General features: G+C 39.5%; 1 protein-coding gene across 3 annotated transcripts; it reads right to left on the bottom strand.

Annotated features, from left to right (window-relative positions):
• Window positions 1-19,208: 19,208 nt before the first annotated feature.
• On the bottom strand, window positions 19,209-65,582 carry PCDH10 (protocadherin 10). Of its 3 annotated transcripts, XM_050946265.1 has the most exons (6): window positions 60,109-65,581; window positions 58,287-58,345; window positions 57,570-57,676; window positions 48,443-48,748; window positions 45,966-45,998; window positions 19,209-24,311 (listed from the first exon to the last, which is right to left on the bottom strand). In XM_050946265.1, the coding sequence occupies exons 1-5, from the start codon at window positions 62,716-62,718 to the stop codon at window positions 45,985-45,987; spliced, it is 3,096 nt and encodes a 1,031-aa protein (XP_050802222.1). In that variant the 5' UTR covers window positions 62,719-65,581; the 3' UTR covers window positions 19,209-24,311; window positions 45,966-45,984. The 3 variants fall into 3 exon arrangements, with proteins under 3 accessions (XP_050802222.1, XP_050802221.1, XP_050802223.1); XM_050946264.1 differs by lacking the exon at window positions 45,966-45,998 and having other exon boundaries at window positions 60,109-65,580; XM_050946266.1 differs by lacking the exons at window positions 45,966-45,998; window positions 48,443-48,748 and having other exon boundaries at window positions 60,109-65,582.
• Between the last annotated feature and the right edge of the window lie 6,507 nt (window positions 65,583-72,089).

Below are 72,089 nucleotides of genomic sequence, written 5' to 3'. Positions count from 1 at the left end.
GCCTAGCTTTCTGATGTAAAAGTTCCCTAGGTTTTAGACTGGGCCATGCACACTGCTGCTTCCTTCTAGTCACCCAGCCTATCTGCTGACTAAACCCCAGAGCAATGCACAAACTAAGGGAAGAAAGGTGTGCAGGACCTAATCTGATAGGCAGCTTCTTAGCTTGCCTAGCAGATTGAGTCCCATTCTCACTAGACAAGGAAGCCATCATAACTCTTATCCCAGTGAGTCAAGCACTCAGGATGTGGCAGACACAGGTTCAATTCTCCCTTTCCTTGGTGAGAAGGAGGTGGAGGGAGAAAGGGGAAAGGATTTGAACCAGGGTCTCCCACCTCTGTAGAAGGGTGTTCAGACCACTAAACTATGGGATATTCTGACACTTGAGAAAGGGTGTTCTTCAGTGTCTCTTGTTGAAACTATTCGAATGTGGATAAATAATAAGAGTGATAGGTCCCAGACTTTGCCACCTCTTAGCTGTCTGCCCTAACCACTGAAGTTCAGAGTCATTCTCTCACTCCCTGGTCCAATGACTTTTCCATTGTGGATAAAATACCTAAATAGTCCTTGGGCCAGAGATTGTGATTGTAGTTCAGTGGTTACAGCTCGCAGCGAAGAGATACTGAGTTCAGCCCCCACTTTCAATCAGTCTTTCATCATTTAGCCACAGTAGAATAACTTCCCCAGAAGAGCCTAAGGGGGCCCCATGTCAGATTATCCCAAAGGTCAGTGTTTGAGCATCTATCTCAGAGGTAGGAGAATCCAGTTCAAATCTTTTCTCCCTGTCTACCAGAGGAGGAAAATTCAAACCTGAGACTCCCACTCCCAGGTGAGTGCTCTGACCACTGGGCTAAAAGTGTTTGTACACCATGTAGCACAATAGTTTTTTGATCTCACTTGAGGCCTCCAAGGATAAATCTACGCTGCAATTAGGCACCCATAAGGGGGGATGTCCCAGAGCTCAGGCTGTAGCCCAAGCCAGAATGCCTATAGAGCAAGTAAACAGCTCCTTATCTCAAGTCCTGCAAGTCCCAGTTAGCTGGCACAGGCCAGTCACAAGTTTTTAATTGCCATGTAGACTTACCCTGAGAGCTATTGAAACACAAACAGAACAAGTAAAAATATTTTTTTGAGGGAGGAGGGAACAAGACCCTTTAATACTTATAGGACCTAATATCTTAATTAAAACAAAAATGTACAAACATTTTAGATGTTTAGAATGCAGATGTTTTCTGTGCAAATTCAAATAGAAAAAAGGCAACATTTCTGTAGACAGTAGGTTTTAAATAAAAATGGAAGATTTATGCACATAATGTAACTATTAAAATACAGATAAGAAGTTTTTATACAAAAGGTCCTTCTACATTTTCATTCATGAAACAATTTGCATGACTCTTTTAAATAAAATATTAGTAGCACAATTGTAATGTATTTTTATGCAATTAAAAGTTCATTAAATGACTAGATATACATGCACCATTCGCCCCTCTTTCCCACTCTCTTTTCAGGACTGTGCCATAGAGACACAATTTATCTAAGAGCAAGGAAGATGATACTGACCCCTAACTGTGCCCTGTATCCCACAATACATCACAGGAGCAGTCCTTTTGAAGTTAATGGAACTTCATGTGCTGTAAATTAAGCACCTATGTAAGCACTTTCCTAGATTAGGCTCTTACACAAATAATTCAACGAATAATGGCAATTGATTGTGGTGGGTGAGTGGCACATCAAGGGAGAGATAATAGTAAATAATGGGAAGGGAAGACGGGAGCATTGTTTTAGGAGAAAAGGAAAGCAGATAGTGAAAGTGTTTGGGACTAGCCCTTTCACAGATGTCTGGAATACAGAAAGCACATGACCTCTGCACATGGGCTGATCACAGCTCCAGTCCCTATCCTTCTACAAGCACAGTGGATTTCTCTGAGATACAAGCTACCCTAAAGAGGGTAGGGAGGAGGCAAGGATGTGACTCTGCTACCACCTCCCTTTTGTCCTCATCCCTGGACGACATCCTAGAGGAAGGTGCACATCCCTGAGGTGATCTGTGAAGGAAAGAAACAGAAGGGGCCAAGAGAGATTTAGAACCTGAGGGAATCTAAGATGGAGGAATTTACACCTTGCTCCTCACACCTCAGCTAGTAAGCCACAGACTCACGGACTCCAATTTGGCCCATAGAGTCCTAGCTTACAATCAATAGATGTGGTTAACATTTACATCAGAACATGTTTTGTATGTAGAGTAACACTTTTGCTCTGTGATATTTCCACATGCTGCTTTTCTAATGGATATCAGAGCAAAAATGTGTCAAATGTGTGCAATTCATCTTTATGTTCTTTAACTTGGTGAGAGTTGGATTTCTGTAGTTAGGATGCTGATAGATATCTTGAGGTATATACATTCACATTACAAAACAATGCATTATGTGAACACTTACACAGACAGGTTTATGAGTGGTGTTTAAACCTCACCTGATTACCTTAAATGCTTTTAACTTGGCTCTTCCATTTATCTTGCAATAGTCTGTAAAAAGAATGATGACACTGAGTTGTGCTAACTCAAATAGCCATAATGCCTGACTTTATGGTTTCAAACAGACAAGAATTTGCTCTGTTTTTCTTTTGTCCCTTTCCATGTGATAAGGAAAAGTCTGGATGCATTAAGTAGAAACTTGACACATCTGTCAGTAGAATTACCATCTCTCGCCCTGTGCTGAGAAGCCAATTGTCTGTCATCTGGATCTCAGTGGACATGGAGGTTAGGCTCTGGAGTCTCTATCTGTTTCCCCAGATGGCAAGCCCACTCTAGATGTGCCATTCCTTGCTTGACAGGTGGACTAGATGATTCCATCATCAGATTGCCTTCCGTTTTACCACTAGGGAAGGGAGTTAAAGCTTTTGTCATGGTATATTTCTCTTGTTTTACTTAACATCCACTCACCTTTTAGTATTAAAAAGAAAAATACAAACGGATAAGGATATCCCTAGGCAGAGTTTTCATGTTACCCAAGACAGTCTCTGTGGCTGCAGAGATCCTTCAATAATCTGTCAAAAACTGACATCTCTATGTAAAGAACTTTTCATTTCTATATCTCATTTTGGATTGATGAATGTGCCACTTCTATATCCTTCAGCTCAGTATAACATTTGCCCTTTCATGTTCTCAGATTAAGCCACTGGGAATTCAGAGCTGTTTCAAAGCATAATTATACCAATCTGCATATAAAAGGCTATATGTCCTACAGAGGCGTCAACAGAAAAAGCAGACTCTTCCAAAGAAGAAAATTAGAAGTAAATCCCATAACTAAGATTCAGTAAAGTTAAAACATTTTTCATCTGATGTGAACAGTCTGTGGGTTTGTAAAGGCACTGGAAAATTGTCTAAACTACTGCTCTGTGTCAGTATTGTGTCAAAATGTAGTTGGTACAAGGGCCTCTCTGCTCTGGAAATGGTTCACCCTTTTGGTATAACACTGCTACTTGGAGAGAGAGAATGGGTGGGTTGTGGTTTTGATTTTAGTTTTTCTACAAGTGTATTATTGGTTGTGGAAGGAGTACTTTATTTCATTATTGCTTACTTAGGAATTGTCAAGGAACAGCTAGAACAAGGGGTAAAGGCTCTTTTCTAATAGATGTGTAATTCTTTATTTTATTTATTTAGACCTCTTCACAGTAACTTGCTTTTACAGATGTTCTGATTCCATGGGAAATATCAAAGTCTTGTTGCTACAGCAGTTGACTTACATAAAGTGTAGTCACAAATATGATCATGAAACTAGGGGATACCCAGGAAAAAATAAATTGGTTTGTAGTATTGCCAACCCCAAGCCTTCAAAAACAGTCAACCCTCCCAAAACCATGAGATTTACAAAAATATGCTTGGGATTGCTTTTAAAATACCTTGTGAAACTTTAGGGCCATGTTCTCAGGCTTCTCTCTGTAATGATGACAGTTTGATAGTTAGAAACTTCCTTTTTTTTGGGTATGTTCTGTGTGTAAATGAGCTGAGATTCTTACATATATGCAGGATGCTAAGAGTTGGGACATTAAGAAATACATCAAATATCACAATAAAATCATGACCATCTTCTCTCTTTGTCCCTCCTTAAGTCCTAATAAGACTTATATCTGGGGTTTTCAAAGTAGCCTAAAGGATTTAGGCACCCAACTCCCAAATTTCCCTTAGGTTCCTTAGAAAATCCCAGCCTGTATCCTTTGTAGCCTGTGGACAACAGGGGGCAACTTGATCATGCATAATTGAGCGGGTCTGAAATATTGCAGCCGTGGAGGGCAGTCTTTCTGAGGTAAGAAACACACGCAAACTGAATATATTATTATATACAAACAGTAAACATCCTGACATTTGTCCCCTGAATAGCAGCTTTAAAGCAAGCAGCTGTAACAGGAGGACTCTACCAGTTCTCTGTCAATCTCGAGAACCAGCAGCCTATTCCCTCCTCTGGGGGTATTATATGAGGCACGAGCCACCTCAATACTGCTCCCAGGGTTGGGTCCACAGCATCAAGGAGACAGACATTTTCTGACCATTGTAAGTAGCAGAGTGGGAGCTTAGAACTGCCTGAGACAGCAAAACCAAGGATTTGGAGAACTTATGACTTGGACAGTATAAGATAAGGAGCTGTCTGATCATTCTGTAGAGGAGTGGAACTATGACTTTGGGAATGAAGAGACAAAAGACTTTGGATTAACAATAAGAAAACAGATTGGCCGGGACTCTAGACTACTGGGGAATGGTTCCTTTAAACAATCATGAAAAATACAAAAATCAGAACATAATCAATCTAAATTTGAACACATGTATTGGGTAAAAAGCATTATAATCAAATGCTCAGTAAGTTAGAAGAGATGTTGTTTTTCATAAGGTGTAAAGAGCTAGCATTCATTCCTGCTTTTATATAAGCATGTCTTGCTTCTTATTTGGAAATGCCTTAGTATGTTTATATTTCAAAAATGCTGTATATTCTAGAAAATGAGAACTGGCTTTTAGCATAGAAGCATCACAGCATATGGCAATCCCAGTCCTAAACACTTAAATGTGCCTATCTGTGCCAGCTCTTAATTACCAGCTCATTAACACTCAGGTGTCAATTGCTGGTGGCAAAGGCAATACTCAACTGGCCTCGTTTCTGTCATGCACAATGTAATTAAATTGACCTCAGCAAAAGGAGCCCAGTAGTTGCCTGATACTACTTGGACACTGGTTTCAGGCACTAATCACAATAGTCTAATTTGGTGAATCACACAGTGTAATGAGGGAAAGGCTTTGGAGAGTAGAAAATTGTACTTGCATATGTAATAACAACTTTAATGACAATTAGAGGAATAATCACTGCTCTGTTTTGTTCCAAGCTAATAATGAACTATGGTAACTATTTGATTTTTGCATCGTTGATCTAAAATTCTAGTTGCTATTAAAATAATGGTTACCAGCAAGAATTGATTGGGTTTTGTTTGTTTTGTTTTGTTTTTAAGTATTTTAACATTAAGAACAAAATCTCACCTTCAGTCTAAGGCTACTTCTACACTAAAAGGAAGGGGTGTGATTTCCAGCTTGCATACATCCTCATGCTACACTTGCGCTAGTTCTCATTGAGCTAAATATTAGTGTAGCTGCAGTATCATGGTCAGCGGTGGCATCACATAGCTTGCTGAGTAAGCCCTTATGGGTTCAGGAGGGCTTTTACTTGGCAGGGATAAGCTGTGCCAGTGCTGCCCATGCTACCCCAGCTACACTTTTATTTATACTCAGGCTAGCATATGTGTGTGTGAGCTGGGCATCACAGCTGTAGCTCAGAGTGCATATGTAACCCATGCTGTCAGGGTTATAGCTTAAAGCCTTAGCTGTGTGAGTAATCACTGAGCAATCCGTAGTGGGTCATGTCAGCTAGTGGATATGATTAAACAACTTTGGAGATTAGTAAGGACAGCAGTGTGCACCCATTTCACTGTGACCTGTATATATGGAGGGTGAGATAGGGATCTGAATGCACCTCAGTCTAATTATTTATTATATGGTCCTCCTAACCATAGTCGCTGCTAATTATGCTAATTAGTGGTTTTTATCCTCACAATGTTTGTGAGACAGAAAAGTATTATCCTCACTATACAGACAGGGATCTGAGACACATGGTAGATTAAGTGACTTACCCAAAGTCACAAGAGATCTGGCCAGGAGCTAAACCCAAATCTCCATCCATTTCCATGTGCATTTGGCCATCCTTCTAGCACAGTATATTTCTTTAGAGTCATGGAGGTTTGGCACCATGTGGGCTGGTGCCTCTCTTCCCCTTATTGTTTCATTCTCTCCTTGTGCTCCCCTCTCTGTCTCCTCCCATTCCTTCCTCTTTTATTTTATAATTAGATTGTATTTGCTCTTTGGGACATGGACTCATTTTTAGAAATGTTTGTATAGTACCTAGCACAATGGAGGCCTGATTCATGACAGGGTCTCTGAGGTGCTACAGAAATACAAATATAGATAAATAATAAGCTAGTGTCTAAAACCAATTGAGAGTGAGATGCATATTCAGTCCAACTACATTACGATGGTGTTACCCACCCCCAAAATTCCTCATACATATACAATATGTGGCACTGTATTTTTATTATTATATTCTGGAACTTTCTGTTCCAGTGACTTTATGTATTTTTATGTATGGGTTGAAAAGCATACACAGAATTTAAAGTAAATAGTAAAACTAAAGAGAGATTAAAAATCCAGAGGACAATTCAACTTTGAACCACACGTGTTTTAAATATAATATAGCCACTGATCCTACAGATTCTATAGCTCAAAACGTCACTGATGTTGATGGACTGTCTGAGAATAGGGTATATGTAAGATCAAGAATATTGTCATGGTGAATGGTTAAAAAATATTAATGACAAAGAGTGCAAGTCATCTGATGAAAAGTTACTGAGCTGGGAAAAGAACAAAGAAAAAAACCTCTAGTGCCTTAAGAATGATGTAAACAGATTTGCTGACAAGTTTGTTAGATATGTAGAAGGAGAGAAGTCATTTCTAGTGACATTACAAAATTTAATGAATAGATGAAAGCATTTTGTTGATGATGTGCTTATTAAAGATTGTGAATTCTAGGGGAAGTGATCTAACAAAGGAAGAACAATGCTATGCACAGCTTATGAACAAGAGGGAAAGAGCTGTCTTGGAGAGTAACAGGCAGTCAAGGAAAGATGTTTTCCAGTGAAGTGCTGATAGATGCAGCAGGTGGGCTTGAGTAAATTGGAAGGTATCCACCATACAAACAAGGGGGTGTCAACACTACCTTCTGAGTAAATTTCCATCTGGAAATAAGCACTCTGTTTAGACTTAAAAAACAAACTGTTAGAAGGGAAAAAAGCTAAAACCTCCAGTAGATATTTGCAAACTGATTCTATGTTTGTTGACCAAGGAAAAACAGGAGAATGGGAGTTGTGTGTTACGATGATGGCAGAAGCCAGGTCAGACTTTTACATGTTAAAAAAAAAATCTGCTTTTCAGACACATGAAGTAGCTATGGCTCCCATTGACTTGGATGGCAGCTCTGGGCATGAACATTTTTAGATATTATGAAGTGCTTTCAAGTAAAACATAGCTCAAAAAGATATTTAGAAGGGCGTTCGAAGCCAGCCAATCCATGTTTCTTGGGTCCAGGTTGCAAATGAGTTTTTCACAGGTAAATATGGGAGAGGAGAGCCCTTCTTCATCCTGTTCTAGGATTAACCTTAATCACCTCAGAAATTGCTCACTCTGTGACCACAATTCACCCCCAAAGGAAGCAGCCCCAGAATGGGCTGAGTGCACAGGGTAGGGGTCCAGAATGCACAATCTCATAGGAAACACTCTGCAGCCTGCTGTCATCTGTGAGTCTGTACCCTGTAAACACTGTACGTCGCCTAGCCTCCTGAACTAGCATGAATCCAGCTAGCCCAGGTAGCAGTGCCATTGAAGAAAGCCCAGTTTGGACTTCAGAACAGGCTAGCAAGCCAAGTGTGTACTCAGGATCCATGCTAGGCTTGTACTAGTCATGCTGAAGCTTGCACTTTGCTTTCTTCACTGATATCATTAGCTGCACTAGCTTCACTAGATTCAACAGAGTGGCTAGTCTATGTGTAGCTTGTTCTGGGTAGATATGCCCTGAGACTCTATCCCCAGCGTGAGCCAGTACAATGAAGGCACAGTTTGATTATAATATTTGTAAAATAGACACCATGACCTTAATCAAACAACATTGATACTAACATATGACACATACAAAGCATCTTTCACCCAGAGAGCTCACTTTTTTCTGTTGAAAAAGGTGGTGCTTGTAGAAACTCTAAAACAGGTGCTTTTATAGCTGGGCATGGAATTGTAGCCTAGGCTCTCCTCCCCTAGTACTCTCTATTAACAGTGGTCTATCTGTCCTCATGGCTCAGTCATCTAGCCAGGTCATGTCTGAGTCCCATTCCTCACGGTTAACAAAGTCCATTGCACCACCATGACCTCACAGCAGGTCTTCACCTCCAACTCTGACCCTTGTAATCCTTTCGAGAGTCCTTATCTCTTTATATCAGTTGCTTCACATCATCTTTCCCAGTGGTCGGCAGAGAAACCCAGGCCTACCTTTTTGTGACATTATTGGGATCGCCTAGAGCTGAAAGGGGTTTGTCAACACCTTCCCTGTAACCATGGCTACCTCTGTGCTATGCAGCTTTGGCTCATAGACCTGATACCAGCAGCCTTCTCATAACACAATGGCATTGCTCTGGCTTCCAGTAGCCCGGTTACTCCTTGCAACATGACACCAAAAGCCCTTCCAGTCTCGAGTCTCCTCCAGACAGTCTCCACCACAGTTTCTAGTCCAGAGGTCGCCAAACTGTGGGGTGCACCCCGTAGCAGGGCACAGATGAATGTTTGGGGAGAGCACCCCAGGTGCCCTGCTCCACTTCCACCTTTGCTGCAGCTTCGCTTGCAACTGCAGCCCTGGCTGACGCCCAGCTGCATCTCAGTTCCCAGTCCTGGCTCGTTCCCAGCCCCAGCCCCGTCCCCAGCTGTGACCCCAGCCTCGACTCCCTTACCCCTATTCTAGTCTCCCTTCCCACTCCAGGAGCCACATCCCCACTCCCAGCCCTGGCTCTAGAGGTGGGTGGGGTAGGGTGGGGTGGGGTGTGGCGGGGCATGGAGAGGAGTAAGTGGGGGATGCAACCCTGAAAAGTTTGGGGACCACTGGTCTAGTCCCTCTCATTAGATCCTCAGAGAAGTTAAATTTGCTGCCTCCAGAGAAGCAGAGCACACACCAGCCTGGTAGTTAAACTGAAGGGTAAAATTCTCAGCGAAATATACAGCACTGAGATGGTTTTGTAACAAAACAAAAATAAGTTCATTAAAGAACAAATATTCAATTGATAATAAATAATAGAGACAGGTCTGATTAAAAAGAAAAAAAAGCATGCTTTCTAGTGATTTAAAACTTAATTTAATCACATCTCAGCCTTGGTCTATGCAATGTAGTAACAGTGTTGATCTTCATCTATGCAGGCTTCTCACCTTATGTTCAGTTACCAGCTATTCTTGACTCCTGGGCCAAGAGGAACTACTTTTCATGAACTCAAAGGGTGTCCCCTAGGTGATAGATTCTTTCAGCAATTCCTTATATCCTCAAAAATTATCTTTTGTTCTCAAAGTCAGGAAGACCTCTTGGGGCTTAGTTTTCTGTGTGTACCAGGGAATTGTAATTTTGCAATGCAAATAATCTTTGTGTGATTCCAAATGCAAGTGAATGATCATTGTTCTTGGTCACATCTGACTTGATCTGTGATTGACCTCAAGAGGTGCTGGCCATTCTCTTTGGGCTGGAGACAAATCTTCCTTGCTTCCTTGGTCTCTTCACAGACTCCAAAACACTCTCAGAGAATATCCATAGTTTCACATAAATTTCATAGTGATATTAATGACCAGCATCTTGTTTAGTTTTCAAATGATATATTACAATATAATTTTTAAATAAACATCATGACAACAGTGGGCCTGGTGCATTGAGCAGGTCAGACAAGATAAGTTTCATTGTTACATAGCAGGGATCCCCTTCCCATCTGGCTTTGGGGCACTTTTAGGGTCACACTTCTACAATGGATTCCAGTCCAGGGACTGCCTAGCTAGCAGAGAAAGTCCACTCCATTAGTCTCTTTGCCGCTGCCTTGCTGGACTTTTGTCTAAACATAGTCTGCTAGTTGGCATCTCCCACAGTTTCTGTAAATTCACCTTTCTTTCAGGACAAGAACTCACAGGGCTCTTCCCTGGAATCCCTAAATCTAGGGCTTGTCTACACATACAGTGCTGCAGTTGCACCGCTGCAGAGCATCTGGTGAAGAGGCTCTATGCCAACAGGAGACAACTCCCCCGTCACCACAATAAAACCACCTCTATGAGCAGTGGTAGCTATGTCAACGAGAGATACTTTTCCACTGACATAGTGCTGTCCATAACACTGATTATGTCAGTGTAACTTACGTCACTCGGGGGGGGGGGGGCAGTTTATTCACACCCTGAGCAACATAAGTTATGCTAACATAAGGTGTAGTGTAGACATAGCCCAAAACTACCATTTTAAGCCATCTCCTGCCATTCTTAGACTTGACCCTTCATCCTCCCCTGCCCTGATTTCTCAGTTTAACACCTGCCAAGGTTCCCTCCCTGGAAATTCAGATCCTGAGCTTTTATCAGGGCCCATCACCAGATCTTGCTCCACTTGCGGTAGCTATTCCATGTGTCTCATAGTCTCCTGTCAGACTTCCCTATTATAGAGAGGCTCCCAGGACCAAACCTCTCCCTGGGCTTCCTTCTGGATTCTCCCAGTTTCACCACAGTCTATCCTTGGAAAGTGATAGCAGCGTTTCTCTCTGCAGAACCTTCTACTCTTGTACTTCCTTTCTTTATAGTCAACATCCAGCCCCTCCCCAGCTGGGTTTCATCTTTAATTAAACCTGCTCCACCCGTCAGGTAGCATAATTGGGCTCTCAGGCCAACATTAACCCTTTCATTGCCTGTATGGGTTATATACCCCATAACATAGCAGTTAATATTGTTTGTACTTTGTATTTGTGACCTTTCTTTTTAGAGTATATTGAAACATTTGCTCATCATTTCTTTCTTCAGGATAGCACACCTCTTGTCATCTCTGTTTTTTTCTCTTCCTTGAGTAATCATGCTGTTATTTTTAGATACATAGTTTGGCACTGATCTCAGATATGACCCAAGAGTGCATAAAGCAGCTTAAGAGTGAGGATGCAAAGTGTCCTTTATGATACTTCGATCCTTGGATAGCTGGGAGGAAATCTGAATCCCTAGTGTAACTGAGAGAAGTCTGATGATTACTCCAAGTTATGACAGCTGCCAACAGCCCCAAGAGACCAATATGTCAGCCAGGTATCAGTAGGGCATAGGGATGCTCCAGTCATGCACCTTTTCCCTTGGTCACAACTGCTATGATGTAAGCAGGGAGAATGAGTGATGTAAGAGACAGTAAACTGGCTCCAGGCCATGAGAAGATCCATTAACCTTGAGATGTTACTCCTGTGGTCAGTTATGCCAGTTGAAGGGCTCAAGACCATCAGAAGATTTGATCTTTTTGGTAAGATCTTCAAATGCTCTCTTGCCTTTGTATGCCAAGTTAAACAGCCTTAAAAACCCTAGATCTACCCAGGAAGGACTTCTCTAAACACAGTATCAGAGGAGACAGCCATAAGGCTATTATTCAAAACCCCCTTGACAAAGGGTTGGTGCAGGGGTTAAGCTGGAGGTATGAGACTTTTAAACAGCCAGTGTTGCAGCCCGTACGGCAACTCAGGGAAACTGCTGTAATGTAGACAGACCCCCAGGGTCTCTAAGTCATGCTAGGAGCCAAGGGATAGATCAAGATAAGGATGGTCCAAAGGTGGATTAAAGTCACTTCTCCCCTGGGCTGTGAGTTCTGTGTGCTGCTTCCAAGGGTAACTTGGGCGGACACTCCGAGCTCAGGAGTTCTAGCTCAGATAGACATACATGTGCTAGCTCTACTATTTAAGCTAGCACCTAACATAGTCATGTGGCCACAGTACCTGCAGATAGCTGTCAGGGGTCAGGCAGGATTGTACTTGGGTGATTAGCTATTTACATATAAAATGAAAATATGTGATTATAAAACCTTCTTTAAAAACTAAACACTCACTTCTTCCATCTTGCCTCTCTAGAGTTAATTTTTACCATTAAAAATAGCTTTAATGGAAGCATTAAGAGATTCATACTTTACCATAACTGTATAATTATGTGATTGTATTGCTTGGATATTAGTTCTTTCTGTAGTATTATCCAGTGGAATCTGTGGACCTTGAGTACAATGGGTACAGAAAATTCACTGATGTCAATTACAATTAGAATTACTGCTGCTTTGCATTGCCAAGTGGTGCAAAAGAGCCAGAGGGCACTGGGGAACCTGTCTCTCAGTTTGGTACTGGCATTCTGCATGTCTCCTCGCACCATTCTCTCCACTTCCCTATGGTTTGTTATTTCCTGAGACAGAGAAGCAAAGGATAGGCTGGATCTCCCAAAATGACAATTGGTAAAGAAATCCCATTGATGTCAAATGCATAGCTGGGGGAGAGGGTGAAATTTATCAGATAGACTTTCTGAATAGCTTGGCATTATGGACTTTCCTGCACCAAACAACATTAATACCTGTAAATCTTTTCCCAGTGATATATTCTATTCTAGATAGGTTTCTATACCAGACTCACCATAATATCTGACACCTTCCAGTGATGCATTAAGCATTTGTGACTAAAAGCTGTTACATGTAGTTTGTTCTCTCAGACTCTTCAGAGGGTCCATCAAGGACAACAGATCAGTATGAAGTATCCTTTCTGGTTGATATTCAGAATATAGATAAGCCAGGCACAAAACTGGTTTATGAGTCCTGAATAGCACTATCCCAACTGGGGAATCCTTACTGTTCAAGTCCATATTATTTCCTGCACATTGCTCAGCCTGATTATCCTGTTTAACAGGACACTGAGTTACCTGGCAGAGTTCTATGACAACTCTTTCTACTGTAGATGCCCCACGCCAAATTGGTTCCTCACAGACCAATAGCAATCTTGAGTGGCAGGTTCCATATTGCAATTGTTATGTGCTTCTAAAGAGATGATCTATATTATTCTTCCGGATAGGGATAAGGTTAGTACACAGATCCAGGAATATAGCCAGCAGAAAGCATGATGGGAGTTTGATCTGTAGTAGGGCAGTCACCAAATCAAGCGGCTCCCCTACAGCAGGCCATGTTATGGCCAGTGCATCTGTCCCACTTTTCCCTTCATTTGCCCATAATAAAAAAAGAACACAGTCTCTCACAGTGTCCATTCAAAATACCACCTTTGGGCATAATTTATTTATATATATGTGAAATTGTCACAAGGATTCTTCAGGTTAAACTCTGCTTCCCCAAATTCTAAAGTACAATAGGATCACTGCATTTACCCATGCCCACACCAGTGGCATCATTTCCAGTTCATCCCCCTGAGAGTCTACCTCCACTCTGTTCTCAGTCTCTTTGCCTGTGTTCCAGGGCCCCACCCTCTAGGCCATCCACCTGAGAGTTCCTAGAATTGCTTTTATCCCTTAAACTCTTCTTCAGTAGCCTCAAGTCAGGTCAGTCACAAATGTTCTACTCACTCTCCCTGCATGCGGGTCCTATCCCTGCTCCTGGGATCCACCCTGCAGTATCAAGCCTCTTATTTCAGACTCAGTTTCTCCTAACCAGGTTGATTCTTACCCTTGTTCCTATACAACCCTTCATGTAATTCAGCTGGGATTTCCCAGCTGTGGCCAGTCCTCAGCAACAACTTTCTTCACATTTTGTTCTTACCAGTAGCTCTTGTGTCCAGATATTCTCAGCCATTCCTGTCTCTCTCGGGCAACTCTCACATGCCCCTCTCTTATCTCTCATTTCATATGGTCCAGATACCTTCTCTTAGACATAGCTGGAGGCAGATAAGTCACACGTGCACTGGACCCTACCTCTTAAAGGAGATAGTCACCTTGTGACAGATCCCTGCTCCCAAAATTCCTTTAAATCCTAGTGGACCATGAACATTTCCCATAAGGCATTGAACCTGCTAACGGTGGAGGGGCCCATGGGATATCTAACCACAGTGAACTATGCTTATACAGATGGAGCATGCTGCTGTATGAACATAAGCATGGCAACATGAACTGGTGCACAACAGCGTGAAAGAGCTCTACTGAAATAGTTGTATTGATCTAAGTAAACCAAAATAACTTATACTGGGGCAACTTCTATGTATAGACAAGTTCTCACTTGTGACACATCTAAAAATAGATTGTAATCTTTTGGGGGCAAGGACCATAACTCTATTTGTTCGGTAAAGTGCTAGCACAAGTTTGAATTCTATATATTGTATTCCATATGAAAACTTATTTTTAAAAATAATGTTAATGAATCATTAGCTAGTTTCCTTGAATATTAACCTGACCTTGAATAAATAATATATGATGTAATATGTTAATATTTTATTGTATCTTTACCTTAATAAAAAGTAAAGTTAGGAAACACCAGAATTAAGTTTCTCTGTGACTAAATTATTTCCTCTTGTGTATATGCATTAGGGTACAATCTTTGATTACATGGTCACATACACTTTTTTCCACAAGAACCATGCCTCATTCAATTCACAAGATGGATTGTACTCTGGGAGTGAGATAGAAGCTCAATTTTTATTTTTATCCTCATCATTTGTTGTGTGCCTTCATTAATGTACCCCTTCGAAAAGGTTCAATGGATATGGAATATATTATTTCTTTATAGCCTCTTTGATGATGCTCATGGACTCTCCTGGCTGTCTTAAAAGCATTCATGAGGCAAGAAAGTATCATTATCCCTGTTTTACAGAGAAGGAATCAAGGCACAGAAAGACTAGGGCCAACATTTTCAAAACTGTCTGTTAATTTTGACTACCCCAATAATCTGGTATTCAATTTGACACAGCTAGCGCATCATTTTTCCAAGTTTCTGAGCTTCTGAGAATCTCATTGGCTTCAAGTGGAATTATGAGTGATTAGCACATCTGAAAATCAGCCATTACATGTCTCAAAATGGACAAACAGAAAATGAGGAAGATGCAATTAGTGACGGTGGCCATCTATGAACATTTTGGTTTTAGTTACTTGCCCATCATCACACAGGAAGTTTGTAGCTCAGACATCAGTTTTCTGGGTCCCAGTCCCACATTTTATCCACAAGACATGTCTTCTTCCTACATAATTTTCAAATTCTGCAGCAAATGAGGCAAGGATCATATTGACTCAGTCACTACACAAACCTAATCTAATCCCTGAGCACTAGCCATGCTGTACATTGAATGAAATAGGAGTCCTGAGTACTCAGTTTTGCAGCCTTAACATTATATAACATAGAATGTTTTATTTGTATGAGTTGGGAATGACAAGAGGAGAGGCTGTTATACAATTTCTTTGGGGTTTTTGGAGATGAAAAATGGAAAAGAAAATAAAGGGTTTCCATCATATGCATCTGTAATAATGTCCACATAAACCATCATTTGGGTTTGAATCTAAGGTCTTCAGATTTATAACAGAGACCTTTGTGACTTAAGATAAAAGTCTAACTCTGTTAACTGTAGTAAGCTGTTATCCTCTGTTGACAATCTCTAGAGGGAGATGCATATCACAGTGAACCAGTAAATTATGATATGTAACCAGTAAAATATGAGCTTTATGGACTGCATAGCCAATCATGTAGAGTTGGAAGCTTAAATGCGGGCAGTACTGTGGCTATACGGATGAGACCACATTAGAGACTGTGGCTCTATTCCCAGCTCATTTAGAAATTGCATTGTGCAACCTGTTTGCAGACCTGAAGAAGTGCACTGCATAAGCTCAAAAGGTCTTCTTTCACCAACAGAAGTTGGTCCAATAAAATATATTATCCCACCCATTTTGTCTCTCTAATTATGCAACCTCAGTAATTCCTTCAGTAAAATGAGGAGACTAGTACTTGTATCCCTCTTAAACCAAGGATCTGAGGCCTTCCTTAATAATAAATTATGTGAAGTACATAGAATACCTGTTAGTAGAGAAGGTGAGTCTAAAATACATGGTTTCCTGGCTTCTACACACATGCACCTTCTCCTAGGCTAAAGGTTACTCTGATGGATTAAAACAGGAGGACTGTTTGATCTGTGTCCAGTCTGAAGGTTCAGGTCTGTATGGTTACTTCAGAACAATACAGGAGGTTCAATGTGGCATGGGAGCATTCTCTGTGCTGTTGGGACTTTCATTCACAACATTAAGGATTAAATATCTAACAAATTCTACTGTGCACATGCAAATGGTCATTTTGCTTGGCTTATTACTGTCAAATTAGGACTGATTTTTCACAGTCAGATTTTTCACTTCTCTGACCTCAAGAGTCCCTGGGTCAATTTCAAGTCCCTGCTCCTAGTCACTTGTTACCACTGCTAGAGGTAGTCCAAAATGATCAAATCTTTTTTTAAAAAGATTGGCAAATATCTAGAAGCCCTGAAAACCCCAGATATTCTCTTTATATCAGCAGAAATCCACATCCATGGATGCGGATAGCTGTGGATCATTTTTGTGGATCACGGATTGAATGCAATACAAATTTTGTATTCATATAAGACTCTACAAATATCCTATTTTTCACTAGCATTATTCTTTGAAATAGTGGAACTTTTTGGCTAAAACTTTGAAAAAACTTAAACCTGAGGCTGAAACAAAGATGGAAAAATTTTGCCCAAGTGTTTGCTAAACTTTAAAGTTATAAGTGACTGAAAAGCATTAGGCATCCTTTATGTAAGCCTTGCACTTGGTCCACCTATAATTATATTATTAGTATTAACTGAGTACAAATTTAAACTGACTGGTCAATTTTTAACAATCCACATTGAGAGAAATGCAAACGGTAACCAAAAGTAATCTAGGTTGTTAACATTTTTCCAAATCTAATAATCTAAGTCATAGTAATAAGGGCATTTGTTTGTAAATAATGATTTACTGCCCCTTTAAAGTCAGCATTATTTGTTTTATTAACAGTATATACCTCAAATGGAATGAGACTGGTTTGGGGTTTTTTTCAGATGAAACTTTCTGCTCTAGGGTCTGATGGAGGTTTTGGGTATCACTATAAGGTATGCTGTATTTTCTCCTTAGAGTGTATTAAGTAACTTCCCTCTCAGTCTTTCTCTCTCCCCCTCTTGACAACATAAATATAAATCAAATTGAAAATTCTCAAAAAGCTGAATGATTGTGAGTTCCAAGCATAACATTGACCATCATCTTCAGGGTGTATGATGTTCACTTACATTCTTCATCTTTTCCCAGCTACACTAAGGCACAAAAAACACACTGCTGTCACAGTTCGCTCTTTCTCATGATATTTATGATGATGAATAACAGACTATTATTATGTCCCAATTCATGGCATATGTGAGACAAGTAAAACTAGAGTTATTACCAAGAGAAAAAAAAGATCAAACACTTCTATAAAATTCTTTGTCCTGTGTAGATTCTACTCTTAATTACACTCATGTACATCTGGAGTTAACTTCACTGATGTCAATGGAATTACTATGGATATAATTGGAAGCAGAATTTAGCCTACAAACTGCATCAGAGCCAGGATGTGGTTTTTTTTTTTTTTAACACTGAGATATAAATGCAAAATTAGAACATCTCCAAACATGTAGGGATGGAGTGTGTGTAGCGGTGAGGGGGGACACATATTACAGCTGTGTTTTTAACAGAAAGGTTTTGAGATCACCCTCCCCCCAGATATAAAAGGTAGTAACATTTCACCCTGAAACCTTGGGTTGGAATAAATTACACCACCTAGTTTGAGAACCTATAAGCGCAAAGATTTGGTAGTGTCCAGTACAGTTAAGGCTGAAGAGCAGTTTCTATAATAATTGTCTGCAAACTTTCCAAATTCACCTTTTGGACTGATATTTCCTATTCTTGCTTTCTGCCTACAGATTTATATTTATTTTTCCACAGATAGCATGAGCATAACTCTTTGGCCAGCTTTGAGTTCTTTTGTGAGTGGAATCAATACACCTTTTTCATTTAAAAAACAAACAAAAAAACCCATAAAATAATGAGTTTTTTAGACACAGTTACACTCTGAAATTTGAAGCTTTGAGCACAGATATAGTCGTCTCTGCCTTTGCTTTGATTTGAGATAAAATCTTTGGAATTAAAATATGGCCGTGTGAAGACTTCACACTGATCAGGTGCAATAGAAGATTTCATTAAGTTTATACGTGTTCACACAGCTATAGACACTGCATACATATGTTAAATACACGGTAAATTGGATTTTCCTTTATTGTCTTCAGATAATTTAAAGGCTCCTCTGGAGAAGCTCGTGAGCTGCACATGCTAAAAATCTGTGTGGAGAAAAACAAATTCATCTTTCTCCTATGTAGTCAGTGGGATTTGAGACAGGCTTCATTGGAAACAGGCTTGGTCTCTGAATGCACAAAGCAAATGTTAATAAAATGTTAAGGTTGCAAGATCAAGCGCTTGAGTCAGGAAATTCAAAAAGTTAAGTTTGGTCTGGCTACCTTCACTCTGCCATGTTGTCAATGTAACCCTTTGTTAGTAATGTGTATTACTTTTTGTTATTAATGTAATTCAAAGAGCAGTTACTAAAAATAGACGGATGTACAACAAAATTGAGTTAAATCTCACCACAGCAACCTTTGTTTTCGGCTTTTCCTGACTTTTGTACACTTGAGTTCAGAGATGTATTGTTTATTTAGCACATGGTTTTATTACATTTGTGCATATTGCAGATTTGCACTGTGTGTGTGCGTGTGTTTTTCTTCCTCTCATTGATTTGCAGCAAGAACAGTAAATGTGTTACCTAAACCCAGTGTGGATGCTTTCTGGGTAACTAACTTAACTAGCTTACATCCAGTGGATACTTTCATCAGTTCAGACACACAGAACAAGAACACTGCCTCTGTAGCTTCATCACAGTCTGTTTCATCTTCACTCCGTAAAATTTCCAGCATTTAGGTTTCTAACATTTCAAGCAGGATGCTTCCTAGATGAGGCATTTGCTTCCTGGAGAATTACACCCACGTAGCTTTCATTCTTTCTAACGTTTCAACCAACATACAATATCATGAACTTTATTAACAAATTCAAAAAACAATTTCACTTCAAGAAAGCTGTCCAAGTTTGTTTTTGCCCATTTCTTACATACGAGGATATCTACAAAGACACAGATTTTCAACAATGGATTTTAAATGTGTGTGTGTATTTGTATGTGTATCTATTTTATACCAAAACAGATTAGCAGATTAGTGAGAAAATAAAATGGAAGAGCTTTTAAAGAAGCTTTTGGGCTCTGATTGTGGGGGTCAGTGGAACAGATTAAACTCAGTTTCAGAATTTTTCGTAGTGTAATAGCATAATGAAGTCTTATTGGCCTGCTGCACTGTACTTCAAATAGATTAAACAACTTTTCCATATTTATAGACATCTGGTGCCAATGTGTTGCAGAAAAGCTGAAATGACTAAATTTACATCAAAGTTGCTCATTTTGAATTAGGATTTAAAGATTTTTATACAAAACTTTTCCTGGAAATAAACTGGAGACCCAAACATAGAACAATGGGAGGGTATGCCTAGCCCTTTTTTTAAAAAAAATGAAGGCCATATAAATACATAACAGCTTTGCAATACTACCATGGAAATACACCATTTCAGGAAGAATATATACTCATCTGCCCTTAACCATGATGAATTATAGTAAAGGAAAAACATGTTTTTTCTTATCTATGGGCAAGTAAAATTTTGTATGTCTGGGGTGTGCCTGGGTGTATGTGAGAGAGAGAGAGAGAGAGAGAAAGAGAGAGTAAAATAAAAACAACGAGGCTGAATTCCCACTTTACATGGAAAACTTAATCCAGTCTTCGTTATGGAGCCATTACCTCTATGGTAAGTAACCTCATTTTTTTTTACATGTGTACATGTGTTTTATGTCAACATTTGTTGATAGGATGGCACACCTCTGAAAGAAACTCATTTGCAGCTTTTCAGGTTTTAATTAAAATTATCTCCATATATTATGGATATTATTTATAAATTAGAATCCTCACAAATAGATCAAACTGTATTCATCTGTATGTAGGTCATTCAACATCCTTTTGTAATACTGGGTATATTAGCTTTATTAACTTTCTAAATACTGGTCAAATCAGCTGGTAATACGTTATGTGAAATACTTCATTTTTCCTTAGAAAATATAATTTAATAAAAGCCTATGTTAAACTAGCTGTTTTTTTTTAAAATAGCTAAAGAGTTTATTACAATTTGAGATTCTGGCACAAAATCAGTCTGGAAAGGCTTTGAAGAAACTGAATGGACAAGCCACTTAGAAATTCTCTCATATGTATGTAAAATGAATTTAAAATAAATAAATATTATCCTCTCATTATCCTTCATAGGATCTGATCTTGAAAGCCTTTTCTGCATGTAACTCCCATTGATTTCAGAGGCAGTTCTACACTATGAGAGCTTGCAGTATTGGGCCCATAAATTGTAATATATATTACGGTATTAGACACCTAATTCAGAGCTAGATTGTTCCTAACCTCAATGTAGCCATGCAGGAAAGACAAGATATCTCAGTCCCTACACATCTATTTAGAGCTATATGTAGATCCACGCCTGGGTGGTGTTCAGATGAATGCAAGTACATATGCAAGCTTCCCCAGGGAGCAAGAGAGTGGGAACTGGGGGAAATGGGCAGAGACCTAGTGCTAAATTTTTAAATGTCTTTAGATTCCTAAAGATGCAGATAGGCAGCTAGTGATTAATTAGGCACCTAGGCACTTTTGAAAATTCCACAAGATGCCTATTTGCACCTATAGGTGCCTAAATATATTTTGAAATCAAGCCTATAGAACAGTACACCCCATGAAATAGCCAGCACAACTGCCTGAATGCAAAGTGAGGAGTATGCTTCCCTTCCAGTGCAATGAAGGGCCATGGGAATGATTGTGTCTGTCTCTCAGGGGCAAAATGCATCTCAGGTACAGCTTGGTGAAATTTGTCATGCAAAACTTTATTTTGCCAAAAAACACAGATTTGGATTAGATGAAACCATTTGCAAATTCAAGTCAATTTTGGCAATTTTTTTCAGTCAAAAGATTTAAAAAGTCACAAATATGTATTTTTTTCTTGCAGAAGGACAGTTTGTTTCAGAATTTCCTTCAATTTCGTATTTATTTTTTAAAAAATTATTCATTTTGGGTCTATGGAAACAATTTGGTCAGCACAAACGTACACAGATCCAGGAATATAGCCAGTAGAAAGCATGATGGGAGTTTGATTTTGGCTCAGAGAAAATGTTGAAATATTCTCATTTCAGGTTGACCCAAAATATATTTAATTTTTTTTTCCAGACCTGCACCTGAACTGATAATTCAGTTATTTGGACAGCCCTAAATGCAGAGCTCCTCATGTGGCAATGCAGCTACATTCTGCTTTCTACTATCAGCTACGTGCTACAAACACAGTCGAGACCTAAATAGTGCTCAGTCTGACCATTGTTCTACATATGGCTCTCCCACTGCACTCAATAGGATTATTTTGTGTGGACTGATAGCAGGATTAGTTACGGTAAAAAATGAAACGGATGTATGCAAGTACATATACAGTACAGAGGTCATGGAACAAGGCCAATCATGGAGATATATGAAATCATTTTGATATGGTTATTTTAAAAAATTGCATGCACAGTGTTAATGAGGTTTAAATAAATAAAAAGCACTTCAATAGTCTATTAAATAAGAAAAATGTGAGTTTTTTTCCATCCCAAGACTGAAAACAACCTTATTTTACAGTATATATCTCAGTTTAAAGAGAGGTTTAGAAATAAAGCAAAACCAGTTCCAGAAAGGGCAATCACTTTCTTGCCTGAAAAGCAGCAACAACAAATTGACAGACTTCTTCAAATGAAATATACTTCACACATTTCATTACTAAAATAGTCCATTCTTCATAAAACTAACAAGGCATGTAGGTGACTAAAGTCCCATTACCTAAAGCTAAAGAAACATCCCACTGCTGTGTTTGTTCAGCTCAATAGCTATTTTCTGTGCTTTTTCATGATTTTTATATGTACATTTTAAAAAGGATCCCGAGAAGTTTTTGTAAGTTGTACAAATAAGCTAGAAATATGTGTTCAAAGTGTTTAACAAGCCTATTTTGTTAGACTTATGAAATAAACTGATGACATTAGGGCTCAATCCAGGTAGCAGTCTGTGCATGGAACTCTCACTGAAAGCAATGAGAGTCTTGTGTGCATCAATAGTACGGCAGACTCCGTACAAATGATTTGCATGTCTCTATCTAATAGCAATTGCCATTGGAAAAAAAGGAAAAACAAAAACAACTTCCACCACTTGGAGGTCAGATTCTGTCATTCTTACTCATGCTGTGATTTATACTCAGCACTGACAAGGCTTCCAGAATCTGGATCCAAAGTCACAGAAGTTAATGGGAATTCCATGTTCTATTGACGTCAATGGGCTGATAATCCAACATTCTATAATTTTGTTTCAGTATTTGACAGGCAATAATTAGGAAATATAGAAGGAACAGTACAGTAAAGAATGTAAAAAAGGAAACATCTTATTAGATTTTACACTTGTAAATGATACTTCAAGTCTGTGGACTTGAAAGTAAAGTTAAACTTTACTTTTCACGGCTTTTCTTTTCAAACAAGTTTTTTATATATGTATGAACAAAAATCTGTGAGATAACATTTCAGTCTGTTGCATTATTAAAAAAGGTAAAAACAATATGGACAGGCTTGATCCTGCTCCCAATGAAATCATTGGTCAATCTCCTATTAATTCCAGTGAGAGTAGGGTCAGTCTGAGAATGTACCATGTTCCTACTCCAAATCTCTTTAATGTAAAAAAAGAAGAAAAAAATTACGGCTCAGCCAACTCTATGACTTTGTGATTTGCCTTTTATCAAAAACCATTTCTAGCCAAGATGAGAAGATAAATATATTTGCTTAGGTTTGCACAAAATTATGTCAAAGAAAGATGTGTGTGTCAGGAGTTTGGGAGGATTTCCTTAGAACAGTTATCTTAAGTTACATTACATCTTACATTTCAAAATGTACAGACACCCAGTGTTCTTTTTAACAACATTTACAGGTGAGTTTATAGATCCTTTATAAAAGGTGTTGTGATACCAAATTAAAAAACAGAAATAGAATCAAAATAATGGAGATTGAGATATACTTTTGATAGTACATAGTCAGTGCTCATTCTGGTAAAACTGACAGGTGCATCTTTGGCATTGAAAATTCAGTACAACTTCTAAACAAAATGTTGTTTCTTACAGCTTTAAAAATAACAAAAACAAACAACAACAACAACAAAGGAAAAACAGGACTGACCAAAATACCAAAATTGGGGAAATATTATTAAAGATTTATTTTTTTTTTTTAGCAAGGATAACTTAGGGACCCTGAATTACCTTCTCACTTTAGTGTATGGTTTGGACTATATGAATCCATTTAAAAATCAACTAAATTGTACCACATTTTTCGGAAAATTATATATAATATAATATATATATATTTTATATTTATTTAGAAGCTTTGAAATAGTACAGTAAACACTTTGCAACACGTGTATAAACTACAGAATGTCTTTGATATTTTGTGGGTCTGCAGATTAACAACATTTTTATGACCCACAGGTGAAAAGATTATGATCACAATCTCTCTTGTAAAGTTGGAATAGTTTGGGGAACACTTGATCACACAAAAATAATATAAAACAGTCAAGTTTAAAACAGTGATATTGCATTTATAATGCAGATTTCTTTTATCTGTACGATTGGCTTCTTGTGGTGAATATAAACATCTAAAGGGCTCAGTAACATTTTGGAGAGAGAAAGATATATAGTGCTGTAAACAGGCACACACTGATCAGAAAGGCAAGATCAGTTGCCTCTGAAGTTTCTACAGTTCCACACATTTCAACTCATTTCTCAGGCCTGCTGAGAGCAATTAGGTCCTATTGTTGGCCATGATGTCTCCAACAGCACACAAATCCTTCAGTTACATAGAACTGGATGGCCAAGATAATGAAGTTGAAAAGTTGATGCTTTTTGTTGATCGACTTTTGTGCAAATCATGCTGCTTCAGGTAAGTTCTGTAGAATTGACTAGCATATCCTTTTCCGCGCTGCAGGAAAGAAAGAAAGACACTTCTGAGAAAAAAAAAATCAGTCTCCAACACTTCTTTGTTTTAGTATTTTTTAACGTGTAGAGAAACAATCAAAACTTGTGACAAACTGTCACTTGGAATTCCCATTGTAGCAAACAGTTTAATGGTGAATCGCTTTTCAGAGAACAGTCTTACTGTGGTTCAATATTCTGAAAACCAAACGTTGCATGCTGTTTTATTATCTGTCTAACATGTCATGGCAAGTATTCCAATGTGCCTTTATACAATCGGTTTATGGATAAGGCAAAAAGTCACACTTGCAGGTTCACTATTATTGATATTTCCAAGTCTATTTTTTTCTAGTTCATCTTTTTATTTGAAACAAGACCTAGAATTTCCAAAAGAATCAGAAGCCGACTTTCCTTCCCTTTCAAAGAGAATCATTGTCCTCATCACCAACTGACCCTTTAGTCTGGCTTGACAGAGAGATGAAAAACATATGCATTAGTTCTACAATTTAAATCCAAACATTTATTGTCATGGTGGAAACTGAACTAGTGTTACATGGGTGAAACAGGTCAATGCATTAGCAAACCAGTATCCTAATCCACCAGCTGTGGTAGCTATATTAGCTCCGGACATTGGCTATTTTAACTGTAATTAGGAGCAAAGTTAACAATTGACTTGAACTAGCATTCGGAAAAGATACTGAGGCCTGGTCTACACTACGCGTTTATACCGATTTTAGCAGCATTAAACCGATTTAACCCTGCACCCGTCCACACAACGAGGCCCTTTATATCAATATAAAGGGCTCTTTAAACTGGTTTCTGTACTCCTCCTCGATGAGAGGAGTAGTGCTGAAATTGGTATTACCATATCGGATTAGGGTTAGTGTGGCCGCAAATCGATGGTATTGGCCTCCGGGCGGTATCCCACAGTGCACCACTGTGACCTCTCTGGACAGCAATCTGAACTCAGAGGCACTGGCCAGGTAGACAGGAAAAGCCCCACAAACTTTTGAATTGCATTTCCTGTTTGCCCGGCGTGGAGCTCTGATCAGCACGGGTGGCGATGCACTCCCAAATCCAAAAAGAGCTCCAGCATGGACCGTACAGGAGATACTGGATCTGATCGCTGAATGGGGAGACAAATCTGTTCTATCAGAGCTCCGTCACAGAAGACAAAATGCCAAAGCATTTGAAAAAAATCTCCAGGCTATGATACAGAGTCCACAGCACAGTGCTGTGTGACAAGCATAATGGAAAGCCAAAGAATCAAATGGACACTCATGGAGGAAGGAGGGGGGACTGAGGACTCCAGCTATCCCACAGTCCCCGCAGTCTCTGAAAAGCATTTGCATTCTTGACTGAGCTCCCAGGGCCTGCAGGGTCAAACACATTGTCCAGGGTGGTTCAGGGTATAGCTCGTCAATTTACTCCCCCTCCCTCCACCCATGAAAGAAAATGGAAAAAAACCATTTCTTAACTTTTTTCAATGTCACCGTATGTCTACTGCATGCTACTGGTAGACACGGTGCTGGGGCACTGAACAGCAGCATCTTCTCCCCTCCCTTCCCTGGTGGCAGATGGTACAGTGCAGTAGGACTGGTAGCCGTCCTCGTCATCAGCCTGTGAGTGCTCCTGGCTGGCCTCAGGTGAGGTTGGCCGGGGGCGCCTGGGTAAAAATAGGAATGACTCCCGGTTTTTCCTGGCAGATGGTACAGAACGGCTGGTAACCATCCTCATCACAACAACGGGGGGCTGAACTCCATCAGCCCTCCCCCACCCTTTCATATCTAAAAAAAAGATTCTGTACTGCCTGGACTATCATAGCAGCGGGATGCTGGGCTCCTCTCCCCCTCACCATTTAATGTCCTGCCTGGACTATCATAGCAGCTGGAGGCTGCCTCCCCCTCATTTTATCTCACTAACAAGTCACTGTTTCTTATTCCTGCATTCTTTATTACTTCATCACACAAATGGGGAGACCTTGCAATGGTAGCCCAGAAGGGTTGGGGGAGGAGGGAAGCAACAGGTGGGGTTGTTGCAGGGGCACCCCCTAGAATGGCATGCAGCTCATCATTTCTGTGGGATCTGACACGGAGCGGCTGTGCTCTCTGGTTCTCTAGTGCATTTGCCCCATATTCTAGGCAGGACTGACTCTATTTTTAGATACAACATAAAGGAGGGAATTGACCTGGGGGGTCATTCCCATTTTTGTCTTTGTGCCCCCGGCCAACCTCAGTGAAGGTCAGCAAGGAGCACCCATGACAGCAGCAGACGGTACAGAACAACTGATAACCGTCATCTCATCACCAATTTACAATGGCACAGCAGATAGTACAGAATGACTGGTAACCGTCTCTGCTACCTTGCAAAGGCAAATGAATGCTGCTGTATAGCGCTGCAGTACCGCCTCTGTCAGCGGCATCCAGTACACATACGGTGACAGTGACAAAAGGCAAAACGGGTTCCATGGTTGCCATGCTATGGCGTCTGCCAGTGCAATCCAGGGAAAAAGGGCATGAAATGATTGTCTACCGTTGCTTTCACGGAGGAAGGAATGAGTGACGACATTTACGCAGAATCACCCGCAACACTGTTTTTGCACCATCATGCATTGGGATCTCAACCCAGAATTCCAATGGGCGGAGGTGACTGAGGGAACTACGGGATAGCTACGGGATAGCTACTCAGAGTGCAAAGCTCCAGAAATCGACGCTAGCCTCGGTACATGGACGCACACTGCCGAATTATTGTGCTTTGTGTGGCCGTGTGCATTCGACTTTATACAATCTGTTTTACAAAACCGGTTTATGTAAAATCCTGTAATGTAGACGTACCCTTACACTGAGTCAGATTCTGATCTCAGTCACACTGATGCTGATAAGAAATGGAACTGGCTCACTAGATTGACATCTTGATTTTTTTCTAAATGATTTCATGTTAAATTCAAGTTTTAACCTAAACTTCAAATTGGTGAAGTCTGATGTAGCGGAAACAAAGATTAGTCCATTCATGGAAGTGAAGTGTTACAATTAAAGTAAAAGAAATCTTCCTAACTTTATAATGACTTCATATATATATATCACATAGACCTATCCCAAGTCTCATTTTTTTTTTAAAAAGACACTGCTTAGGTTCACTTAAAAAATACTGTAAATCAGTACAATATAATTCACAGTGAAGTTAGATTATTTATGGGGAAATCTACTAGCATATATATTATGTATTCATCTAATCTAGTCTGCCGACATAGACTATCATCTGGGACTCATGATTTACAAATATAAGAGATGAAGTCTATTCAGTATATCATCCTATGAGTTCAACACAGCAAACGACTAGATCTGTTATTAACATTAAAACTAAACCAAAATAAGAAATATGTTTGGTTTTTTTAGTGACTATGAATTGTGAAGATTTTTTCCACTGGCAAGACGCATCAAAATAGATAAACTAATGAGATATTTTTCTAATAAATATTCACCAGCATTACTAGAGTATATTTGTTATAAAACTATCTATTTTTTGTCTGTTCTGTTGCACTTGAACAGAGTGTGTGTGTGTAGGGGGGGAACTTTACAATTCATATTAACCACAACAAACAACAATAAAAAATGAAATTTTTATTGGCTTTAGTTTTGTAGGCCTGTGCTTTAGAATGTAAAGGTCCTGACTGTGTCTTCTGCTGTAATAGAATATTGTAATAATTTGTGTGTATATTGTATGATCTTGTACTCGATAGATAATTACTCTCACAGCAAAATGACTGACCAAGTATTCTACAATTGATTAATAACACAGTAAAAGCATCCCAAATGGTTAATAACTTAGATTGGTGAATAATTAAATTGCATAGTATTTTAATATATGCTGCAAAGATCCGCAGGAGACACATTAAAGAGCCACTTACAGCTCCTGATCCTCAGTCAAGAGTATCATTGCGGTATCCAGTAAACTCAAAAGAAGCTCACACCATGCACAAAACTGTCAGATTCTAAGTACTGGATTTCACATCCTTAAATAAATAAATAAATACCACATATATTTTCTTTAATCTTCAAAGCTCTTTATAAACACTCATATATTAATCTTCGCAATAGATTGGTAAAATAGTTAAGCACAGTAGCCCCAATTGCCTGCCATTATTGAGAAAGCCATGGAAGGGGACAGATATGCAGGAAATCACAACTGGGATTCTTGTCATGCATTCCCTTAAGACAGTTTAATTTGAAGCCCTGTGGAATTTGCAGGGGATGAAGCTTCTCACCCTTACAAATCCACATCAGGGACAACTGCTGCTCTATTTAGGTCTATTGGCTTTTATTGCCTATCTGGCAGTGTGAGTGCATTGGAATCAGGGCCATTGGAATCTAGGTCTCTCAAAGCACACAGTATGACCTCTTTGTTTGCCTAGGCTTTCCTTAGAAGTGAATGAGTACATTTTTGTAGTAGCTGGCTGGTGATGTCTTTGCCTTACCCTGTGTCAGTGTGTAAATTTTCTTATTTAATTACTATTTTTAATGTATGTGCTTACACTACAATTAGCCCATTTTATAACACTAAGTACATATCTGCAATGTCTGTGCCTTGCAAGTTCCTTATTCAAGTCTTTCCTGGTCCCAAAACCTAAGAGAACTCTTCCATGTGGAACACCGCCAGAAACAGATTTACTGGATTCCAAGGGTGGTGATCAAACCTACCTCCTCTTCTTTGTTCTGGAAGGGTGCCTGGCTAGAAATTCATGTGCAGAGAAATTTGTCTGACACTGAATTATCCTTGTTTACAGATGGGGAAACTGAGTCAGAGAGCTAAAATGGGAAGAAGGATGGTCTTGTGGTTAAAACAGAAGGCAGGAAGCCAAGAGATCTGGAAACTATTCCTGGCTCTGCTAAAGATTTTCTGTGTGGATTTGGGAAAAATCACCAAATCTCTTTGTGCCACTATTTCTCCTTATGTAAAATAGGAAAACAATCTTATACCCAACTGATAGAGATACAACAAGGCTTAAATCACTATTCTTTATAATCCACTTTGAGATCCATAGATAGAAAGCACTGTAGAATTGGAAATTATCAAAAGCAAGGTAAGAGCTGGTATAAAAATTCAAGAATTCCTGGCTCCCAGTCTTTATCTCAGATAACACTTCTTTCTTTGTCCCCATTTAACTGTTCTTGTACTCTGTTCTCATTAATGAAGTCTGAAATATAGTGGAGTAGAAAACTTTATATATACAGCCACTGGGAATGACAGTTTTTGGTTACAAATGTTGTAAATTAGTAAAGTTTAATAATGTTACTACCATACTTACATAAGTTCAACCCTTTAATAAGTGTCTTAAGGCAGAAGGAGAAGGAGGACTAAATAATCAGCACAAATAGAAAGCCATTTTAAAATATGTATTTTTCTTATTAGCATACTTGTGTGATGGGGTGCATAAAGATGGAGGTGGAGCTTAAAAGGAAGCCAGATAGTCAAAAGAGGGCTGACAAGACAGGAAGAAGGACCTGTCCTAGAAGCTACTGAGAAGGGATGCTATGACAGTGTCTCTGAGAAAAGAAGATCCTACCTGCTGAGCCCAGACAAACTAAAGGTGCAGTAAACACCTCTTCTTCAGTAACTTTTGCTACAGACTGCAAAGCTTGGACTATAGAATGAGGGGTTGGAAGTGGCCCAGGGAAGGTATCTGTAAGGGTTCCTGGGTGCCTGCCCTTTGGTAACCCTTACAGGACCCTGGGCTGGAGCCTGTGCAGTGGGAGGATCTGGGGGCCCCCTACCAGCCCTACTCTGTCTTAAAGAGGAGCTGACTTCCTAGCCACGATGCGATGCTTCCATCATGCACCAACCATCACAACTTGCATGAAGGGTAGTTCAAATATTGTTACAGATCCATAATCTATGTTATTTTGGAGATAGTTGTCCTTCTCCAAAGGGCAAGGGTTTTGAATGTTAATGTGAGAGAATATAATATAGAAAATTTATAATAGATTTAAATAAAAATTGGAAGCAGAGTACAGCAGCCTTACATTAACATTTATTCTTCAATTGATATGCATCCATACCTATCCCAGTAATAGTTACACATAGAGCTTGAGGAAAGAAGACACACAAAAGACTTGGTGGAAGAAGAAGAAATGAATAGGGAAGAAAAAAAAGATAAAAGGAAAAATAAAAGAAAAAATACAATAACTATAATTAACAATTCTGGCTTATAAACAACAACAGAAATATATTGAACAAAACAGAAGATCTATCAAGATACATTCAGAAGAAACCTTTCCATCACAAAACCTCCCCTTTGTACTCTTTTCCTATTTGCCCTTTTGTCTGTTTTCTCTCATCTTGCCAAGGAATCACTTAGGTCCGGATTATAGCTAGATTTTAGGTTGGTTATGAAGAGGGGGAAAGGTATAAGGAGCATTCCTTACGCTAATGACTCCCAAACAGGGACTTGCCAGTTGCCACATTGCCAGGGACTTGCCAGTTGCAAACCTTTCACTTCTCTGAACAGAAGAGTAGTCCTGTTAAGCATTGCTAGCCACCCTAGAAGGACAGGAAGAGGAGGCAGAGCCGTGATCCTGCAGCTTCCCTTCACAATGGCCAACAGAGAGGGTCAGCTGCAAAAGGGAGTGCATGTTGCACCTCTTTTATGGCATTGCTGCAGTCATGCCCACCCTATGCACTGACAGTGCCAGGAAAAAATCATGGCATAATACCTGTAGCAGTGCGACCCCATACTTCCCTCACGATGGGGCAGTAGCTTTAAGATTGAATTGAGCCTTACACTGAAAACTCTTCAGGGAAGGGACCATGTAAAATGTCATGCATACTTATGCTGCTGTATAAATATTAGTGCTACTGCTACCAAGAGGAGGAAGAAAAAAAAAATCTCTTCAATCAGAGACACCCACGTAACCGAAAAACAGAAGGGAAACAAGGCAGCACTATATGCTATATTTACTACCCGAGAGCCAAATTAACATTTAGTGTGGAGTTTAAGTACAAAGAGTTTTATACTCCTTAACCCCACATAGCAGCTGTACTGGAGATTGCCATCTGGGCTGCCATGCAAGGGCACAATCCCATGCACTGTAGTATTTGTCACCACGCCTGTCTTTATGTGGTAAGCACAGAGGGTCACTTTGCAGGGTAAGGTGGGTGTTGCTGCCATAGGAAAGAAAAAAGCAGTCATAGGGCTGTGTGGCAGACCTCCCCAACCTACATCATATTTACATTATGTTTATCTTGATTTTCAATTTGCATTATTAGTTGTCTTGAACTGTCCTTATATTTCTATAGTTTGTTTGCATTATTATATGTTTTAAACACAGAGTGACATCTGGCACTATCATACTCCCATTGATTTGGACAGGGCCAGGATTTCACCAGGGATGCTGGAGGGAATGGATTACTCAGATGACTAGCAATATATGTCTGCTCTGTATCTCTGGTGCAAAGTTAGCCCAGTTTGTTAGTGATTGCATTTTATCTGATGGTAGCTTGTTGCCCTATATGAAAAGAATTGGCAGTCTCAGTCTAGTAATTAATGGGCAGGTGTCCAAATCACAAAACCACTTCAAATGTCCCTTTTTAAAGAGTGGTCAAGGAGTGAATGGGAATGCAGAGTGAATTACAGTACCACAACGCAACACCCTTTGTGGTGGTTTATCCATGTAAAGGATGAGATACATTGCCAGGGTGGGGATGTGGGAAGGGAAAGATTACACTCCTGCTCCCACGTTAAAGCTGTTCTCTGGACAGAGAATGTTCCAGTCACCAAAGCTGTCAATCCAATACATTTCACAATTCATATAGTCATTTTAAATATATAATATTTAAAGAGAATTTTTAAATTATTACTGATGATATCTTATGAAAATGCCATTAAAAGACATTCCAGATATTTCTTAATGGGATACTGTCAGTCTTGTGCAGTCCCCAAATCACTAGTTCGCAAATGTGAAGATGACATTTTCCCAAATATTCTTTCCTTACTGATTAATGCAGAGAGGAATTTTTTTTAAAAGAGCTTAAATGGGATGTTTTGTGCTCCATGTCTACATCTGTACATTTGCATGTTTGTTTTTAGAGTTCAAAAGTCACAATTTAGAGGATTTTATGTTGCTACAAACTTTCTCTGCATGACAACAATGTGTTGCAAAAAAGGACTTTGGAAAAATACTCATTTTCATATCTAGAAGGAAAAATCAACCAAGTTCACCCATGCTGCAGCTCTAGTGAAGTGAGTAGAATAACATCAAGGCTCGATAACGTCTTAGGGCTCCATGGTGCCATTTAGATACAGTTCACGTAGTAAGAAGTGGTAGAAAGATACAATGGCCCAGAAGTATTTAGGTTTCTATCTGCCTCTTTAGGCACTGAATTCCATTGATTACGTGCCAATGACATTTTCAAAATTGCTGCTCAACTGCTGCCTGATCCTGTACACACCTAAGTTCCCTAGATGCCTACGTTTCTGATGGTCAGCATTTTCAAAGCTGCCTATAACCTGATTGTCATAAACAGATGGTTAAGGGTTAATGTCTCTTTTTCCTGTAAAGGGTTAACTAGCAGTAAACCTGGAACACCTGACCAGAAGACCAATCAGGAGACAAGATACTTTCAAATCTCGGTGGAGGGAAGCCTTTGTTTGTGCTTTCTGGGTTATGCTCTGTTCTCTCTGGCTTCTGAGAGGGGCCAGACATGTAAGCAGATTTCTCCAATCTTTCTGAAAAAGCCTCTTCTGTTCAATTTAGTAAGTGCCAGTTAGAAAGGCGGTTTAGTCTTTTTGTTTGTTTTCTTTATTTGCAAATATGTATTTGCTGGAAGGATTGTATCTCTATTGCAACTTGTATTCGTGCTGGGGGGAGGATTCTCTATAGTGTCTATAAGCTGAAAGACCCTGTAACATTTTCCATCTTGATTTTACAGAGACAATTTTTACTTTTTTCTTTCTTTTATTAAAAGTTTTCCTTTTTAAGAACCTGATTGATTTTTTGGTTATCTTGTGCAAGACCCAAGGGGAAGAGGTCTGTACTCACCAGGGAATTGGTGGGAGAAAGGAGAGAATGGGGGAGGAAAAGCCTGATTTCTCTCTGTGTTAGGATTACTGTCTCTCTCTCTGGGAGAGTCTGGGAGGGGGAGAGAAGGGGGGCAAGGTGAATTTCCTCTCTGTTTTAAGATTCAAGGAGTTGAATCACAGGGATCTCCCAGTGTTATCCAGGGAGGGGAGAATCTGGGAGGAAGAAAGGAGGGGAATGGTTTATTTCCCTTTGTTTTGAGATCCAAGGGGTTTGGGTCTTGGGGTCCCCAGGGAAGGGTTTGGGGGCCAGAAAGTGCCCCAAAACACTATATTTTGGGGTGGTGGCAGCTCTACCATTCCTAAGCTAGTAATTAAGCTTAGGGGGGTTCATGCAGGTACCCCATCTTTTGGACGCTAAGGTTCAGAGTGGGGGTTCATACCTTGACACTGATGCTACTCCACAACTAATGAGCAGCTCAGAGCCCTGGCTCAAGCCAAAGTCCTGGATGCCCTGAACTTCAATTCTCAAATGAGGCCAGGGACTGCCTATGTCACAAGTGGGGACTGACCCTATAGGCATGCTCTGAGCACGCCTAACATCTGTTACCTGCCAGCTCCACAGCAGGATGGCCAGATGCAGGCCACTGATGAGTGGGGAAGCAACACAGAACCTGCACCAAAGTCAGTCAGGGAACAGGGAAACTTAGGATGTGTATGAGAGGTATCAGTCATGAGCAGCAGACAGAGGGAGATAAATGGTTTTGATTGCTAAGAGATAAGCTACCTAAGCAGCTGACCTGGAGTAGGGGCCTAACTCCAGGAGAGGATTTGTATCTGAGGATCCTGAGCAGAAGCAAGCACACTAGGTCAGCTACTTAGGAGTAGTCTCCTCTCCTCTTTCATCCACTCTTCTCCTCAGCATTTCACTCCTAACTTAAGTGGTTTCATGATCACTTTGCTGGCTTCAGAGGATCCTTTTCTTAAGCATTTAACTCTCTGCTTGGGCGCCTAACTCAGGACTGAGGATTCAACTATGTGGCAGGCCGCCCATAGATTTGCCATTGCACTGCTGAACAGAGCAACACCTAAGTACCTTTGAGGATCTGGGCCAACACCTCAGACTGAATATGAAGAGCCATTCTCCAATGGTGGTGCTGATAGCCATTGAACCAAACTGTAAACACTGTATATCATGAAACGTCTTTAAGCCAGTGGGTGCTACTGCACCCCCCAGCACCCATAGTTCCAGAACCCTGACTACACTCTTTAGGGAGATCAGCCACTTCTCTTGGCCAGTGTGTGTATATGTCTGAGTGTGTCTTTTTGCAGTGGGATCCTCACTATCTGTCCACCAGAGGAGTAGGAAACACATAGTCCATGCCTTTTCTTATGCACAGGGCTGTGTCTGTAGAGCTATTCAAAGTTGGGAGGAGTATGAAGAACCTCCATCCTCCCCAGCCAACACATATTGTAGCCAGACAGAATTTGTCCCTTGAAATCTGATAGCATTTGGACTGATATGTACAATTACTCAGATTGTGTAAAATCAAATGACATGTGAGCATTAGGTCTGCAGGCTATGAATAAAATAATGAGGCTGAAATACAAAGGATTAGTAATTGCTGTGCTGAACACTTTCTGACAAACATCCTTGCTTTTATCCAGATAAATAAATCCTAAAGATCATTAAATTCTGTTCACTACACTGAGGATTTTCTATGCACTTAGGATTTTCTACACAAGCATATCCAAGAGTTATCTTGCCCATAATAAATAAAGTAACCACATACCGTGCCCTTTCTTTTTGTCTTGCATAAGTGTGTATATGATTTAATTGTCCAAATTCACGTAAACCAATGCCAGGACAATGATTCCAAAGCAACTGGAGATTTGACACTGATGGACGTTGCACTGATCACACAGTGTTTAAAGCCTATTGAGAATTACTTTGATACTGATGATATTACCCCCTTCCCCCCACACACATTCCCCATTAAAAAGGGGCATATCACTTGTCTATATACAAGAGGGTCACTTTGCAGTGATTTTTCCTACTAGAAATTAATTCTGAAATCTGCACCAACACCTAAATGGATGATCAACTTGTTTTTAAAGTCTGTTGTCCAAATTCTATATTGACACACACTCAGTCAACTTGACTAGTTTCAGTGCGGGATTTAACAGAACCTGTTTTAAGAAATTTAAGTTCCTCATTTTTAATATGCTTTTGACTTCTAGGTCCTACAAATAAACTGACTACACTGGGAACTGTACGTGCATGTCTGTGTGGACTAATGGACCATTCACATTTCCATTTTCATTCCCAATCTAAAAAAACAAACAAACAAAAAAAACATAAGATGATCATAGTTCTGAGAATAAAATCCTCAATACTTTGCTACATTGAGGGCCATTCCAACAATTTGCCACATAGTGCAGACTTGAAGTACCATATTTATTGTGGAAATGATGTCTTCCAGATACTACTGGTGAATGCAGAGAACAGTCAGCTATTCTCTACAATGGACCAAAGAAAAGTGAAAGCCGATGTTCTCACTAGAAGTACTAACCAGTAGCAATTTTTTCTTCTCTGTTGTACTATAACCATAATATCTTCTGATAACATGGTAATAATACACACAGCATCACTGTCTTAGAGACAGAGAGAATCATAGAGAATTTCAGACTTGAAGACACCTGAATAGGTCATATAACCTATACTCATGCATTCTGGTGGGACTGATTTCATTATTCCTGAACCATTCCTGATACATGGGTGTTATATCCAGCATTGAACATCTCCAATGAGGGTAATTCTAAACTGTCTATTGGCAACCTATTCCATTGCATACGTGTCCTAATCGCTAACTTACATTTTTCCTGCTTCATCTTAAACCACTCATTCCTGTGCTATACTCATTGACTAATGATCATAATTGATCCCTATCCCTATCCTCTTTGTAACAGCTGTTTATATAGCTTTCATGTCCCTCTCAATCTCCGTATATCTAGATTCATTAATCCCCACTCGCTTAGCCTTTCGTCTGTCTTATTTTCAGAATAATTCAACATTTTCACTGCACATTTCTGACATCTATGAATATTTGTTTTTTTTAATTGAGAAGCCTGAAACTGAACACAGCACTTTGATACAATATTACACCAGCACTGCATTCCTGTCTTGTGCCACGTTTAACATTTACAATAAGCTTTGGTGCTTTTGTGAGGTAGTATAATCTGGATGGTATTCGTTTATCTAAGCGTTTTATTTGTCCTTCTTAAATGAAGCTTCAGTTTTTACTGAATACCATACTTTCAAATTTCCGCTAGTCCCTCCAATTTACTAAGATTACAGTGTGTTTTATTATATTCTAGAAAGCATTTGTAATACTCTCCAAGATTCTACTGTCAAAAATATGATTATCACCTATCTCTACAGTATCTTCCAAGTCAATAATGAATCTGGAATAGGCCACTTCAAGATACAACAAATATCCTCTCCCTAGCTTGATATTAGCCCATTATAACAACAATTATTGTTTTTTTGTTATTTGTGAGCTAGTTTTTTAAAACTCACCCTTCCTTTTTGCACTCAAAGTTATGTGTGGCACATTTAGATGTTATGTGAGTGTGAATTTGCTGTCATTTAGATGTCATATGAAAGCATAGCCAGGTAGTTGAACTGACTGTACTTAAGAGTTCAAAGGCTCAGGTGAAATATTGCAGAACCAGGAAGGAAGGTTGAGTTGAAGTACTGTTCATTATCAGTCCCTCTTAATTGACTCCACATCCATCATTATACATTACATTATTTCAGCTTACCTATGAAAATGTCATGTAAAACAATAGGAAACTCTGTATTAGGAAGATACGCTTGACCACATTTCTGAATTTTTGAAAGCAGGATTCTGGATTGCACATCACAGATCGGACAGTACATATTGCATGCTTAAATACTAAAACAGAATATGTAAAACTGGGAATTATGTGTACATGCAAATAGAGGTTTTATTATTGCAGCTCATACATGCACACATTTTGCAGGTAGAATTTAGGAACATGTTTTGAAGACTTGCTTCACTATGTATACTATATTTTCTGTAACCAATAAAGATTGTTTTCCTATCAAAGAAATAAATTAAATTAGTTTAGTCTAATTTGGTTTTCATGAATCACATTGCTCACCACTCACCAGGTTATTTTACTCTTGGTGCTTACAGACTGAGTCTGACTGCTTTATTTTTTTTTTCAGCAATTTACCAGAAACTGAAGTCAAACTTAATGGTCTAATTGCCTGGGTCTCCCTTTCCCCTTTCTTAAAACAAGTTACTAAATGTGTCATTTTCCAATTCACTGAGACCTCACTGGACTGCAGTGACTTCTGAAAACAAATTAACTATATTCAAAGTAGCTTCATGCCAGCAGCAATCCCCATTGCTAGCATGAATCTCTTGGCATGGTCAGTGGCTGACATCTGAGAACAAAGTTGAAGCACAGTCTATGGCGAAATGTGCTTGTCAGGTAACAATGTGGTCCTGGACATTAGAGTGTTCACGTGTAAATGTCAAGAAGATATCAGTGCAGTTACTCCTGAGGACTGCTTTTCCTTGCCTCCCCTCCCCCTCCACCAATTATGTATCATGTTCTTTAAACTGTTGTCCTCTTTCCTTCCCTCAGGGGAAAAACAGTTGGGAAAGGAGATATGCCTTTACAAATGAAAGTAGAGGAAGAAGCAGCAGAAAAGCAAAGGCTTTTGGAGGGGTGTTTTAAAGGTTTTGCTGTATATAGAACAGTGAGGAGACAAGCAAAGGAACAGAAGCTAACTAGTGTGGGTATATGAAGAAGATCATTTCGCCATGGAGTGAGCTGTGAGCAGGGCCGGCTCCAGGCACCAGCCCAGCAAGCAGGTGCTTGAGGCGGCCACAGGGAAGGGGCAGTACGTCTGGCTCTTCAGCAGCAATTTGGCGGCGGGACCCTCACTCCCTCTCGGAGCGAAGGACCTGCCGCCAAATTGCCACCAAAGACTGAAGCAGCAGCGGTAGAGCTCCCGCAGATCACAATCGTGGTTTTTTATTTATTTTATTTTATTTTATTTTATTTTATTTTTCTGCTTGGGGCAGCAAAAACCCTGGAGCCGGCCCTGGCTGTGAGCAAGAACCACTTGGTGTCCCTCCTCCATTGTGGAGTGCATATGTTGAAGCTGTGGTGAGGAGAATCTACTTTGCATAGAGCCAGGGGTAGGAGCAAGTTCTGTTCCGCACTCCAGTGTCAATCACCAGAGAAAAGGACAGAGGCAGTGAGCCTTCATAATAAATGTGATGCTAGCGCTGACTTCTATGTAACATTGCATGCCTAATGTGAGTAAAATTTTCAAAGCCGCCTAAGTGATTTGGGAGCCTAAGTCCTGTTGCCGAAGACACTTTTAAAAATGAGACTGACTGCTAAGTCACTGAGATGCTTTGAAAATGTTACCCTATGGTGACAGATACAGCATTCTCAAAAATAACCAACAATATATTTAGCAGATTTTTTGTTAGTTTGTTTAATATTTTAGTGTTGGTGATTCAAAAGATGACATTCTATTTTCTGATGGTATGGCTACACTGCAATTAAAAACCCAAAGGTAAGGAGTTGTTTTACTGTGGTGTAAACATTTGGGCTCGAGCTCTGAGACAATCTCATCTTGCAGGGTATAGTGCCTAGGCTCCAGCCTGAGCCCCAATATCTACCCCATGGTTAAACAACCCCTTAGTCTGAGTCAGCTAGCATAGGCCAGCCACACGCTTTTAATTGCAGTGTAGACATACCCTGACACTACGCAACCACTGTTCTAAAATGGTGTGTGTGTTTGGTGGGGTGGGGCGAGGAGGAAGCTATCTGCTGTCTTTCAGTGAGATGTAAAAACAAGATTCCAACAACTTGATATAAAAGAGCTTGCGGCACCTTTTATAAAAGTATAGGGGTAAATTCAAGAAACCTGGTCAAATTCAAGTTGCCTGCCTCACAACAAATCCCTCTTCAAACCAAACAGAAAATGTATTCTTTACTTTTTGCCCTAAACTGTTGCAAGTTGCTGATATTTGTGGTATTTCATCTCAGAAGTGGCTGCATTTCAGTGGTGGAGAAAGTGTTCCCTATACTTCAAGGGTTCTCAAACTGGGGGCTGGGACCCCTCAAGGGGTCGTGAGGTTATTACATGGGGGGGGGGGTCACGAGCGGTTGGCATCCACCCCAAGCCCCGCTTTGCATCCAGCATTTATAATGGTGTTAAATAGATTTAAAAGTGTTTTTAATTTATATGGGGGGTCACACTCAGAGGCTTGCTGCGTGAAAGGGGTCACCAATACAAATGTTTGAGAACCACTGCTATACTTACTATTGCATTCCTTGCTATTTTATAATATAGAGCAGGGATAGGCAACCTATGGCACAGTTGCCAAAGGCGGCACACAAGCTGATTTTCAGTGGCACTCACACTGCCTGGGTCCTGGCCACTGGTCCAGGGGGCTTTGCATTTTAATTTAATTTTAAATGAAGTTTCTTAAACATTTTAAAAATCTTATTTACTTTGCATACAACAAAAGTTTAGTTATATATTATATACTTATAGAAAGAGATCTTCTAAAAATGTTAAAATGTATTACTGGCACGCGAAACCTTAAATTAGAGTGAACAAATGAAGACTTGGCACACCACATCTGAAAGGTTGCTGACCCCTGATATAGAAGGATACTATGAAGTTCTGTCTAGTGTCTTAGCTATATAAAAAGACTCCGGTAATATTGCCTAATAGGCAGCTAATATTCCTGGTTTAGAATGGAAAAGTTGAATGTGTCTCTCATTTTTCTTCATGTTAAAAAAAATGGAACAATTCAATTAAAATAACATCACTCAAGGGTAAATTTTATTAAGTCATATTAAAATGAACATATTCAGTTATTTCTGCATTTTCTAAACTTTTCCTTCTTGATTTTGTCATGTGACTTATCCATTTCCTCTCTAACTATTATAGCATTAGATACCTTGTTACCATTACTCCCTTTGAGACACGACTGCAAGAAGAATACAGTCACATGAAGAATATAAAATAGTGGAGAATAGGAATTTTAAAAACATTATGTAAGTTACTCAATAACGGCTGAGCAGTGAATCATCATGAGTAATTTATGTAGGGTCATAGAGTACTTACTGTAACCAGTGAATATATATTACCTTTCACGCTTACCTTATTCATTCCTATAACAAGATTTTTAAGTATTTTATTTTATTTAGAAATATAGCTTAAATTACTTTTAATGTCCCACAACAAATTTACACTGATAAGTTTTACTTATACAACAACTTCTGTCTCTCAGCATTTTAAAAATGACAGTGGTAAAGCCAAGAGTTCCTAGTAGTGTTTAGAAGAACAGGCCAAATGCACAGTTGGTTTCTGGGCATTAAAAGCTATTTATGCAACTCAGCCTCCAATTTTTGTGTGTGCAATTTTGCACGTGCAAATCATTTGCACACATAAGCCTGGATCCTGAAAACTGAGTCATATGAGTGCCCAGGAAGAATTCCATTCACTCTACTGGAACTCCATACCAACGTGAGGGTATCACCTTTACAGGTCAGATTACAGGATAAGGAGCAACTTTTTAGCCATCTTTGTGCACAAAATTATAGAATTTGCACATGCATAACTCACTCATGCAGGCATATAAAGTTTTACGCATACACATTCTGTGGATTGCACAGCCAAATAATAGTACTTGAACTTGTGCATTTCAGTGCAGACTTGTTTGAAGCCACCTTTGAAAAATGCAACCCTTACAGTCAATTTTTAGAAGTAAGAACCCAATTGCACATGCATTTTTGGTGCATGTTTATATATATTTGATTGCCAATATGTACCACAATTTTACAAGAAAATTCTGCATTTGCATGAGAAAAATCATGAGTTAGTGGCCCAGCTAAGCCTTGTGATACCAATATCTGCTTTGTTTGTACAACTGTGTGAGAAATTATAAGTGCATAAATGCACATGCTAAAATGGGTACAAGGCCACTATCCTTTCTTTTTAAAAATCAAGCACCTATTTTTTTTTCAAGTGTTACTTTTGGGGGGGGGGCGATAATGCCAGAATATTGGTGAATATATGGTTTGTTTGGTACCTATTTATTTTTATTATACTTTAAAGCTATGCAAACAATTTTTCAGAAGGACGGCATAACTACACAAAAAGAAAAGAAAATTCTGCTTTCACAGTACTGACCACATAAGAGCCTCACTAGTTACATGACTGATTTTTAATTTTTCCAAAAAATACAATGGAATTCTTAATGAAATTTGTTTTTCCTAGATTTGCTTTTACCTTTTGTTGAAAAGTGTTTTGTGGTATATATATTATCATGAAGTAACATTTCTCTTTGATACTAGGGACACCCAAACTCCAATAAATAAATAAATTAATTAATTAAATAAAAATCCTTATCAACACAGTTTTATTCCTTGCGAAAAATCACCACAGGGCAGCGATTGACTCCGTGTAATATTAAAAAGATATGGAACACTTTTTTTTTACTTCTGGGTCACTTATTCTAAACCAATTCAAGTTGATGGATAATGACTACATTTGGAAGGATCAGATTTTTAACAGTAAATGTTGGTAAACATTAATATGTCCATACACACACAAACCAATGAAAATATATATATCCATCAATGATAATAGGAATTTCAGAAAACTAAAGTAATAAAAATGCTGCTTGAGAACTTATTAGAGTTTGATTTAAGGATATTTACTTTGTATATTTTAACGTGATATTGACAATTTATGTTTTACCAGTTATACAGCTTTAACTTTTGAATTTCAATATCTAATCTATTGTCGATAAATAATTATTGTCCGAGCCCCCACTATCTGATCTCCCCTAGTTTTCCACACCTGTGAAAATTTAAATTGATAAAAATAAAAAATGCTTAAAAATAAACATTGACATTAACCATCAAAATTATACAAAAAAACCCAGAACAAAACAAAACAAACCCAAACTGAATTCTGCTAATCCTAATAATGGCTGTAGGAGGGGAAAAAAACATACCTTATGATTGTTCTTTGGTAGCTTGTTTGAGATTAGTTGATAGTCTAGTTCCTAGGCAATCAGTTCTTCAAAGATATATGCATATACTTAACTTCATGCATAAGAACAATTCTGTTGACTTCAAGGAGAAGTTAAGCTACATGCATGCAAAGTTAAGCATGTACCTAAGTCTTTGCAGGACTGAAGCCCTGGAGTTCATATCAAACAAAACCATAACAATCGTGGTCAAAGATTATAAATATAGGGAGACTCCAGGTCCAGGATGAGGCACATTGGTGAATAGTGTAGCTAAACTTGGTTAGTTCCTGCCTTACACTGCTGTTGTCCATGTTGTGCCTGTTCTGCTGCTGATAAGAAAAAAAAATTCTCTATTGACATCAATTCACAACTCTCAGAAGTGCTCAAAAGTATTTCTATCTATCTATCTATCCAGGATGACCCACAAGATAGACAAAGTTGTTTAAATAGGATGAAAGTCAATGCATTTTTTAAAATTAAGGGTCAGATTCTCAGCTGCTGGAAGTCAGTATGGCTCCACTGAACTCAATTAAACTATGCCAGTTTATATCATTTCAGGATCTTATCCTAGGTGATTAGGAACAGGTTGATGATCTAATCTCTTTGGTCCAGAAGCCCCATTGAGGATTGGGACCCCATTGTGCTGTGTGTTGTATGGATATGTAGTGAGATACAGTCCTGGCCCAAAGAGATTAGACCACAAAAACAACACACATCTATTAGCAGAAGAAGAACAAAGGTTTAGAATTAGAGCTGGGGAAAAAAATGCAATTCTCCCCACCCCAATATGCATTCAGATTTTTAAATGAATTGTTCTGGCCCATGTTCAGGATTTGATTTCTGTGACTCTTCAAATCATCAAGTTTTAATAGGAAAGATGTTTGAAGAAAGTCAGTTTCAAGTCCATGCCTGACTACTTGAGGAAAATGAATTTTTAAATTGCATGCACAAGTACTCAATTTAGTAAAGCTTATGCATTCATCCAATCAGAAATGAGTAAAGGGCCCTGTGATTTATTGCCTGAGTCACAACTAAGCAGCACAGAGTGAATTTCAAATATTTATGATAAATCCACATAATGCAAATTTTGAAAAGATATTAATCAAATAACCTAGTATAACATAGGAATTTGAGGATATCCTGATCTGCTCGTGGATGTTCCATTAGCATAAAAATAAGCTAAATTCACAGGAACATAGGAATTGCTATATTGAATAAATTCAGTGGTTCAGCTATTCTGATGTCCTGCCTCTGACACAGGCCCATTCCAGATGCTTTTGGGGAAGGTGAAGAAAAACCTACAATGGAATAATCTACTCATAGGAGATATTTCTTCTGAACCCTTTTGAAACATGAGGATTTATATCCCTTTCTATATCATCATACTTTCTAATGTAATTGCTGATGTTTTCATTTATCCATACAAATGTCTGATAATACTTTTAAATTCTACAGAATTCATGGTTTCAATTACATTTCATAACAATGAATTCCACAGGTTAACTGTGAATTGTATCAAAAGTAGTTCCCTTTTATTCATTTTAAATTGATTGTTTTGCAGTTCCTTTGTTGCCCCCTCATTCTCTTGTTATAAGAAAGGGTAAATGGGACTGTTTAATTTACTTTCTCTGTATCATTTATTATTCTGTATTCTTCATGGTCCCTTTCACATCTTCCCTAAACTAATCAGTACTAACCTTTCCGGTACTTCTTCACACAGAAGTATATTCATGCCTCTAATCATTATGCTACGAGTTTTTGTGTGTTTGGCTTTGTTTGTTTGTTTTCAGTTGGAGTGACCAGAACTGAACACAGCAATAAGGTGAGAGGATATGATGGATGTACATAATGGCATTACAATATTTTCAGTGTATTTTCTATTCCATTATTGGTACGACGTAGCATTTTCTTTACTGTTTTAACTACCAGTGCACGTGAACCAGATGCTTTTCATTACATTGTCCTCAGTGATATTAAAGTCTTTTTTTCCCCAGTGGTAACAGTTAATTTATAATCTATAAAGGTACAAGAATAGTTCAAATAACTCTTTCCAGTTTATATTATGTTCCCATTCCCCTAGCTTTGCTAAGTCCTGCTGAAGTTCCTCACAGTCTACTTTAGCAGTGATTCTCAACCTTGGCAGACTACTTTACCCCTTTCAGGAGTCTGATATGTCTTGCATACCCCAAGTTTCACCTCACTTAAAAATTACTTGCTTACAAAATCAGACATAAACTTACAAAAAAGTTTCACAGAACACTATTACTGACAAATTACTTACTTTCTCATTTTACCATATAATTACAAAATAAATCAAATGGAATACAAATATTGTACTTACATTTCAGCGTATAGTATATGGAGCAGTATAAACAAATCATTGTCTGTATGAAATTTTAGTTTGTACCGACTTCGCTAGTCCTTGTTGTAAAACTAGGCAAATATCTAGATGAATTGATGTATCCCCTGGAAGGCCTCAACATATCCCCAGGGATACATGTACCCCTGGTTGAGAAACACTGTACTATAGTATTGACTTACCAAAATAATTTACTGTCATCTGCGAATTTTCCCCCCTCACTTTTCATCCCTTTTTCCACATCATTAAATACATTAAGCAGTATGGGTCCCTGTACAGGCCCTTGTGGAACCCCATTGTTAACCTTCTGTTGGTGCTGAAAACAATCCATTTATTCCTAATAATTTTCTGTCTCTTAGATAGTTTCAAATGTGTGATATACTTTACCTCTAACCCTGTGACTATGTTTAGTCACTTTAATAGCCTCTTGTAATTTGTCTGAACGTCCAAAAAGCTTTTGACAAAGTTCATCATATCAACCAATTCTTTTTTATCCACCATTGCTTAAACATCCTCAAAGAATTCTAATAGAGTGAAGAGCAGGGTTTTCTTTTACAGAAGACATGCTGGTTTGTTTCTAATATATCATATTCATAATTGTATATTGTTTAAAACTCCATCTTTCATTACCACTTCAGCCATATACCTGGTACTAAATTGAGAAAGGTACCATTCCATAATTTTCAGGAGCATGCTTCGTGTCTTTAAAAAAAACCCCACTTTTTATTAAGGCATACTAACAATAAAACATTAACATATTACTTTGCATATTACGTATTCAGGATCAGGTTAGTATTCAAAGAACTTGGCTAAAGATTCTGGCTTGCTGGCTGGGGACCCCTCCTCCAATGAAAGGTACTACATTTTCCACCTATTAGACACCCCCCCCCCCCCCCAAGTAGCTTATTTTTGTTACAAATTCTGCCATTTCATTCTAAACTTCCTTCAGAACTCTTGATGAATACCATCTGGTGCTAGTGACTTGTTTCTCTTTAATGTATCCATTTATTCAGGCCCCTCATCTTTTCACACCTCAGTTTCATTTTCCTCATCTTTACTAAAAAAAATTGGTCTAGGGTAGGTAGCTTCCCTAACACTCTTTTTGTAAAGACCAACTAAAATATACTGTTTAACGTCTCTGTGATAGCTTTACCCTCAAGAATTGCAGAGCAACAGACCTACCTGTTCTCTCACAGGCTTCCTACCTCTGACATACTAAAAAAAAAAAAAAAAAAAAAATGTGTATTAGTTTTCATATCTTTGGCTATTCGTTCTAAAAATACCCTCTTATCTCTCCTAATCTCAATCTTATAATTTATGTGTTTAAATTTATGATTCTTTCTACTGGGTTTACTTAAGCTAAGTATTTTTTAAATTGTTACCTATTTATCTAAAGTAACCCTCTTCTCTCTTGCAATTTAACCATGTTTTCTTTTTTCTTACCTTCCTGCTTTCTTTTCACGTAGGGTTTTACATATGTGCTATGATTCTGGTATGGTGTGCTTAAATAGATTTTATTTTCCTCACTTGAGGGCCCTTTTAGACTAGCTTTTTTTTTTTTTTTAAATCACCCTTTCTAAAATTTATTATCACCATGACACTTTTTGGTGCAATTCCTCCCATGAGGATATTAATCTTAATTATATTGTGGTCACTATTAATTAGTGACTCAACTATAGTTATTTCCTGAACTGGAGAATGCATCTCCTGTGCATTCCTTAACACTAAATTGAGACTAGCCTCTTCTCTTTTCTTGTTCAAGGAATAAATTATTCATTGTGAATTATCTGCTCAGCTCTACAGTGTAATAGCTTCACTTTCTTTTCTTTGTTCTTTTTTTATTTGCTATACATTTTAAAATCTAAAATTGTACTAATGAAAACATTAAATATGGGAAAACAGAAGACAGAAATATTTATATTTTTTGTGAAGGTTTGTATTGGAAGTCCAGTGCAATTCGGAGTCCAGATTTAATTTTGCTGAATTTGGTTCACAACATACCGCTCACTCCTTCCAATGTTGCCTCAACTATTTTATTTTTTTCATGCCATAGTTTGTGAGGAAAATAAAGTATAAACTATGGGACAATATGCTTACAGATTGACAAACGGAATAGTTTATATTAACTGCACACAAGTTTAAAAACTAAACTAACAGGAAAAGGCACATTTACTTTAAAATAATCAACCTCCAGGCCATAGAACAATTAAACAGAAGCATTAGTTTGGCATCGTTATGGATAATCCTCACTATAACAAATGTATCTAAACTGAACAAAAACAGAGACATCGTCATAATGAGGCTAGAAGTGCTATAAAATCCAAACATTTTAGTTGAAATTATGAAGATGAAATTAATAATTCATGGCAAGAATGTGCCCTGATACTAAAAGACACTTTTGGAAGACTGGATGGTTATAGAGGATTGGTAATGAAAAACAGAAGAGTTCACTACAAGGTCAACAGTTCACATCTGACCTTTGTCAGAAGAGTATAGGAGACATTGCTAGCTGATAGCTGTGTTTTTGGCCTATGTGAAATAAGATGCTTGCCCAGGCCAGTTCCTTATAAGTGAGTGTGCACATCACAAAACTAATAATTTTCCAATCTTTTTCATAGTTTCAACAGAAAATCCAAGGACTGGATGGGTAAGAAGACTGAACTACCCTCACACTTTGAAAGGTACCCCCACGCTATCAGGACAGACATGAGGGAGATCAGAAAAACAAGCACCACTGCTGTCCATGCTGAACCTTTCTGGAGACAGACTTCAGTTTCCAGGGCTCTCGGTGCAGCACCTTTCACAACTACTGAATTCATCTGAAATTTAAAAATTAAATAAAAAGCCAACTCCAGAGAAATATTCCTCACCTCACCTACTGTCCTAAGGGACAGCTGTTGCTTTAAGAAGGATCACTGGTATAACACTGCTTCCTTGGCTCTAGTCACACAGACTAAATGAGCATCATAAACTCTTCAAGTCAAGGGAGATCTTGTAGTGTCTTAATAAAATACAATGGTCTAGTAAATACAGATATAAAACGTCTTAGACCAAGTATAATTTTAGTGTACACCTTTTAGCTCAGAATCCAAAACGTATAATTAACTATCTTTCCTACATCTACACACACTCTTTTGTGTCACCCAACCACAATGGTGACTATTAAAGAGGTAAGAATTCAGAACAAGATAGAAAGCGTTGATCAGAATACACAAGTTTATAGCTTGTAGGATGACCAAGAAAGTAAAAGATAGTGAGAACAGTATGTAAAAAAAATGACTCATCTGCTGCCTTCCAAACCCTGCCTCATGTTAGCAATGTAGATACGATACCAGCACTGCTTGATGAATAATGTTCAGTATCAATAAGAAAATGAGGCACCTGGAGCAGTTAAAATTGTAAACAAAAATGTAGCTTGCCATCACCTTATACTGTTTTTGCTGCTAGCAACAGTGACCTACTATCATGACACAAAGTCTTTTCTTTTTTAAGTAGATTCAACAACGTCCTTTTCAGTGGTATCTGAATCCAAGAGCAGTAATTTTTTTTCTCATTGCCTCCTATACTCTGACTGTACTATTCATAGTAAGGGTAGCAGACAGCCAAGTTTTATTCCCGCAAAGGGAACATTTTCACGCAGCCTTTTGAATAGTACTTACTCAAATATGGTGGTTTGTAAGGCGCTCGTGTATTAGTCAGCAGTCCATCCAACTCCTTCCTCTCCAGAGTATTGTGAAGGGCCTTCTCCTTGCCGAAGGTGGAAAAGGACCTCTCTGTCCCAGGCTGGGCTTCCGGTGTTTCAAACACTTCAGTGTCTGGAACAGAGTCCATACCGGGCACATGCAGATTGCTGCGATAATCTGCAGCCTGGCGTCCATCGGATGCGACAAAGGAGGGCATCCAGCACCGATCCGAGTGGCCCAGTGCTTTACATTCCTCTGTGCAATTGGAGAAGAGATCCATGCCTGCAAGCAGGAAAGAGAAAGAAACTGTAGATATAAGCTTCAGCATCATGACAAGCTGCTGACAGATGAGAAAGAACATGGTGGGTGAAAAGAGTGATAGGAAAAGAAATCTTACTAGAACTCTTTCCACTGCCTTCATTCCACCAACAAAAGATCTGATCGTTTTGGTCTTCTCCAGTGAATGCCACCATTTACAAAGAGAGGTACAGCCAGAATGTCACAGTGTGCAAAACAATCATGAGAAGAAGTGTGATGATGATTCACTTCTCAGAATCTCTTGTGAACCTTACTTCCTAGAACCTTTCAGGTACAAGACTAACTCAACTTATAGGTGATGGCAGCAGATCATCGCTTGTTAATACTTAATAAGGTGCAAATGACAAAAAAAATTGGTGAACATGGATTTTACAAAAAGAACAAAATTTCAGTAATAAGAAATCTGAGAATTCGCTTTTGAAAACTCAGTACTAATGACGCCTATAAAGCAATTGTTTGTGTGTATATGAATGTATATAGACAGAGACTATGAATTACTAAAAGCAGTTCTGACAAAACAGGTGAATGTTCATATCAATTGAGTGTGCGAGGAAAATGACTTATTAAAACCATCCTTTTATTCTTCAGAGTTAGTTATTATTGCCACCATAGTAGTTCTTACCATCATCAAGCCACTCTAGTGACTGGAGAGAGTCCCATAGTAAATTACTGTAATTAGGGTATGAAGGTAGCTGTAGTCCAGTGTGACATGGCTGCAGATACTATTGACAAATGTGTTAATGCTCACTATATCAGCAAACACTTGTCTCCACCAACTGAAAACTGTTTGCTTACAAATCCTTTAAAGCTATTAAGATTTCAATGACAAGAAATACTTCCATTGACTATCTTCAGACTGGTATTTCAACTGAATATTTCCTGACTCTGATTCCTTAAATCTTTGGCTTAAATTTTTTGAGGGAGGAGTAGTGTCTGAAGTCTTTGGAGTAAAATGGAATAAATACTATTGTCTCAGATTCACATTCAACAGCATAAAGAAAGAGCACAATTGTTGAGAGGTATTTTTTTTCCTTTATTTGTAGAGTAAACTGAATGTTTTGGAACATATATGTGTCAAAAATGAACAAGATCAGTTATAAATATTGTATTTACAACCAGTGTATTAGAATTACAAAAAAGTGTCATAACTTACTGAAAGAGAACTGGGAAAAAATCTGAACACCTACAACAAGATTCATGTAATGTAGTTTATTCACTAGTCTACACCATAAAGAACTTGATAAGCTTGATCTTCTGGGTGAGGATTAGTATTTAAAATTCTGCCACAGTTCTGCTTTGCAATTTGATTTATATTAGTAATAGTTATGTGTTATCTCTCACTGTGGAAAACAATTTTTCAGCAAATAAGAATCTCCTTTGAGTTATCAACAAGTGCTTGAGAACTGAGGGCAATCATTTAGATAAATGATAAAAAAAGAAGCTTTCATCACAGATTAATCTCACTTTATAATGACTTTTTTATTTTAAATTAAGCTATGTATGTTACTAACTCTAGCTTCGATTATAACCTTCCATTGATAATTGGGAAGCAGAAGTCTGGAAATAAATTACTGATCAGTGAGCTGTTGAGGAACGCAAACGTGAACTGCAGCTGGAATTAAGGAAACAGACAGGAACAGCATGCAAAACATACAAATTGTTCATGAGGTAGCTGGCGAGTTTAGTTCTTGATATCATAATAATAGCATCTACTACAAAAAGGGATGATAAGTAAAACAGAGAAAGAAAGGTTTACCCATGTACATTCTACAAAGAGGTGGCCATACACCATCACTACTAGCACTAGTATTAGAACAATTCCAATATTTTTTTTTCTATGCAGAGTAAGGCATTCTTTCTGTTTTAAGGATTTCTGCAAATCAGAAGGTAGAGGCAACGCTTAATACAAAGTGATATACTCTATTTTCAGATTTCCTAATGTACGTCAAATGTAAATAATATCCATATATTTTGTAGGAAAATTATTACAAATTACATTTCACTAATATTACCTCAATGACCAAATTAATTCAATGTCTTCTGAAATTGAACGGTGATGGGAAAGGGAAAGAAAAGCTTGAGGATAAACACTGAACTGTTTTTGTTTGTTTGTTTTGCCAGTGGGAAGAGATAGCTTTAGATATTTATTAAAGGGTAGACCCTTTTTTTTAACTTCTCCCTAGGTTTATTTTTCTCCTGGAAAATTACCTGCTATATTACCATTTTGGTTTTATATCAGCTTCTAAACCGGAAAATTCTGTCTATGCACCTATTACTTCTTAGTTTCCTTTGATTTCTGCTTGCCAACAGCAGTGCATTAAACAGTTTTATATAACAGCTTATTATAGGACCTGAAAATTATGTTATAGCCACTACAAATCAACATTTTAATAAATGAAAAAATGAAAACAAGGGCTTTGAAATGTATATTGTATATTCCAAATCTGATTTATCTTGAAGGAAAGGGAAGGTACCAGAAGATGATTTAAGAATAAAGATCTAGCTACTAATATCCATGGCTGTAATAGACAGCCAGAATTCAAGTGCGTATATAGGTGGGTGGGTGGCTGGGGGAGGAAGTGTCCAGGGATGACTGCTCCCACTTCTCAGTGGCTACATTCCCACAGACTTTAACAGGTGCAGAGTCAGGCCCTTAGATATTAATATATTTACAGCACAGTAAATTCAAATTAGCATTTTAGTTTTGAAATCTCATGGGTACCTATATTCAATTTTATTAACTATGATATAATAGCTAGATATTTGTCCTTTTTAATTATGGTATAATGGTATGACATTTTCACAAAACATTCTAACAGAAAGTATTCAATGTGCAAAGCAATAGAGAAAGGAAAATGATGGTCTATTTTTCTGTTTTACAGGAAGGAGGCTATATCACAGAAAGGGAAATAAAGCATCCGGCACAGGACTCCTTCATAAACCAAACACGATATTTGTGATTTATAACACACAAAAAAGTTCAGGTTGTATAACACTTCCATTGTATCTCCTTCATATATCCTGCCAGATGTACAGTCTTTCTGGACTAAACTATCCATCATAATTGTAAATCCACAGTGAAGAAATATTTCATAGTATAATTGAATTGAAAAATATAAAGTCGTATGTACCAGATAAACTGAGATTTTAAAGGTGAAAATAAATTCAATATGTGCATCAAAAGAATATAAATATCTGGCACAGAGTTCTCAAACAACAATATGTGATAAACATTGCAATTTAATATATACATGAAAAAAAGACCAAGAGATCATTCCTTACCCTGTAATCCAGTTATTGGATAGGTCACTGGACAGTGAACAATTTCACATGCCACATGGCCTGACATATTTAGGATGGCCAACAGAGATAGGGATTGAGGGCAGAATTTCAATGGTAACTCTCATTCCTGAATTTGGTTGGTTTGGACAGATTGTTAATGTAGTTGATTCTCTAAACTATCCCTTTTATCCCAATTTTAAAAAGACAAAACCAAAAATGTCTATGAATATGTATGTTAGTTAGCATGAAAGACTCTCTTTAGATCAAAGAGATATTTAGGAAATTTTTGAGATTCATTTTTTAAATAACTTATTTTTTAAAATGTAATTAAAGAAAAATGATCCACATGCCAAACCTTAAGAATAATGAATGAATATATTCAAACATATTATTGATGTTAATTATGTAATACAAATAGCAAATACTAATAAAGTGTTAGCAAAGCAACTGTTCTTTTTTCGGGGTATGTCATGTTTTACGGCATCATTTTTTATTAATAATGAAAGCATGTTAGTAATTTCTTCTGTTATGAAGATAGCCTTCAGAAGGCAACTGATATACTGTCCCGCATAAAACTGTCTCCATCCTCACAACAGCATGAATAAAGATTTAAACATCCCCAAGATTCAGTTCTTCCAAATAATAACTTCAAAGCCTAATCTGGATCACTGAGATGCAAACATCATTAAGAATTCAAGAATCATGCACACCCCACCCCCCCAAAAAAAATCGGCTAGAGTCAAAAGCACTTTTCTACACCACTTTATGTTCACTGCCATGGTTTTTTTGCCCAAATGATCTTCAGAACAGTATTTAATTGTTCTATTGGAAAGAAATAGTGATTTTTTTCTGTCCTTTCACTGTTGGAATTTCTTCTCTTTATTTCTCAATCTGTTTTCCCCGTACCAGTTACAATATGGTGCTGTTCCTGCATCCCACAGGATAGACACATTGGCTCGTGCTAAATCTGTTGCATGAATCACTTGATATGAGGGTGTGGAATGGCACAATCGGCACCTTAACTCCTAGAAACTCACCAGATGTCTTTGTAATGTTCAGTCTCCTACAGATATAGGTCTGGTCTACACCACAGAGTTAGGTCAATGGAAGGCAGCTTACGTTGACCTAACTCTGTAAGTGAGTACACTAAAATGTAACTCCCACCAATGTAACTTGCCCAATACACGGGCTTAATCATTCCATCTCCAGGAGAAGCACTATGCTTAAGTCAATGTAGTTAGGTTAACACAGTGTCAGTATAGATACTGTGTTGCTTATATTGACTATTGCTGCTTTTCAGAAACCATCCCACAATGCCCCACACTGGCAGTTAAATCAGTGCACACATTCCTGGGGAGGATGCACACCACTGATATAAGAAGCGTAATGTGGATGTGTAAAATTATTGTGGTGGCTGTATGTCAATGTAACTTAGGTTGATTTAATTTTGTATTGTACATTTGCCTATAGTGAGAGGAAGAATAATTTTAGATCTTAGCCTTGCAATCTCTGATATTGCATGTTTGAATAGTTTGCAGAATAGGTAGATGTACCTAATGGAACAACGTGAGTGTATCGTTGTAATACAATCTTTCATATATATGCAAATATATCTGCCTAATTATGCTACAAAACTAATTCTGTAAAATGTGTAATGTAAAACTAATGATATACAGAATTCAGCAGATCCCAAGCAAAAATCTAGTGTTTAAAAGCCATTATCATCAGATGGTTACTTGGTGACCAGCTATATGAAATGAACTGGCAGCATTGCGCCAAGTCCTTGTGGCCAGGTGTCTACATTATAAAACTTAAACGCACATATATATATATAGTAAATGGTATTTATGTTGGCAATCTCAAAAGAGAGGCCAAGAAAATAATTAGGTGTGGAGAACAAATTAATTTCATTCTTGAAAGAGATTTCTCTAGAATATGATTGATGCACATTTAGAGTTGATGTGGGGAAGCTAGAACTGTCACTGATCTAGCTGTATCTGTTCTACAGATAAATAAGGACTTTTCTCTCCAAGACTCTAAGTCAGAGAGAAAGGATGTCCAATAGTTAGGGTACTAGCCTGGGTCTCAGGAGAACCTGTTCCTTGTTCTGCCACAAACGACTTGTATGATATTGGGAAAGTCACTTATAGCAGGATTTTCAAAAGCATCTAGGAACCTAACTCCCACTGATTTTAATGGGAGTGCCTGAATTCCCCAACTGTGAAGTGGCACTAATAGTACTTCTGTATCTCACAGGGGCCTTGGGAAAATAAATACATTGAAGATTGTGAGGTATTCAGATGCTACAGTACATGGGGCCATGTAGGTATCTAAGATAGACAGACAGAATCAAGCACCTTTCACATGCAGTAAATTCAATCAATATTAATAAAAAATTTTTTAAATGAGTCAAATTCTTGATTCAGTCACTGGAACTGCAGTTTACACCAATAGAGGATCTGGCCAATAATATTTCAAAGGATTGTAACAACTTACTTCTATATACACCTCCTAAGCAGTTGTGCATGGTGGAACTATCACACAGTGAAAGGCTCCTATTATGCATATGTATCTGTGCCACGGTTCACAATTATTAAACCACTACCTCTTCCACAGTCACTTTGACCAGGCACTGGACTACTATAGGATAACTGGTAACAGTAGGAACAGTAAAGTGAAATGCAAAATGCCTTTCCAAGCAAAGCCAGCTTCAGTGTGAAAATGACTAGGAGTGTATTTAATTTTGCTGTAGGAACCATTTATCAAGTATTTTTGATCATAAATATGATGCTATTCTCTGGTGGATACTATCTTAAGAAGAGAGATAGATGATAAAATGATGATATAAAGAAAGGCAAAAGAGAAGAAAGCAAAAGGAAACAAATATAGAGCTAGAGGAAGAAAAAAGACAAATGCAAAGGAAAGATGGTAGATAATAACATATAAGCAGAAAGGCTGAAAAGAAGCAGCATAAGGGGATAAGAGAGCACAGTTAGGCCGCACGTATATAATTTTTCACTGAGATGATGTTGCTCATCATTATGTTTTTGTTTTTACTAGCCTTGCTGTGGACCAATGTCTTTTCTCTGCTAATTTGGAAAGAATTGAAAATTGAAGAGCTACATTTAAAATTAACTGAGAAGCAATGTCCTCAGACATCATATTCCCTCAAATCATTGAAATTCAAACAAGATTTACTCCCATCCTTTCATATAATTCATTAAGAAGTACTGAAAGTGTATGAGTAAAAGTTTAATATTAAATTCATTCTCTGTATTAACACTGGTGCCTATGTCTGTGTAACGACAGCAAGTTTCAGCCCAGGATTTATATTAGACTTTACTATATGCATCCAATAGATCCCAAACCCCCTCTAGAAATTTCCAGTAAACCTTATAAATACATATTTATAACCTGCTTTGTAAAAATCTTTATGCAAAATAATTACCCTAAATGCACTGTAGTAGATCATCAAAATTGGATGTTGAATTTTGTATGTTTGTGTTTTCAGTTCGTGATATTAATTCTGATTAGACAGAAAGTTTATTGTCAAATTTCATTTGTTCATGTCAAATCTGTTTTAATTGTATGAGCCCATAAATCATATTAAACCATTATTTTAGCATAAATTAAATGTCTTTAAAAGAGCAAAATCGATTTTTTTCTCTTCATTGTAAAACAAAAACAACAAAAAGAATTGGCTCAGTCTGAAAACTGGTGCCAAGTTTGAGAATGGCTTCAATATTCATGTTTGAATTATACTACTTTAAAAAAGAGGAGAGGGTGGAGGAAACAGAAACATAACTATAGTAACAGAACTGGAAGATTCCAAAATAAAATAGCTTTTGGCTGATGTGCAACTATCTGATTATATTCCCACCATCAGTCTTTCAAATCCAGCCCCTTATGCAGCTGTTTATTCTTTTCTCTCCTGTTTGGTTATTATTTTCATTATGCAGAGGGACTAAACTGATTGAAATGTTCATCGAAATGAGTGCTGCAGTAAAACGTAAAAAAAAAAAAGGAAAATGGAGGGAGAGGAGCGGGAGGAATGGGAACTTTTTATAACTCTCTAGCACTGATTGCTGCTGCATCAGAAACTGTGTGAAAGAATGGGTGGGGGAAGGCTAAATGCACTGCTTTTTAAGACAACAATAAATCATACGCCATATATAGGCCAAAAATGAAAGGAGGCTCTGTGTTCAGATGTAAACTTCTGGCAAGACCTGGTTTGTTGTCAGGTTCCCAGACACAAAATAGACACTCTGTTCACATAGCGGGAAGCCCAGCAAGGAGCAGGGAGCTCCGGAGACTCTTGGCTCTTCTTGAGTCTCATTAAGTCTGCATATTAATGACTTGCAGCAATATAAAGGGGCCCTTGAGTGTCCTTTTTTCCCCTGATGCCTGGGTTTCCCATGGCAAAGGAGACAGTGGCAAGAGCATGAGAAGACACAGCATGTTAGCAGAGCAGGGGACTGTAGCAGCCACAATTCCTGGGCAAGATGGGAAACGACCAGCATTTCTCTTTGATGCTTCTGGGAATGCTGGTCTGAGATCAGTGAGACGGGGATAAGAGGAGGGAAATGAGGGAGTGTGGAATCACCTTTCAAAGAACACTTTCAGCAAATGCCTGGGCAGAAGAAGGAGAAATAAGTTATAACTAATCTGAGGTTCTCACACCACTGGTCATTGTGTTCACCTGAATTATTAGCTGAGTGTAGTGTGTGTGTGTGTGTGTTACAGACAAATACACAGAGCCTATCTTTCAAAAATAATTTACCCTAATATGAGAGCAAAGGGAGAACAACATACATGCAGAAATAATTCCACTGTTTAAACACATCTATCTCCCTAAAATCATGATATGATAGTATTTTTAAACATTTTTTCTTTTATTAAGACTGAAGGGATGACCACTGTATACCTTGTACTCATTAACAAGGACATCACTATATTATATAGTTACTTTATTTGAACTACAAATCAGGCCTCAGAAAGTCTGAAAGTATAACTCATTACATATTCAAAGCCCTCTAAATGTCTCCACCAATCCCAGCAAAAATCCTCACAATCTGGCTGTCATTCAGTCAGAAAGTTCAGTCTTTCCCTTGGGAACTCCCACTATGCTTCACACTACCACGCCAGCTAAAGTCACTACTAACCAAAGTTGCCTAATGCTCTGAAATCCCTCAAATTGGCTGTTGAAAAATCTGTGGTCTGCTATAAAAATATACCAACAGCTTTGCTTTAACGTGCAGGAAGAACCATGGATACAGAACAACATGCAGAAAACAGCTGTACTTCTCAAAATCTAGTCAGGGTTGAGAAACAATCTCTTGACTATCTCAGTATACCATTAAGTTGACCGTAAATTCATCCATCCATACATTATATACATATGCTGTACCTATAAACACTCATGTTATATTATTTATAACCACATAATTGCCCTTTCTGGCTCTTATCAAAAGATCAAATATTTAAATTCCCTTATCAGACTTACCAGAGGATTGACCTCGATTAGTGGCATCATGATCACTGTCTCCTTGCTCGCTGTCTCCATGACCACTGTCCTTAGAGCTTACTATGTCTGCTTCCTGGAATGCAGAACTAGAAACATCAAAAATTTTATTAGAATAAACATGAAGAGAGACTCATAAAACATTCTTCTGCCATCACATGGCCACACATGGTGCTGCATTCATCCAGGACACCTCTCTGCAACACTATTTCTGCAGAACCAATCTGTCCATCATACACAAAACTTGTGTTTTCAGGCATTATTAATCCAGCTAGAATAGACAGTAGCCATTATTACAGTGCCTGGGTTGCATGTAGTTGTTATAAATAATTGGTAGCATTTGCTTAAGCTAGAAGGCTAAATTTACACTCAGATAAATCAATATTATCTGTCAGAATCTACAGATGGACTCATAAGTATTTAAAGCACATTTTAGATGAGTATAGAATTAGAATTTGCTCTCTTTTCTGATGACTTAAAACAGATTCACAAAAGCCGATAATTCAGAGATGTTTACGTGGCACTGCTTATTTTATTTAATGGTAGGTGTAAATAAATTCATAATTTTAAATACATTTTGGTTGCTTAGATATTATTTTACATCTGAAGTAAATGCATTTCTGCGTCCCCACTCACACTTGCTAAAATACATCTTGGATATATTCCTACATTAAGAAAACAAGAATAAGAATTTCATACCTGTTTACTCGTCGGGGTCTATCAACTAGATAACTGAGCTCTGCACGCTGATGTTTTGTCTAGAAAAAATAATTGGAACTTATTTTAACTCAATATTTTTACAACCAACAACATCAGAAGGCACACACATACAGCCAGGAACACTCATCACAAAGGTACAGCTGTAGGTAGGCCATAAATAATTCTTTCCTTACATTTAAGAGGCCAAACTCTGGCAGCCTTACTCATGCAAGTGGCATTATAGATCAATAAACAAGAGGTTTCGTCAGTTATTTAAGGCCAACTTCTGATCCGCTTAATCATGATGAATAGTATCTTATGCCACAATTGTAAGTTAATTAAACTGAAATCAATGGGGCTACCTGTGGTGTAAAGTACCACACATTGTGGGTCAAGGGGTCTCAATCTGCCCCCGAGTGTATTTTTTAAATCTCCTGTATGTGAAAAAGTAATCATCAGACAGATAGACTCCTGAAAAGAAATATGGGATATTCTGTTGCCCTCAAAAGGCACCAGAAGCCACGTCTTTACAAACATCTGATGTAGGGTCTATATTAAAGGCTAATATTTAAAACCTTGCTGAAAGATTTTAAAAAAATTTTAAACAAAATATAACTCAATATCTTAACTGGCCTTGAAGTACTCAGCAAATCGGTATGAAGGAACACTGCAGTTTCTTTCAGTGGTACATCATCATAATGTACTGATCCAGACATTAGTTAAAATACAACAGACAAAATGATTAATTGGAGAATGTTAAGTCTTTATACACGCTTTCATAGAAATTCTTTACGGAATAGATAGTACAAAATAGACAACATGTTTAATGGGTGAGAAAGAACGTTAAGCCTTGATGTATGCTTTCATGGGAATTCTTTGTGATGTTTTATTTCAAAGTTCTCCTTCAGTATACAAAAGAACTGTTAAGGCAGAGTCAAAAAAGTCAATTAATGAACACTAATTTTCACATTAATTAAAGCTCCTGCCAACTATAAAGATGTTCACAAACTCCGGAGCGGTTACCCATAGCATTAATTGTACGTGCAAAGATTTCTAAAAACAAATATATATGCTTTACTTTTTTGCATTAGGAAAACTCTGAATTCATTCTGCAGGTAATTTCATTAATGCCAATTGCAGTGATTTTGCCAGGAGCAATGTTCAGAAAACAGCACACAGTTAAAATAAGATTAGAAACTGGTATATCATCATGTTATTTTAATGCAGAAACGCTAGCAAGCTTCATTCATATTCACATGGCGTGAGAGTTTGGATGCAACAGTTTCTGAAATGCTGTCCAGTGCACAACTGATGCTTCAAATGGAAAGAAGCAACAGACTCACTTTAACGAACATCACGGCTAAAACTATTATGCAGTGTCAGTCAGGCTCTCTTGTTGACAGGTGATTAAAACCATGCAAATATTTATGATCAAAGAAGCATGAGGATAAGAGGCTATTATGAAGGAGGGGCAAAGAAAAGCTACATTCTTCACCGGGAAAGGAAGGGCAGCAGCTTCAAGAGACTTATTGAAAGCAAAGACGGGATTGGGAAAAGACTGTAGTGCAGCTTGACAGTAACACTGACAAGACAAGAGAGAATCAGAAGTGGCTGAGACCTGCAAGCCCTAGGGAGAGAGAGAATCAGGGGCATCAGAGTACCTAAGAAACCAAAAGCAAGTTCATTTTTCATTGTCAAAACCGTAAAATAATAACAAACAAGCAAAGCAGCACAGGGAGGCATGCACATATAATGAACGTACACAGCTAAGGGAATAGATACGGAGGGGTTGGAGAATGTTACAATTTCTTTTCAACCTTACCTCGTTGGACAATATGCTGCCATTGGAGATGATGTCTGGCTGCTGGTCTGTGTAACCTGTCACTATGGCCCCGCAGGGGTTGTGCTCAGTGTCAGTGCTCCGGGATGGGCTGCAGGGCTTGAGGAACATCAGGTCGGTCTTGGCTGACTCCGGAGTGAGGCAGACCTGGTAGCAGTAGTTCTGGTTGTGATGGTGGGATCCGAAGTTGCCCGATTCCTCCACGGGGACCTGGGCCGGGTTACTGGGTACGTTGGAGCTCTGCACCAGCATGATGTCCGACTTGCTCAGCTTCTTCTTGCGGGCCCGGGCCTGGCGGCTGCAGCAGGGGCAGCAGCAGCAGCAGCAGCCCAGGCAGCAGTCGCTGGCCAGGCAGGTGTAGATGTTGAGCTTCTTCTCCTTCTGGCAGCGCACGGCCAGCACGATCATGGCCAGCAGGAAAATGAACGACACGGAGCCCAGGGCGATGATCAGGATGAGGGTCAGGTCCAGCGAGGTCTCGCCCCCGGAGCGGCTGGGGCGATGGTCCCCTCCCGCCCCTCCCCCGCCGCCGCCGCCGCCGCCGCCGCCCCCCGCACCCAGGCCGCCGCCTCCCTGGCGCTCCACTGCGCTGTCCACCAGCACCACCTGGATGGCGGCGGTGGAGGAGAGCGGCGGCTGCCCGTGGTCCCGCACCTCGATCACCAGCTCGAAGGGTCGCTGGGGGTCGCGCTTGGCCGGCACTTTGCGCGCGGTGCGCAGCTCCCCAGTGCGCCAGTCCATGCGGAAGAGGCTGGCCTCGTTGCCCCGCGCGATGCTGTAGGTGAGGCGCGCGTTCTCCCCGTCGTCCGCGTCCACCGCCGCCACCCGGCTCACCAGGTAGCCGGGCTCGGCGCTGCGCGGCAGCACCTCCCGGGCCGGGGTGCCGTTGCGGCCGGGCAAGGGGCTGACGATGGCGGGCGCGTTGTCGTTCTGGTCCACCACGATGATGCTGACGGTGGCGTTGCCGGCCAGGGGCTGGGGCTCCTCGCCCGCGTCGCGGGCCTCCACCTGGAAGCTGAACTCCTTGAGCTGCTCGTAGTCGAAGGAGCGCAGGGCGTAGAGGAAGCCGTTCTCGGCGTTGATGGAGACGTAGGTGAAGACGGACATGCCCTGGATCTGGCTCTCCAGGATGGAGTAGGCGAGCTGGGCGTTGGCGCCCTGGTCCCGGTCGGTGGCGCTCACGGCGTAGATGTAGGCGCCCGGCACGTTGTTCTCGCTCACATAGACCTGGTAGAGGGGCTGGCTGAAGCGCGGCGCGTTGTCGTTCACGTCGCTCACCCGCACCTGGATGGACTTGCTGGTGCTCAGCGCCGGCTCGCCCATGTCCCGCGCCACCACCGTGAGGGTGTAGGCGTCGCCACCCGGCTGCTCGCGGTCCAGCGGCCCCTCGGTGACGATGGTGTAGTAGTTCTTGAAGGAGCTCTTGAGGCGGAAGGGCGCGTCGCTCTGCAGCAGCTCGCACTGCACCTGCCCGTTCTCCTCCGAGTCCCGGTCCGAGACGCTGAACAGCGCCACCACCGTGCCCGGCGAGGCCGCCTCGCTCACCGCCTCCTTGACGGTGGAGAAGCTGATCTCGGGCGGGTTGTCGTTGGCGTCCAGCACCCGCACCAGCACCTTGCAGTGGGCGGGCACGGCGTTGGGGCCCAGGTCCTTGGCTTGCACGTACACCTGGTACACGCTGCTCTCCTCGTAGTCCAGCTCGCCGCTCACCTCCAGCCGACCGGTGCGCGGTGAGATGCCGAAGAGCTCCCGGGCCCGCGCCGAGATGTGGCTGCTGAAGGAGTAGATGACCTCGCCGTTCTGGCCCTCGTCCGGGTCGCTGGCGTTGAGCTGCAGCACCAGGGTGCCCGGCGGCGAGTTCTCCGGCAGGGACACGGTGTAGACGGGCTGCTCGAAGGCGGGCACGTTGTCATTGGAGTCCAGCACCCTGATGGTGAGCAGGGCGGTGCCGGTGCGCTGCTGGGGTTGGCCCCCGTCCACCGCGGTCAGCACGTAGCGGTGCACCGCCTGCTGCTCGCGGTCCAGGGGCTTGTCCAGCACCAGCTCAGCGAAGCGGTTGCCGTCGCCCTGGGTCTGCACGTCCAGCGAGAAGTAGCTGTTGGGGGTGATCTCGTAGGTGCGCAGCGAGTTGGTGCCCACGTCCGGGTCGAAGGCGCTCTCCAGTGGGAAGCGGGTGCCCGGCGTGGCGCTCTCGGAGATCTCCACTGTCAGGTCGGGCTCCGGGAAGGAGGGCGGATTGTCATTGATGTCCAGCACCTCGATCTCCACCCGGAACAGCTCGAGGGGGTTCTCCAAAAAGACCTCCAGGTGCAGCTGGCAGGAGGGGGGGTTCTGCTTGCAGATCTGCTCCCGGTCGATCTTCTCGTTCACGTACAGCACCCCAGTCTCCAGGTTGAGCTCTAGGTAAGGGCTCCGAGAGTTGGGTACCGTCTGGAAGCGGCGAGCCGAAAGTTTTGTAATGTCCAAGCCCAGGTCCTCGGCGATATTCCCCACGAACGTGCCATGCTCCTGCTCCTCTTGCACCGTGTAGTGAAGCTGAGAAAGGGCTCCCTCCACCATCCAGAGCAAGGCGAGGAGGAATAGCACAATCATCTCCAAATGGGGAAAGAGATCCCCTCCAACACCACTTCCTCCTTTAGAAACCACCACCTCCTCCTCTCAAAATACTGAGGGCAGTGTGCGTGCGTGGAGGGAGGGGGATCTGAGTGGGATTTAGATCTAGGGTTTGTTTAATTATTATTCTTTCTGCTTCATATTAGGATTTTTTTTCTCCCTCATTTCGCTCCTTTTATGATTATTTCACACGCTGATCAAACGAAGAAGATAGGCGTCCCCACCTCATCTGTGATCTTCGAAATAAATGACCAACTAATAAAACCTAGAGCTGTATGGAGATAGGTATACACACAGTATACACAGTAGCCCGCTCTTATTTATTCCGAGAGTCTTGGCACTGCACCGCTGCAGCGGCAGTGGAGGCAGCAGCAGCAAATCCAAAGGAAGAAATTTTTATATTTCAAGATTGTCCTCGGTTTCCCTGCCTGATGGGAGCAGGAGGGATAGATGCTGCTGGCGGAACCGCTGCACATGCCCTGTTTAGATGCAAAAAAGCAGGAAAAAAATGAAATATATATATATATAACCAGCAAAAGGATCTGATATCAAAAAGGCAGAGAGCAGATTTGCCGCCCAAAACTTTCATTCCCTGAATTTCTCTGGGATTTTCTCCTTTATTATAATAATAATTATTGTTATTTTATATTTTCTTTTCTTTATGTATAGTCTCTTCTTTTATTGCCATTGTTATGATGATGACCATCATTTTGCTCGTTATTGATGTGCTGATCAGTCTTTCTTCTCTTGATGCTTTTTCTTCTCACCCTCTCACTCTGCCGTTGTCTCTCTCGCTGCAGGTCTCCTCCTGTCTTGGCTCCAGCTCCTGTGATCTCTACTGGCAGTTTCTGAGCTCCGAGCACTCGGCTTTTCTGTTTTTGCGCAGCGCCCTGCTCCTGCCAACCAATGAATGTGTAGCAACACCCACAAGGGCGACAGCTCATTGGGTCCAGGGCACGTCAAGCAGGCTGCATCACAGGGGAGAAACAGGGGGAGAATCCAGAGCTCTAGTTGGTCTGTGTGCATGCCACAGAGAGACAGATAGAGAGAGAGAGAGAGAAAATAACCCTGCAGCTCCCGAAGCGCTTACGAGGGAATCTCTGCCTCGGAAAGTTACTATTCCCCTGCTGCAGTTACTGAATAGGGAGATCGCTTATCGTCATCAGTGCAAACCAAGACGACAATAATAACCAGTTTTCCCCGTGGAGGAGGAATTTCCATCAGCTACTCACTTTTTTTTTCCTATTTGGCCAGCTCTATATCTGGTTCAATGGTAAAACAAACATTTTTTAAAAAATAAACAAGGGAAACTTGTGCCTTGTTTTACTCTGGGCTGCCTTAAATAATTAGTTCAGTTGACAAATGAGAGAGTGCAAGTTTCCGTCACACGCCTACACTTTTTCCGAGTTCACCTAATTAACACCGTCATGCATTTGGGCCAAATCCTGGCTTGATTTACACCCTCTGCAGCTCACTGTCTGAAGTGGAAGAGATGGTACATGATGTAAATCAAAGCAGAATATGATCAATTGTGTGATAGAGTTGAATAAATGTCAACAATGCTTGATCTAAAATTAGTTTGTGTGTGAGGAGAAGGGGATTAGATGGGAAGAGTCAATAGAAGTTTGCTGATGAAAAGTATTATTTACTAAAATGCTCTGGATACAAAGGACCATTCTTTTATCAGTGTTTACTATTGTTTCAACTTTCCTGACATGGAAAGCACTTTGATAAATGTTAGTTAGTAGCTGTTTCACTATTGCAACTGTACACAATATCCGTTTTTGTATTCTTTGCTGAAATACTATTTTGCAACTTAAACTAGTACCCTTCAGGAACACACATGGGATAGTCCTACGCCTTGTAGAACACCAGCACACGAAATGCCTTCTCTCTCTCCCCCTGCCACCCCAGTAGTGGAAGGACAATAGACGTAGAAGACTGTGATAAGTAAGGTCAATGACAATTTCTGCATTGATATAAAAATAAAGTTTGCATTTAAAGTCCATAGGTAACACACATTTTAGAGATATGTATGTATGTGTCTACATTAAATGTAAACCATCTAGTTAAGATTTATAGATTAATTTTGATACAAGTGTTCATAAATCTAAACTGTGGACATGTTAGTGTTCCATATAATATACCCGGTGATTTATTAAATTGAAGTTCCATTTATATAACTTTCTAAACCTGGTACAATTAGGATGAAATGTTCATAAATTTCACTTTTTGCTAAATGCTATTTGGTGGTTGTTTAAATATTAGGCAGAGAGACTTCTTGTAAGATCAGCCCTTCGTGATCACATCTTTAATCATAACTAGTAAAACAGTAGAAGGATGGCTTCCTTTGATACATTTCAACCAGCTTGTCTGTTCAGATGCATTTTTCTATTGTGGAAATTGAGGAAATTACATTTCGATACAGGTTCATTTATAAAAATCCTCTATGTATTTGTAAACGTTTGTATTTATCTTTCTATCTGTTCATTCATTGCTGTCTGGTCTTCTCCTCTTCCTCCCTTCGCTTCTTTCATTTGAATGGGTCATATCTTTGAGCAGTTAAAGCTGGGTTACCAGAAAAAAATGGCTAATCCTTTTCCAGCTGCAGTAAATTTACAACCCGCAAAGCCAAGCTAAAGCCGCTGCAGCTAAAATGATTTCAGCGTGATGTCTGGGGCTGAGAATAGAAAGACAGTTTATAAAAGAACCTGTGGATCAATGAAAAGGAGATTATGGCGTATCTGAATATGAATACAGCCATCGGATCAATATATCATCCTTGTCTCTCCCCCCACCCCCTTTCCTTCCTTCCGTTTTTACTCCTAGAATCCGAAAGGAGGACACGTAACTTGAAGGGGCTTTAGCTGACTCCTCGAAATTTTGGTGCATTAAACAAAAGTATCTCTGTTTTTTGTATGCATTTCTCTAAAATAAAGCCTCTTGAATGACAATGCAGATTGTTAAATCTCTGTATCAGACAATCTGGGAATGGAAGTTAAGTTTCACGCAAGCGCCGGCAACTCATTGAGACCTGGAAATCTTAAAGAGAGAGGGATATACAATAGATGGACAGATCTGGTTGTAAATAATCACTGCATCAACTATAACACTTAAGTTTTATACAGATGTAGTAGCTGAAAGGATGAGTGGATTTGCTTTGCAATTGTAGGTAGCAGGCTCCTCCTAGCGGTTAAAGTTGCACACTGCAGGCAAGATGTGATTTCATTAGAGGCATTTCTGTGCAGGACGCTGGCTTCATTCCTCCTCTCCTCTCGGATTTCCCCAGTGTATCCAAAGGATGAAACTGTGATGTAAGATGCTTTCGTTTATTTATCTCAATAGCTGTTTATATTCAGTACATCAGTTACTCAATTGTTGGTTATTCATATGCTTCTTTTTCTATTCGCTTGCAGGAGCAGTAATCCAAAATGTTCAAAGCTCTGCATGCAGCTGCAGTTAGGGAATTTTAATAGATTTTTTTATCTAGCAACCATCCAGATGTTGACCCAAGCATACTTCATCTCGCATGAAATTCCCTTTCCACCCACCTTGAACTGGGATCTTATTTTGCATGCCTTTGCATTTATCACCAACTTTAAGGTTTAATGTATTCGCTTTGCTCTGTTGATTTTCCTTCACAGGCAGCGTCCACAGCTCTTAGTTTACAGGGATTACATAAACAAATGGTTTTGTTGTTGTAATAACAGCTGCTTTGAAGTGCAATGTAACAAACACAGTGCTGCCTCTCCATGGGAGCAGTAATTACAGCAGAGCAGCAACCTAGAAAGGGGGTGAACCATTAAAGTTACCCACCAGTGCTCACACAGCGGGAAGTCGACCCTACACTAACAATTGTCTCCCCCACCTCTCATTCTGTTGCAAACGAAAGTTTTAGGAGCACAGTTTGGCTCTTGGATTTAGTTGTTTTTTCTATAATAAAATGATTTAATGACTGAGGCTATTTATTTTGGAGTTGGATCATCTGTTTATTTTTCTTCCCCTTTGTTTTATTTTTTTCTTTAAAATGCAGTAATTCCTCCTTACGTGTTTAATAACAAACTTAAAAAAACCCAGAATTTCTATCCTGTTTTCCTTTGTAAGGGAGCCACTTCGTTAACGTATGTCTAGATATATGACTATTTGCAGTGATTTAACATGACTTGAAAGCAATCTGTTTCTAATCTGAAGCCTCTTATTATTGCAGTGTGCCAGAGCTCAGTGCTCAGAATCGAGAAAGGCAATTTTTTAAAAAGTAATTGAGTAAAAGCAGTAAGTCCAGATGTAACAATAAACAGGGACCCTCAAAAGTTAAAGATGGCCCGCTTTGTGTGATTAAACCACCAATGACGACCAAAGCCAAGGGAACTGCATTTCATCAAGAAAAGCAAGCTCATCACTTCCAGGTAAACATTTCATGTGTTTGTTTTCAGTGGTGGAGCATAAATAAATATTTTAAAGTAATATGACTAATTTGTCTATTGGCACCCAGGATACATTCAAGTGAGAATAATTCTCATACAGCCAACATTAAAAATACACTGGAGCTGCTAGGTTAAGCAAAGAAGGCTGCTCACATAAACACTGTGGTTGTCAAGTATATAATACTTTGAGGACCTCTGAGAACAAACAGATCAGTTTTCTTTTTCTCAGCTCAGGACAGTGCCAGAGTTGTAGCACATAAGTGCGTTATCTCCACGTTTGTAAATTAAACACACGTCTCCATTTTGTTTAAGCTGCATGCTATAGCGCTTCCTTCCTATGTAGTCTCAGTTGTCAAGCAGGGCTGGTGTTTTGTTAAACTCTAACCAGTGAATTAAAAGTGCTGATGATCTGAAGCAACCCTCTAATGCAAAATGACAAATTGCACTTAGGCAATACATGAACAAGAAAATGATTTATGGATTTTTACGCTGGTCTGAGCAAATGAAGGCAACATGAATTATACATCCTAACGCACACTATATCATTTTCTAATAATACTGTTTCAGTTCTGATGCCGAACACCACTCTTTTCGGTAGGGGGTATTGATTAATAAGAACTCCTGAGGTATCTTTAAACTGGGCGTGCCTTTTGAGCCTGCACCAAAAGAAGTTTATATTTGTATTTATTTATTTATTTTATTTATTTATTTGCCAAAGAAAGTGAGGAAAATCGAGCCCAGCAGGTGGCTGTCACCTTTGCCATGTTAGGTTTCAGAGTAGCAGCCATGTTAGTCTGTATCGCAGAAAGAACAGGAGTACTTGTGGCACCTTAGAGACTAACAAATGTATTTCAGCATGAGCTTTCCTGAGCATAGAATGGAACACACCGACAGGAGATATTTATACATACAGAGAACATGAAAAGGTGGAATTATGCATACCAACAGGAAGAGTCTAATCAATTGAGATGAACTATCATCAGCAGGAGAAAAAAAACTTTTGAAGTGATAATTAAGATGACCCATAGAAGGTGTGAGGAGAACTTAACATAGGGAAATAGATTCAATTAGTGTAATGACCCAATCATTCCCAGTCTCTATTTAAGCCTGAGTTAATTGTATCTAATTTGCATATTAATTCGAGTTCAGCAGTCTCTCTTTGGAGTCTGTTTTTGAAGTTTTTTTATTGCAAAATTGCCACCTTCAAGTCTGTCACTGAGTGGTTAGAGAGGTTGAAGTGTTCTCCCACTGGTTTTTGAATGTTATGATTCCTGATGTCAGATTTGTGTCCATTTATTCTTTTGAGTAGAGACTGTCCGGTTTGACCAATGTACGTGGCAGAGGGGCATTGCTGGCACATGATGGCACATATCATGTTGGTAGATGTGCAGGTGAATGAGCCCCTGATGGTGTGGCTGATGTGATTAGGTCCTATGATGGTGTCACTTGAATAGATGTGTGGACAGAGCTGGCATCGGGCTTTGTTGCAAGGATAGGTTCCTGGGTTACTGTTTATGGTGTATGGTGTGCGGTTGTTGGTGAGTATTTGCTTCAGGTTGGGAGGCTGTCTATAAGTGAGGACTGGCCTGTCTCCCAAGATCTGTGAAAGTGAGGGATCATCTTTAAGGATAGGTTGTAAATCTTTGATGATGCGCTGGAGAGATTTTAGTTGGGGGCTGTAGGTGATGGCTAGTGGTGTTCTGTTATTTTCTTTGTTGGGCCTGTCCTGTAGTAGGTGACTTCTGGGTATTCTTCTGGCTCTGTCAATCTACAATACCCATCTGCTGAAGTGAAAAAAACAGATACTTTTTGCCATGTTAGACACACAAGGGGGTCATCATCACCCACTTTATCTCTCATATATCCATACAGCTTTACCATTTATCATCTTTTCAGCTGCCATTTACTTCACCAAATGGAGACTAATCTTTTTCAGAGCCGCCTTTGGCTCCACCCTGCAATTTAGAACTGTAAATTAATGTCTTAAAGCTTGTAAATCCATCCTTCAGATTGGGGTGGAAAATCAGCAAGTGATCTCTCCTCACTTCCAAAACTGCTCATTTTGGATCATCATTTCCCTCCTTTCCCTCCAGAAGCTAGTTTTTGTTTCCCTCCCCTCCGCCTTACTCAAGGTTTTGGATTTGGGAAAGGATCTCTTAAACATTGTGATCACTTTTCAACAGCAATCCTTGGAAGAAGAATATATGGCTGCTAATCAATGTTCTGGGTTAATCATAATGTTCCATAAACCTCCATTTGCAAAGATATTTACAGGATTTCACAGATTTTCTTAATGGGGAAAAAATTGCTGTATGTTCATATTTAAACATTGATCATTTCTTTCTCCGAGACTGAAGAAGCTACAATAGAAACTTTGTGGTACAGTGCTTGGTCCTGCCAAGATTTGAGACCGGCTTAGACCCAGAAACCTTAGTTATCTGCCTGAGAGTGCATCATATGGGGGGAGGGATAGCTCAGGGGTTTGAGCATTGGCCTACTAAACCCAGGGTTGTGAGTTCAATCCCTGAGGGGGCCATTAAGGGAACTGGGGTAAAAATCTGGGGATTGGTCCTGCTTGGAGCAGGGGGTTGGACTAGATGACCTCCTGAGGTCCCTTCCAACCCTAATAGTCTATGATTCATATAGTCTACCCAAAGTAGCATGCTCCTAAGATCTTCAATCCAGATTCTGATGTCTTTATTCATATTGAGTAGTATCTTATTCTATGAGCAGTATCTGTGGGACAACTCATAAAGCAAAATACTACTGAACATTAGTAAGGATGACAGGATCTGGCCCTTAGTAAATTGCTTTAGACAGCACCCATGGTCTGCAGGCTGGTGAATATTGTGGCACTCTTTGTGCCATTAAAATAACTTATGGAGTTTTTAACTCTTAAAGGATATATGAAGTGTTATTATTTGTCTTAATTTTAATTATTTGGATTTTCAAAACCCACCCAAGTCCTGCTTTAAGAGAATTAATATCCACTCTTAGTGCAGGAAAGATTACTGAAATCAATGTTGGGATTAAGACTGTAAATAAGATTTACAAGACACTGTCAACAAAACAAAACCTTCTGCTTTGCTAATGGAAAGAATATGTGGGTTTTTTCTGATGGGGCCTTCGACTGAAAATCCTGCTTCAGTCATTGATGCTGATACAGAACAGTTTCAGAAATTAACTGAAAGGCCTGATTAAAGATATTGGTGTGAGCGGAGAAAAGTTCACTGCCACCACCTCCACCACTCCCTCAGTGAGTTTCTCTCTTTATTGTGATTGATCGGACAAAACAGGAAGGTTAGACCAGTGGCTCTCAGCCTTTCCAGATTACTGTACCTCTTCCAGGAGTCTGATTTGTCTTGCATGCTCCAAGTTTCAACTCACTTAAAAAGTACTTGCTTACAAAATCAGACATAAAAATACAAAGAAAGTTTCACAGCACACTATTACTGTAAAATTGCTTACTTTCTCATTTTTTCCATGTAATTATAAAATAAATCAATTGGAATATAAATATTTTACTTACATTTCAGTATATATTATGTAGAGTAGTATAAACAAGTAATTGTATGAAAAATTAATCTGTACTGACTTCACTAGTGCTTTTTATGTAGCCTGCTGTAAAACTAGGCAAATATCTTGATGAGTAGATGTAACCCATGGAAGACCTCTGTGTACCCCCAAGAATACGCATACCCCCAGAGGTATGCATACCCCTGTTTGAGAACCACTTTGCTAGACCATTTGGCTAATTGATAGAAACTGTTTGCTTTAGTATTTGTCTGAGGAACAGCCCCAGAGTCTGATCAATATAGCATCCACCAAAGTTCTTGTTGAGGTCACCAGTGATCAAGACAGTCTCTGTTGGCTTTCCAAACAATGTCAGAGATGTGCATCTGTGGTGGGGTTGCAAGAATAAGCAGGAATTTGGAGATGTCATGTTAATCAACCTCTTTCTGCTAACAGTCTGGAGGACTCCTGGTGATAATAACAACTCATCACTGTATTTATGACCGTATGCAGCTATTTTAATAGTGCAGAAATACAAATAGTACTCTGACCTGTGTGAAGAAGTAAACACTCTAGGACCTTTCTAGAAGGCCTTGGGAGTTTCCTCTGAGTAAAGACTGCAGCACTGATGTCCCCACAAATAAAGGTGCTTTGCTGTTTCCTTAGGGTCAGATTCTTTCATACCTTCTGACACTGAATAACACCTTACTCACTAAACAGTTAAACTGATTTCAGTGAGACTACTCAAGCAGTCAGGTACTATTCAGTGTGAGTAAGGATAGCAGAATCCAGATTATGTCTATTATGTCTCATTCTCTGGACATCCAAATGACACTTTTACAATGTTTATCAAAATAGACAGGCTGTCCAAGGTTTTCTAAAGTGATTAGTGTTTATGGCTGCCTCAGTTTTTGTGTATCCAACTAGAGACACCTTTAAAAAGTCTTATTTTCAAAGAGTTAGCGCTCCAAACTTCCAGAGGCCTCAAACAGGACACTGAAAAATTGAGTCACTCAAACTCGATAGTCATTGTCACTCTGCTGGTGTAGTTCATGCCCATGAGTGCCATCCTGAGGGCAGATGGTCAAAATGCAGGGCACACATCCCAAACTGTTGGTATGTTCTATAATTTGATTTCACCAACCCAGGAACAAATGTGAACTCCTGAAGCACTGTAACAGTCTTACCATGGAATCACAGACAATCCTCTGGGGCATTCCAGTCTATCTTGTCACCCAGGCAAGCTGAATTTAGGGATGGTTGCTATACAGCAAAGATCACAAAAGATTCAGGAAATTTCCATTATGTGCATCTGACGAAGTGGTTATTCACCCACGAAAGCTCATGCTCCAATACATCTGTTAGTCTATGAGGTGCCACAGGAATCTTTGTTGCTTTTTACAGATCCAGACT

This window comes from Gopherus flavomarginatus, chromosome 3, assembly GCF_025201925.1.
Source record: "Gopherus flavomarginatus isolate rGopFla2 chromosome 3, rGopFla2.mat.asm, whole genome shotgun sequence".
NCBI classification, from domain to species: Eukaryota; Metazoa; Chordata; order Testudines; family Testudinidae; genus Gopherus; species Gopherus flavomarginatus.
This window is presented reverse-complemented; position numbering and strand designations above follow the sequence as displayed.

Bases quoted from the DNA above. Each gene is read 5' to 3' on its own strand.
- PCDH10 (XM_050946264.1), bottom strand. From the start codon at position 62,718: ATGATTGTGCTATTCCTCCTCGCCTTGCTCTGGATGGTGGAGGGAGCC. The intron at 58,346-60,108 runs GTAAGGTTGAAA...TATTTTTTCTAG, and splicing joins GCAGCATATTGTCCAACGAG to ACAAAACATCAGCGTGCAGA. The intron at 48,749-57,569 runs GTAAGTCTGATA...TCCTGCTTGCAG, and splicing joins TAATCGAGGTCAATCCTCTG to GCATGGATCTCTTCTCCAAT.